Here is a 72,089-nt window from a genome sequence, read left to right as displayed (position 1 = left end):
ACTATTTTCACCTCCGTATGAAAAGCGTGCCCAACGTAAACTACCTGCTACTCAGGCCCAGAAGCTAGGATATGTCATGTTTTGTCATTGGTTATCATGTCTTGTCTCTGTGCTTCCCTTCTATTCGTTTCCCTCTGCTGGTCTTATTAGGTTCTTTCCCTCTTTCTATCCCTCTCTCCCCCTCTCCCTCTCTCGCTCTCTCTCTCTATCGTTCCGTTCCTGCTCCCAGCTGTTCCTCATTTCTCCTAACTACCTCATTTACTCTTTTCACACCTGTCCCCTATTTTGCCCTCTGATTAGAGCCCCTATTTCTCCCTCTGTTTTCCGCTTCTGTCCTTGTCGGATCCTTGTATGATGTTCGCTATTCTGTGTCCTTGTCTCGCCCTGACGTGTTTTACCTTCTTCAGATGCTGCGTGTGAGCAGGTGTCAAGGTCTGCTACGGCCGGTGCCTTCCCGAAGCAACCTGCAGTCTGTGGTCGAGTCTCCAGTCAGTCCTCTCTACTGACGAGTGGAATTCAGTTTTCCTGTTTTGTTTTCACCTTGATATTATCCAGGATTATCACTTTTGTCTAGAACTGGAATAAAGACTCTGTTTTCGTTAAGTCGCTTTTGGGTCCTCATTCACCTGCATAACAGAAGGATCCGACCAAGAATGGACCCAGCGACTACGGATTCTCGCAACACTGCCGTCGAGATCCAGGGAGCTATGCTCGGCAGACACGAGCAGGAATTGTCTGCTGCTCGTCATGCCGTTGAGACCCTGGCCGGCCAGGTTTCCGACCTCTCAGGACAGTTTCGGAGTCTTCGTCTCGTGCCACCAGCTACTTCCTGGTCTTCCGAGTCTCCGGAACCTAGGGTTAATAACCCGCCATGTTACTCTGGGCAGCCCACTGAGTGCCGCTCCTTTCTCACTCAGTGTGATATTGTGTTCTCTCTCCAACCCAACACATACTCTGGAGAGAGAGCTCGGATTGCTTACGTCATTTCACTCCTTACTGGTCGGGCTCGGGAGTGGGGCACAGCTATCTGGGAGGCAAGCTCTGAGTGTTCTAACAATTATCTGAACTTTAAAGAGGAGATGATACGGGTTTTTGATCGTTCAGTTTTTGGTAAGGAGGCTTCCAGGGCCCTGGCTTCTCTATGTCAAGGTGATCGATCCATAACGGATTACTCTATAGAGTTTCGCACTCTTGCTGCCTCCAGTGACTGGAACGAGCCGGCGTTGCTCACTCGTTTTCTGGAGGGACTCCACGCTGAGGTTAAAGATGAGATTCTCTCCCGGGAGGTTCCTTCCAGCGTGGACTCTTTGATTGCACTCGCCATCCGCATAGAACGACGGGTAGATCTTTGTCACCGAGCTCGTGGAAGAGAGCTCGCGTTAACGGTGTTCCCCCTCTCCGCATCTCAACCATCGCCTCCCTCCGGCTCAGAGACTGAGCCCATGCAGCTGGGAGGTATTCGCATCTCGACTAAGGAGAGGGAACGGAGGATCACCAACCGCCTTTGCCTCTATTGCGGTTCTGCTGGACATTTTGTCAGTTCATGTCCAGTAAAAGGCCAGAGCTCATCAGTAAGCGGAGGGCTACTGGTGAGCGCTACTACTCAGGTCTCTCCATCTAGATCCTGTACTAACTTGTCGGTCCATCTACGCTGGACCGGTTCGGCTGCTTCCTGCAGTGCCTTGATAGACTCTGGGGCTGAGGGTTGTTTTATGGACGAAGCATGGGCTCGGAAACATGACATTCCTCTCAGACAGTTAGGGAAGCCCACGCCCATGTTCGCCTTAGATGGTAGTCTTCTCCCCAGTATCAGATGTGAGACACTACCTTTAACCTGTTAAGACTCTAGGGGCAGTATTTCATTTTTGGATAAAAAGACATGCCCGTTTTAAGCGCAATATTTTGTCACGAAAAGATGCTCGACTATGCTTGGAATTGATAGTTTTGGAAAGAAGACACTCTGACGTGTCCAGAACTGCAAAGATTTTTACTGTGAGTGCCTTAGAACAAAACCTACAGGCAAAACCAAGATGTTTGAGCGACCAGGAAATCAACAGGATTTCTGATGGCACGTTTTCCATGATCGCCTTATATGGCTGTGAATGCGACAGGAATGAACGGACACTTCCTATCGTTTCCCCAAGGTGTCTGCAGCATTGTGACGTATTTGTAGGCATATCATTGGAAGATTGACCATAAGAGACTACATTTACCAGGGGTCCCGCACGGTGTCTGCGTGGAAATTGGTGCGCAAAAGTCACCTACCAGTATTTTTCCATCCGAATCTGAGAACAATGCAGGCTTCCAGGAATGGCATTTCAATGAAGAGATATATGACAAAACACCTTGAGGATGGATTCAAACAACGTTTTCCATGTTTCAGTCGATATTATGGAGTTAATTCGGAAAAAAGTTTGACGTGTAGGTGACTGAATTTTCGGTTAGTTTCGGTAGCCAAATGCATAGTAACAAACGGAACGTTGTGTCCTACACAAGCATCTTTCAGGAAAAACTGGACATCTGCTATGTAACTGAGCGTCTCCTCATTGAAACATCTGAAGTTCTTCAAAGGTAAATTATTTTATTTGATCCCTTTGCTGGTTTTTGTGAATATGTTGCGTGCTAAATGCTAACGCTAAATGCTAAGCTAGCTATCACCACTCTTACACAAATTATTGATTTTCTCTGGTTCTAAAGCATATTTTGAAAATCTGAGACGACAGGATTGTTAAGAAAAGGATAAGCTTGAGGATAGGCATATTTATTTCATTTCATTTGCGATTTTTAGAAATCGCTAACGTTGCGTTATGGTAATGAGCTTGAGGCTATGATTACGCTACCGAATACGGTGTGGGTAGGACTAACAGGTTAACCCTCACAGTATCTTGTAACCACAGTGAGACCATTTCTTTTTTGATTTTTCGTTCACCTTTTACACCTGTTGTTTTGGGTCATCCCCGGCTAGTATGTCATAATCCTTCTATTAATTGGTCTAGTAATTCTATCCTATCCTGGAACGTTTCTTGTCATGTGAAGTGTTTAATGTCTGCTATCCCTCCTGTTTCTTCTGTCCCCTCTTCTCAGGAGGAACCTGGTGATTTGACAGGAGTGCCGGAGGAATATCATGATCTGCGCACGGTCTTCAGTCGGTCCAGAGCCAACTCCCTTCCTCCTCACCGGTCGTATGATTGTAGTATTGATCTCCTTCCGGGGACCACTCCCCCTCGGGGTAGACTATACTCTCTGTCGGCTCCCGAACGTAAGGCTCTCGAGGATTATTTGTCTGTTTCTCTCGACGCCGGTACCGTGGTGTCTTCTTCCTCTCCCGCCGGAGCGGGGTTTTTTTTTGTTAAGAAGAAGGACGGTACTCTGCGCCCCTGCGTGGATTATCGAGGGCTGAATGACATAACGGTTAAGAATCGTTATCCGCTTCCCCTTATGTCGTCAGCCTTCGAAATTCTGCAGGGAGCCAGGTTCTTTACTAAGTTGGACCTTCGTAACGCTTACCATCTCGTGCGCATCAGAGAGGGGGACGAGTGGAAAACGGCGTTTAACACTCCGTTAGGGCATTTTGAGTACCGGGTTCTGCCGTTCGGTCTCGCTAATGCTCCAGCTGTTTTTCAGGCATTAGTTAATGATGTACTGAGAGACATGCTGAACATCTTTGTTTTTGTCTACCTTGACGATATCCTGATTTTTTCACCGTCACTCGAGATTCATGTTCAGCACGTTCGACGTGTACTCCAGCGCCTTTTAGAGAATTGTCTCTACGTGAAGGCTGAGAAGTGCGCCTTTCATGTCTCCTCTGTCACATTTCTCGGTTCTGTTATTTCCGCTGAAGGCATTCAGATGGATCCCGCTAAGGTCCAGGCTGTCAGTGATTGGCTCGTTCCAAGGTCACGTGTCGAGTTGCAGCGCTTTCTAGGTTTCGCTAATTTCTATCGGCGTTTCATTCGTAATTTCGGTCAAGTTGCTGCCCCTCTCACAGCTCTTACTTCTGTCAAGACTTGCTTTAAGTGGTCCGGTTCTGCCCAGGGAGCTTTTGATCTCCTCAAGAAGCGTTTTACATCCGCTCCTATCCTTGTTACTCCTGACGTCACTAAACAATTCATTGTCGAGGTTGACGCTTCAGAGGTGGGCTTGGGAGCCATTCTATCCCAGCGCTTCCAGTCTGACGATAAGGTCCATCCTTGCGCTTATTTTTCTCATCGCCTGTTGCCATCGGAACGCAACTATGATGTGGGTAACCGCGAACTGCTCGCCATCCGCTTAGCCCTAGGCGAATGGCGACAGTGGTTGGAGGGGGCGACCGTTCCTTTTGTCGTTTGGACTGACCATAAGAACCTTGAGTACATCCGTTCTGCCAAACGACTTAATGCACGTCAAGTTCGTTGGGCGTTGTTTTTCGCTCGTTTCGAGTTCGTGATTTCTTATCGCCCGGGTAATAAGAACACCAAGCCTGATGCCTTATCCCGTCTCTTTAGTTCTTCTGTGGCTTCTACCGACCCCGAGGGGATTCTTCCTGATGGGCGTGTTGTCGGGTTGACTGTCTGGGGAATTGAGAGACAGGTTAAGCAAGCACTCACTCACTCTGCGTCACCGCGCGCTTGTCCTAGTAACCTTCTTTTCGTTCCTGTTTCTACTCGTCTGGCTGTTCTTCAGTGGGCTCACTCTGCCAAGTTAGCTGGCCACCCCGGCGTTCGGGGTACGCTTGCTTCTATTCGCCAGCGGTTTTGGTGGCCTACTCAGGAGCGTGACACGCGCCGTTTCGTGGCTGCTTGTTCGGACTGCGCGCAGACTAAGTCAGGTAACTCTCCTCCTGCCGGTCGTCTCAGACCGCTTCCCATTCCTTCTCGACCATGGTCTCACATCGCCTTAGACTTCATTACCGGTCTGCCTTCGTCTGCGGGGAAGACTGTGATTCTTACGGTTGTCGATAGGTTCTCTAAGGCGGCACATTTCATTCCCCTCGCTAAGCTTCCTTCCACTAAGGAGACGGCACAAATCATCATTGAGAATGTGTTCAGAATTCATGGCCTCCCGTTAGACGCCGTTTCAGACAGAGGCCCGCAATTCACGTCACAGTTTTGGAGGGAGTTCTGTCGTTTGATTGGTGCTTCCGCCAGTCTCTCTTCCGGTTTTCATCCCCAGTCTAACGGTCAAGCAGAAAGGGCCAATCAGACGATTGGTCGCATATTACGCAGCCTTTCTTTTAGAAACCCTGCGTCTTGGACAGAACAGCTCCCCTGGGCAGAATACGCTCACAACTCGCTTCCTTCGTCTGCTACCGGGCTATCTCCGTTTCAGAGTAGTCTGGGGTACCAGCCTCCTCTGTTCTCGTCCCAGCTCGCCGAGTCCAGCGTTCCCTCCGCTCAGGCGTTTGTCCAACGTTGTGAGCGCACCTGGAGGAGGGTCAGGTCTGCACTTTGCCGTTACAGGGCGCAGACTGTGAGAGCCGCCAATAAACGTAGGATTAAGAGTCCTAGGTATTGTCGCGGCCAGAGAGTGTGGCTTTCCACTCGTAACCTTCCCCTTACGACAGCTTCTCGCAAGTTGACTCCGCGGTTCATTGGTCCGTTCTGTGTCTCCCAGGTCGTCAATCCTGTCGCTGTGCGACTGCTTCTTCCGCGACATCTTCGTCGCGTCCACCCTGTCTTCCATGTCTCCTGTGTCAAGCCCTTTCTTCACGCCCCCGTTCGTCTCCCCCCCCCCCCGTCCTTGTCGAGGGCGCACCTATTTACAAGGTACGGAAGATCATGGACATGCGTTCTCGGGGACGTGGTCACCAGTACTTAGTGGATTGGGAGGGTTACGGTCCTGAGGAGAGGAGTTGGGTTCCATCTCGGGACGTGCTGGACCGTTCGTTGATTGATGATTTCCTCCGTTGCCGCCAGGGTTCCTCCTCGAGTGCGCCAGGAGGTGCTCGGTGAGTGGGGGGGTACTGTCATGTTTTGTCATTGGTTATCATGTCTTGTCTCTGTGCTTCCCTTCTATTCGTTTCCCTCTGCTGGTCTTATTAGGTTCTTTCCCTCTTTCTATCCCTCTCTCCCCTCCCTCTCTCCCTCTCTCGCTCTCTCTCTCTATCGTTCCGTTCCTGCTCCCAGCTGTTCCTCATTTCTCCTAACTACCTCATTTACTCTTTTCACACCTGTCCCCTATTTTGCCCTCTGATTAGAGCCCCTATTTCTCCCTCTGTTTTCCGCTTCTGTCCTTGTCGGATCCTTGTATGATGTTCGCTATTCTGTGTCCTTGTCTCGCCCTGTCGTGTTTTACCTTCTTCAGATGCTGCGTGTGAGCAGGTGTCAAGGTCTGCTACGGCCGGTGCCTTCCCGAAGCAACCTGCAGTCTGTGGTCGAGTCTCCAGTCAGTCCTCTCTACTGATGAGTGGAATTCAGTTTTCCTGTTTTGTTTTCACCTTGATATTATCCAGGATTATCACTTTTGTCTAGAACTGGAATAAAGACACTGTTTTCGTTAAGTCGCTTTTGGGTCCTCATTCACCTGCATAACAGGATATGCATATAATTGGTAGAAATAATTGATAGATAATTGATATACTTGATATAATTGATAGAAAACACTCTAAAGTTTTCAAAACTGTTCAAAATGATTTGGCAGGCGAAAACCTGAGAAAAGTCCATCCAGGAAGTAGGATAAAAAAAGGTTTTATATTCAATGCCATTACAGTATCCATCCACTTAGGGCTCTAATTGCACTTCCTATTGCCTTCCACTAGATGTCAACAGTCTTTAGAAATTGTATTCTGAAAAATGAGGGAGTAAGAGCACTCTGAATGACTGGACCCTACAGTGTCACAGAGATTTTTCATGCACAATCCCGAGAGCGCGCCTTTCTTGTTTACCTTTTATAATTGACGATGTTATTGTCCGGTTGAAATATTATCGATTATTCAGGCTAAAAACAACCTTAGGATTGATTTTAAAGATTATTTGACATGTTTCTACTAACCTTACAGATACAATTTGGATTTTTCGTCTGCCTGTTGTGACTGCGTTTGAGGCTGTGGATTACTGAAGAAAACACACTAACAAAACGGAGGTTTTTGGATATAAAGAGAGACTTTATCGAACATAACGAACATTTATTGAGTAAATTAATATCTTCTGAATGCAACCATATGAAGATCATCAAAGGTAAGTGATTAATTTAATCTCTATTTCTGACTTGTGTAACTCTTCTACTTGGCTGGTTGCTGTTTGTAATGATTTGACTGCTGGGCGCTAAATTCTCAAATAATCGCATGGTATGCTTACACATAAAGCCTTTTTGAAATCTGACACCGTGGTTGGATTAACAAGAAGTGTATCTTTAAACCCATGTATAAAACTTGTATGCTTCATGAATTTTTATAATGAATATTTCTGTTTTTGAATTTGGAGCTCTGCAATTTCACTGAATGTTGGCCAGGTGGGATGCTACCGTCCCACATACCCTAGTGAGGTTTAACAACATATCAATACAGGAAGTATATATGGGAACACAAGTATATATGAATAATATACCATGGACAATTGGGCTAGGTGGTACAATATCACATTACACAAGGACCTTGAGGGACATACATAGAATTATAAGTGTAACAGATTTTTGTTAGTAGAGTATTTAATTGTCTTAAAATACCTTACAAATTAGGAATTCAATTAGAAATTGAACTGCAAGAAAAAAATGGTTGCACACTTTCACATAGACAAAAACTATGCGAACACACATTTTACTGTAAAACATTGCAACTCTGTGTTGTGTTCTGTCTATATATGCTTGCCAATTGATTCTTCATGAGATGCACCTTTGAGCAATTTAGACAACTGGTTGATTGTTGGTTGAACTAACACTTTTGTACAAAAGGTCTAATAGAAATGTGTAAAACTATACTTGACAGTTGCTGTTACCTTTGTTGTCCTTGATGTATGGTTGTTCACGATATTACATTTACATTTACATTTACGTCATTTAGCAGACGCTCTTATCCAGAGCGACTTACAAATTGGTGCATTCACCCTATGATATAATGGCGCCGGAGGGATGGCTGCCGTTTTACTGGCTGCCATCAATTTCAAGGGCCCCTAACCAACTATGCTATTTTGTGTGTTTTTTCGCATTCCTCCTGACAGAGTTGGTGTAACTGAGTCAGGTTTGAAGGCCTCCTTTCTCGCACACGCTTTTTCAGTTCTTTGCCCACACATTTTCTATAGGATTGAGGTCAGGGCTTTGTGATGGCCACTCCAATACCTTGACTTTGTTGTCCTTAAGCTATTTTGCCACAACTTTGGAAGTATGCTTTGGGTCATTGTCCATTTGGAAGACCATTTGTGACCAAGCTTTAACTGATGTCTTGAGATGTGGATATTTTGAAGCAACATCATTTTCCTCCATCATGATGCCATCTATTTTGTGAAAGGCACCAGTCCCTCCTGCAGCAAAGCACCCCCACAACATGATGCTGCCGCCCCTGTGCTTCCCCTTTCCCTCCAAACATAATGATGGTCATCATGGCCAAACAATTATATATTTTTTCATCAGACCAGAGGACATTTCTCCGAAAAGTACAATCTTTGTCCCCATGTGCAGTTACAAACCGTAGTCTGGCTTTTTTATGGCAGTTTTGGAGCAGTGGCTTCTTCCTTGCTGAGCTGCCTTTCAGGTTATGTCGATATAGGACTCGTTTTACTGTGGATATATATACTTTAAAATATTTAGATGCACTATTGTAAAGTGGCTGTTCCACTGGATGTCATAAGGTGAATGCACCAATTTGTAAGTCGCTCTGGATAAGAGCGTCTGCTAAATGACTTAAATGTAAATGTAAATGTACTTTTGTACCTGTTTCTTCCTGCATCTTCACAAGGTCCTTTGCTGTTGTTCTGGGATTGATTTGCACTTTTCGCACCAAAGTACGTTCATCTCTAGGAGACAGAACTCCTTAGTGAGCGGTATGACGGCTGCGTGGTCGCATGGTGTTTAGACTCGCGTATTATTTTTTGTACAGATGAACGTGGTACCTTCAGGCGTTTGGAAATTGCTCCCAAGGATGAACAAGACTTTTGTAAGTCTACAATTTTTTTTCTGAGGTCTTGGATGATTTCTTTTGATTTTCCCATGTTGTCAAGCAAATATGCACTGAGTTTGAAGGTAGGCCTTGAAATACATCCACATGTACACTTGATTGAAATTATGTCAATTATCCATGTCAATTAGCCTATCAGAAGCTTAAAACCATGGCATAATTTTCTGGAATTTTCCAAGTTGTTAAATTAAAGGCACAGTCAACTTAGTGTACGTAAACATCTGACCCACTGGAATTGGGATACAGTGAATTATCGGTGAAATAGTTCAATAATCGGTCCGTAAACAATTGTTGGGAAAATTACTTGCGTCATGCACAAAGTAGAGGTCCAAACCGAATTGCCAAAACTATAGTTTGTTAACAATAAATGTGTGGAGTGCATGAAAAATGACTTTTAATGAATCCAACCTAAGTGTATGTAAACTTCCGACTTCAACTGTATACAGTTAAGGGTAGGCAACAACTCATCTGACACGCTGATCCTCAACATGGGGGACCCGCATGGGTGCATGCTTAGTCCCTCCTGTGCTCCCTGTTCAACCATGACTGCGTGGCCAGGACAACAACCTCTCCCTCAACATGAGCAAGACCAAGGAGATGGTTGTGGACTATAGGAAAAGGAGGGCTGAACACGCAACCATTCACAGACAGGGCTGTATTGGAGCAGGTCAAGAGTTTCAAGTTCCTTGGTGTCCACATCACCAACAAACTATCATAGTCCAAACACCAAGACAGTAGTGAAGAGGGCACGACAACACCTTTTCCCCCTCTGGAGACTGAAAATATTTGGTATGGATCCCAATATCCTCAAAGTTCTACAGCTGCACCACCGAGAGCTTCCTGTGTTACTTTATTTTATAAATATTTTCTTAACTCTATTTCTTGAACTTCATTGTTGGTTAACGGCTTGTAAGTAAGCATTTCACGGTAAGTTGTATTTGGCGCACGTGATGGATTCGATTTAGTTTTTTGCATTGTTTGTTTTCTTTTGTCTTTCTCTTTTGTTCATTTTGTTGGTGCATTGGGGATGGGGGTGTGGGGACAGCGGGGGGTCTCGGATGGTTGAGTTGCAGCTCTTGGGATTCTGTGGGAGATATCTTGGAGCCTGGAGCTTGGACCAGTGGCTGAAAGGTCTCTGGTTCAAGTCCCCGTTTTTGACCTTGTGGGAGATCTGTCAACATGCCCTTGAGCAGGACATTTTGACCCCGATTGCTTCTGTGGGTCGCTCTGGATGGGAGGGGGTTTGTTAGATGACTGAATGTGATGTGCAATAGAGCCCCACAGTGGAGGTATCATAACCATAAAACCTAGGGGGTTATTACATTTTGTTAGGTGCACTTTGCGAGGCATTGGAAAAACTCTGATCTTTATGGTTGAATCTGTTTGAAATTCACTGCTCGACCTAACAGATTACTGTATGTGTGGGGTACAGAGAGGAGCTCGTCATTCAAACAGGGTCGGCTCTAGCCTTTTAGCAGCCCTAAATGAGATTTGGCGACAACAAAAAATGTTTCAGAGTAAATTTTGCTATGGGTTGTAGAGAAAATGTCGCAGTTTTAAAGAAAGTTTTCTACAGATTTTGCAATGGGGCCGAGAGAAAACATAGCCATTTTAACACATTTCATCCAATTCTACTCATTTAAATCAAATCAAATTGATTTATATAGCCTTTCTTACATCAGCTGGTATCTCAAAGTGCTGTACAGAAACCCAGCCTAAAACCCCAAACAGCAAAGCAATGCAGGTGTAGAAACACGGTGGCTAGGAAAAACTCCCTAGAAAGGCCAGGACCTAGGAAGAAACCTAGAGAGGAACCAGGCTATGAGGGGTGGCCAGTCCTCTTCTGGCTGTGCTGGGTGGAGATTATAACAGAACATGGCCAAGATGTTCATAGATGACCAGCAGGGTCAAATAATAATAATCACCGTGGTTGTAGAGGGTGCAACAGGTCAGCACCTCAGGAGTAAATGTCAGTTGGCTTTTCGTAGCCGATCATTCAGAGTACTTCTACCGCTCCTGCTGTCTCTAGAGAGTTGAAAACAGCAGGTCTGGGACAGGTAGCACGTCCGGTGAACAGGTCAGGGTTCTATAGCCGCAGGCAGAACAATTGAAACTGGAGCAGCAGCACGACCAGGTGGACTGGGGACAACAAGGAGTCATCTGTCCAGGGAGTCCTATAAGGCATGGTCCTAGAGCTCAGGTCCTTCGAGAGAGAAAGAAAAAAGAGAGAAGGGGAAAAAGAGAATTAGAGAGAGCATACTTAACTTCTTACGGGCAGGTGGGACGGTTGCTTCCCACCTGGCCAACATTCAATAAAATTGCAGAGCGCAAAATTCCAAAATACTTTATTCAAATATTTAACATTCTTGAAGATATGTGTTATACATCAAAATAAAGCTTAACTTCTTGTTAATCCAGCTGTGTTGTCAGATTTCAAAAAGGCTTTACGGCAAAAGCAAACCATATGTTTATCTGAGGATAGCGCCCCATCATACAAATGCACGACAAACATATTTCAACCAGGGAATTGCGACACGAAAGTCAGAAATAGCGATATAAAAAATGCCTTACCTTTGATAATCTTCTTCTGTGGGCACTCCAAAAGGTCCTAGTTACATCACAAATGGTCCTTTTGTTCGATAATGTTCTTCTTTATATCCATAAACTCAGTTTAGCTGGCGCGCTTCAGTCAATAATCCACTCAATTTCCCTCTTTCAAAATGCATACAAATTTAATCCCAAATGTTACTAATAAACTTTTCCAAACAAGTCTATCAACATTTATAATCAACCCTTAGGTATCCTAATACCTGAATATTCGATCAAATTTAAGACGGAGAATCGTTAACGTCTTTACCGGAGATAAACAAGAAAGAACGCGCTTTACTCCACAAGCTTGGAAACACTACAACCAAAATGGGAGCCACCTAGAAAAACTACAATTTCTGGGTCATTTAAAAAAAAAAATGCCTGAAACTGAAAAACCAGCCTCTTTCTAAAGACTGTTGACATCTATTGGAAGCCCTAGGAATTACAATGTGGGGGGACTTGGACTTTTTGGGGGGGGCGAGGTTTGTCCTCGGGGTTTCGCCTGCCATATCAGTTCTGTTACACTCGCAGACATAATTTTAACAGTTTTAGAAACTTTAAGAGTGTTTTCTATCCAGATCTACCAATTATATGCATATCCTAGGTGCTGGGCCCAAGTATCAGGCAGTTAGTTTACTTTGCCCCCTACCCCAAAGAAGTTAAATTCACACAGGACACCGGATAAGACAGGCGAAATACTCCAGATATAACAGACTGACCCTAGCCCCCCGACACAAACTATTGCAGCATAAATACTGAAGGCTGAGACAGGAGGGGTCGGGAGACACTGTGGCCCTGTCCGACGATACCCGCGGACAGGGCCAAAGAGGCAGGATATAAACCCACCCACTTGGCCAAAGCACAGCCACCATACCACTAGAGGGATATCTTCAATTATAATTAGAAAGAGGTACATACAGTAACTTTAAGTTATCTGTCTTCAGAGCTTGATATTATCCACGATATGGATGGTGTTCTTGGTGTTATATTAGATTGTAAACTGTCATGGTCAAAGCATGTTGATGCACAATTGAGAGCATCCTGTCGGGCTGTATCATCGCCTGGTATGCTGTTGTGGGCGACTGCATCGCCCACAACAGCAAGGCTCTTGTGGGCGATGTGGACTGCACAAAGCCTCACCGGGAGTAAACTACCTGCCCTACAGGACATCTACAGCCCCCGATGTCACAGGAAGGCCAAAAAATCAAGGACAACCGCCACCCAAGCCAATGCCTGTTCACCCTGCTTACCCTCCAGAAGTCGAAGTCAGTACAGGTGCATCAAAGCTGAGACAGAGAGAATGAAAAACAGCTTCTATCTCAAGGCCATCAGACTTTTAAACAGCCTTCACTAACACAGAGGCTGCTGCCTACATACAGACTTGAAATCATTGGCCACTTTAATAAATGGATCACTAGCCACTTTAGTGATGCACTTTAATAATGTTTACATATCTTGCACGACTCATCTCATACGTATATACTGTATTTTATACCACATATTGCATCTTGCCTATGCCGCTCTGTCATTGCTTATCCATATATTTATATGTATATATTCTTATTCCATTCCTTTACTTAGATTTGTGTGTATTGGGTAGTTGTTGTGGAATTGTTAGATTACATGTTAGATATTGCTGCACTGTCGGAACTAGAAGCACAAGCATTTTGCTACACTCGCAATAACATCTGCTAACCATGTGTATGTGACCAATAAAATGTGGTTTGATTTGATTATATTGTTGAAAAGATGGGGAGAGGTCTGTCTTTGATAAAGCAATTCTGTGCAATCAACAAATCCTGTAACCTCTGATTTTGTAGCATCTTGACTATTTCCCAGTTGTATGGTCAGGTGCGGCAAAAAATGACCTAGAAAAGCTGCAGCTAGCCCAGAACAGAGCACCACGTCTGGCCCTCAAATGTACATGGAGGGGCTAATGTCAATAACATTCATTTCAGTCTCTCCTGTTTCAGAGTGGAGGAGAGATTGACTGCAAAAGGAGGGGAGATTGATGTGCTGAAAGTACCAAATTGTCTGTTCAGCCAGTTAATACACAGAAAAAAAATCCATACATACCTGACAAGACACACAATCAGTGGTCTCTTCACAGTCCCCAAGTCCAGAACAGAGGCTGGGAGATGCACAGTACTGTATAGTGCAGGGGTATTCAGCTCTTATCCTACGAGATTCGGATGGTTTTCTGTTCTTCTACCTGTTCTTCTACCTGATACTTAATTGCACTCACCTGGTGTACAAGGAAAATGCAGTGGAACTGGCTTCGAGGTCCAGAGTTGAGTTTGAGGGGTATAGAGCATTGACTACATGGAATTCTCTCCACCTCAGGTAACTCAGGCAAGCAATAAAAGCACTTATTAAATACCAGATACAACAACACTGCAAGGAACAATGTGGTCTTTGAAGAGACACAAACCACACACTCTAACCCACACCCTCTCACACACACAAACCCACACATACATTTATTTGCTGCATTCTTTAGCTGCAACATACTAAACGTGTCTACATGACAATGCACTTGAATGTTTGAGATTAGTATTATTCATTTATTTATTTTCTCCTTCTTCATCTATTTTTTAAACAGTCATAATATTCTTTAGTCATAGTGTTCTTATTTAAATGTTATTGCTGTTCTTGTCCATTAGTGTTCTGTATTTTGTCATGTTCTATGTTTTCTGTGGACCCCAGTAAGAATAGCTGCTGTTCTTCAACAGCTAATGGGGATCTGACTAAAAATCATAAAAAGTTATATATCATATGCTAATTGTAGTTACACAGTCCTATTCTTACCATGTCAGTCTGTGTGTTTTGATTGACAGGTGGCAGATGTATTATTGCTTGGCTGCTGATGAAAGGTCTGCACTTTAACCTTTTTGGCAAGATTAATCATAGCCCATAAAAACACATTGGACTGTCTTTTTCAGATCACACTGAAAGCAGATTATGGCAGGTTTAGGAAGTTCAAACTAAAGACTAAAACAAAGACCTTGAATCATGCCTCGAGTCTATATAGTTATCCTTTCCATGTCAATGGTCAGTTTGTGTATAATGCCCTGCATGTGCGGTCTCTGCTGCCCTCTGTTGGATAAAAAATTAAATTTAGCCACGACTTCTGTCACTTATGTTCAGAGAACGATAGACAGAGTTAACAAAATATTAAGATCACCTTCCTAATATTGAGTTGCACCTTCTTTTGACCACAGAACAGCTTACATTTTGGGGGGCTTGCACTCTGCACTCTACAAGCTGTTGAAAGCATTCCACAGGGATTGTGGCCCATGTTGACTCCAATAATTCCCACAGTTGTGTTAAGTTGGCTGAATGTCCTTTGGGTGGTGGACCATTCTTGATACACATGGGAAACTGTTGAGTGTGAAAAACCCAGCAGCGTTTCAGTTCTTGACAAACTGGCACCTACTAACATATCTCGTTCAAAGGCACTTAAATCTTTTGTCTTGCCCATTCACCTTCTGAATTGCATACATATTCAATCCATGTCTCAATTGTCTCAAGGCTTAAAAATCCTTCTTTAACCTGTCTCCTCCCCTTCATCTACACTGATTTAAGTGGATTTAGTAAGTGACATCAATAAGGGATCAAATCTTTCACCTGGATTCACCTGGTCAATCTATGTTATGGAAAGAGCCGGTCAGACCTTCTCGTTTTCTAAACCATATAACGCACCTACAAAGAGTTTCCATATTTCACAAGTTAATATCCACTGTCAAACTGTCGATGACGATAACGATTCTGACAGCAGAGCAGGATAAATGATGTCCATATGGTTTATGAGAGAATACAAGTGGAGGAGCGATACTGTTAATAGAGTACAGACATAAACCTACCCCATCTAAGAGGAAGTTTGTTTCAAAACATGTAATCCCCAAGTCAAGGACACTCCCACTTATCTTTCCTGACCAATAAAAGGAGCCACCAAACTAGCAGAAATTCTAGCAACCTTCTCTGAGTTGCTCTTATAGTTGCCATGTATATGGAATTACATTTACATTTACATTTAAGTCATTTAGCAGACGCTCTTATCCAGAGCGACTTACAAATTGGTGCATTCACCTTATGACATCCAGTGGGACAGTCACTTAACAATAGTGCATCTAAAACTTAGGGGGGTGGGGTGAGAGGGATTACTTAACCTATCCTAGGTATTCCTTAAAGAGGTGGGGTTTCAGGTGTCTCCGGAAGGTGGTGATTGACTCCGCTGTCCTGGCGTCGTGAGGGAGTTTGTTCCACCATTGGGGGGCCAGGGCAGCGAACAGTTTTGACTGGGCTGAGCGGGAGCTGTACTTCCTCAGTGGTAGGGAGGCGAGCAGGCCAGAGGTGGATGAACGCAGTGCCCTTGTTTGGGTGTAGGGCCTGATCAGAGCCTGGAGGTACTGAGGTGCCGTTCCCCTCACAGCTCCGTAGGCAAGCACCATGGTCTTGTAGCGGATGCGAGCTTCAACTGGAAGCCAGTGGAGAGAACGGAGGAGCGGGGTGACGTGAGAGAACTTGGGAAGGTTGAACACCAGACGGGCTGCGGCGTTCTGGATGAGTTGAAGGGGTTTAATGGCACAGGCAGGGAGCCCAGCCAACAGCGAGTTGCAGTAATCCAGACGGGAGATGACAAGTGCCTGGATTAGGACCTGCGCCGCTTCCTGTGTGAGGCAGGGTCGTACTCTGCGGATGTTGTAGAGCATGAACCACAGGAACGGGCCACCGCCTTGATGTTAGTTGAGAACGACAGGGTGTTGTCCAGGATCACGCCAAGGTTCTTGGCGCTCTGGGAGGAGGACACAATGGAGTTGTCGACCGTGATGGCGAGATCATGGAACGGGCAGTCCTTCCCCGGGAGGAAGAGCAGCTCCGTCTTGCCGAGGTTCAGCTTGAGGTGGTGATCCGTCATCCACACTGATATGTCTGCCAGACATGCAGAGATGCGATTCGCCACCTGGTCATCAGAAGGGGAAAGGAGAAGATTAATTGTGTGTCGTCTGCATAGCAATGATAAGAGAGACCATGTGAGGTTATGACAGAGCCAAGTGACTTGGTGTATAGCGAGAATAGGAGAGGGCCAAGAACAGAGCCCTGGGGGACACCAGTGGTGAGAGCGCGTGGTGAGGAGACAGATTCTCGCCACGCCACCTGGTAGGAGCGACCTGTCAGGTAGGACGCAATCCAAGCGTGGGCCGCGCCGGAGATGCCCAACTCGGAGAGGGTGGAGAGGAGGATCTGATGGTTCACAGTATCGAAGGCAGCCGATAGATCTAGAAGGATGAGAGCAGAGGAGAGAGAGTTAGCTTTAGCAGTGCGGAGCGCCTCCGTGATACAGAGGAGAGCAGTCTCAGTTGAATGACTAGTCTTGAAACCTGACTGATTTGGATCAAGAAGGTCATTCAGAGAGAGTTAGCGGGAGAGCTGGCCAAGGACGGCACGTTCAAGAGTTTTGGAGAGAAAAGAAAGAAGGGATACTGGTCTGTAATTGTTGACATCGGAGGGATCGAGTGTAGGTTTTTTCAGAAGGGGTGCAACTCTCGCTCTCTTGAAGACGGAAGGGACGTAGCCAACGGTCAGGGATGAGTTGATGAGCGAGGTGAGGTAAGGGAGAAGGTCTCCGGAAATGGTCTGGAGAAGAGAGGAGGGGATAGGGTCAAGCGGGCAGGTTGTTGGGCGGCCGGCCGTCACAAGACGCGAGATTTCATCTGGAGAGAGAGGGAGAAAGAGGTCAGAGCACAGGGTAGGGCAGTGTGAGCAGAACCAGCGGTGTCGTTTGACTTAGCAAACGAGGATCGGATGTCGTCGACCTTCTTTTCAAAATGGTTGACGAAGTCATCTGCAGAGAGGGAGGAGGGGGGAGGGGGCGGAGGATTCAGGAGGGAGGAGAAGGTGGCAAAGAGCTTCCTAGGGTTAGAGGCAGATGCTTGGAATTTAGCGTGGTAGAAAGTGGCTTTAGCAGCAGAGACAGAGGAGGAAAATGTAGAGAGGAGGGAGTGAAAGGATGCCAGGTCCGCAGGGAGGCGAGTTTTCCTCCATTTCCGCTCGGCTGCCCGGAGCCCTGTTCTGTGAGCTCGCAATGAGTCATCGAGCCACGGAGCGGGAGGGGAGGACCGAGCCGGCCTGGAGGATAGGGGACATAGAGAGTCAAGGGATGCAGAGAGGGAGGAGAGGAGGGTTGAGGAGGCAGAATCAGGAGATAGGTGGGAGAAGGTTTGAGCGGAGGGAAGAGATGATAGGATGGAAGAGGAGAGAGTAGCGGGGGAGAGAGAGCGAAGGTTGGGACGGCGCGATACCATCCGAGTAGGGGCAGTGTGGGAGGTGTTGGATGAGAGCGAGAGGGAAAAGGATACAAGGCAGTGGTCGGAGACTTGGAGGGGAGTTGCAGTGAGGTTAGTGGAAGAACAGCATCTAGTAAATGTATTAATTAGCATTTCTAGGAGAGGACTTGGCCTGCCAGACAGTGAATTCCTAGAGTAAGGTCTTCTTGCTTGATGATTGCTTTCCTCAACTGAACACATGAGCTCTACTTCACATGTAATTTTAATTTTTAATTTTACCTTTATTTAACCAGGCAAGTCAGTTAAGAACACATTCTTATTTTCAATGACAGCCTGGGAACAGTGGGTTAACTGCCTGTTCAGGGGCAGAACGACAGATTTGTACCTTGTCAGCTCGGGGGTTTGAACTCGCAACCTTCCGGTTACTAGTCCAACGCTCTAACCACTAGGCTACGCTGCCGCCCCAATGGAAGCTACTCTGACAAGCTTTTTTTCCCCAGAGGTCAAATTCAGAATATGAGCTTATCTTGAATAAGGAGAGTATTTTATCTCACTTCGGTATCACCCATATAGCCCAGTGATACACTCTGTTTGTGCTTTTGCCAAATGTAAGACATGACAACGAGCTGTTTATACTGTAGGCCTAACAACATTATGGGACCAGGCTATTACCATCATGCCCAGAGTTACATACATGCCTTACATTCAGATGGTTATGACATGGTGGGCTGACTCTGTGGTTGCTGTGTGTGGTTTCTCAGTATGGGTGTTTTTCCCCCAATAACTAATGTCAATGTTGAAAGAGGATGGGACATATGATATTTATGCCTCTTTAACATTCTCACTCACCATTATTCACGATTCATTCATGATTATCCGTAATCGTGATAGTATCCGCATTAATTTAGAAGTGGTTAGAAAGATATTCTATTCTTATTTATTTTATTTTTTCATCGTGTTTGCTAACTAGTGTGCACAGTACAGTAGCTCAGAATATAAACAGGAAATGAAAGCGAAAAAAAAGGAAAAAAGATGCGAAACTAGAAAATGCAGGAAATGCCCTCTTTGCTCATACATCGATGCACATATCTACTGTATTCTCCACACAATTACATACACTGTCCAAATAAATATATAGGGGAGTGTATGTAATTGTGTGGAGAATACAGTAGATATGTGCATCGATGCATGAGCAAAGAGTGCATTTCCTGCATTTTCTAGTTTCGCATCTTTTTTTATTTTTTCACTTTCATTTCCTGTTTATATTCTGAGCTACTGTACTGTGCACACTAGTTAGCAAACACGATGCAGCAAATGCTAAAATTGTCCTGTCAGTTATTTTAGTCGCTACGCCTAAGATAAATTATGTAAATAAATCCACTGAAGTTGTTATACATGGGTAGTAATACTATAGTAACAATATTGTTTTAGTAAATGCAGAGTAATGGACTTCAGTGGTTTTTGCTATTACAAAAGTGGAATAAGGAGCGGTCCATATTCCTCTTGTGTAATTTCCAAAACTGCTCAACATGTAAACACAATGTTCTTAGTGTAATTACAGCTCAGTAGAATTTGTGGGACAAAATCTACATTTTAAAAGGCCATCACACATTATCACATACACAGTAGGCCTATTCCAACAATGATTTAGCACTACTACTGCAAGTGGAATGGTTACAGGGATAGCCTACAGCTTTTGTGATACAATAATACTCACTGATACTACATTATTTTCAGTGTAGTTTATTATTTGATATTTGCCCAGCAAAAGTTGCAGTGTGGTGTCATTTTTGCAGCTTTTGTGTTTCGGTTTGATCATATTACAATAGGTCCATCACGTACGTAACTTGTTCCTTTAAATTGAGAATTTTTCCAACCATTAGGCACTTGAGAGTCATGTTCAGTCATATTTAGAATAAAATACAGTGACGAATAAGAGCCAAATGTCCCTGCATGTCCCTCCTCCTGCTCTCCCTCCACCAATAATCCGCCTTTCCCAGCTGACTGCCTACATCAGTTTGTGTGCCTATGTTCAGCCAACCGACTCACTCCTTACCGCTGACATCACTAACTAGCCAGTTCCCTCCAGCAGCACCAGAGAGCTTCATTTTCTGATCTGCTTTTGTGTTAAAATGGAGGCTGGCTCCTTGCCTTAAGTGGATTGCCTTCCTGGTCGAGTTTAGATGTTGACATGCACTAAAGCTGGAATCAGGATGGTTGTGGATGCACCTAATTCCAGTGGGCCTTTCCAGCCAGTGGCTCTTATGCACTTCAGAGGTACGTAGGAACCATTGTTGCTTTTTGTCCTGGGGAAAAGAGAGACAGCATTGCACTAGCTGATCTCCCCCCCCCATTGGTTATTGGCTGATTTGTCACCAAGATGGGAAGATACGGTTTAATTAAGAGTCTTTGTTTCAGATTATTTGATGTTAAAGGGTTTAATTGTTGCCTTGTAGGGGATCGGGGATTGGGGGGGATGGCATGCAAGCTCCAAGAAAAGAGAGTGTGAAAAGCTGGTTTTTACTACCCACTCGCCCCCCCCACACACACACACACAGAGCGCAGGGATGTATAATGAAGTGAGGTCATAGCCTAGGGAAGGGTTTTGTGTGTGTGTGTGTGTGTGTGCGTGCTTATCCGTGTAAGTGTTTGAGAGAGTTAGAGAAAGGAGGGAGAAAGAAATAGGGAAGGGTAGCCTTTGCCTGTGTTCATTCTGCTTGTCTCTATTTGGTCCCGGCTCATGGTTTGTGTAACACTCCAGTTCATCTGGGCACAATTTAGCCATAGGGTGTTGTAGACTACTGCCTCTGCTGCAGCAGCCTCTCACTGCCCTTTTCCTTCTTCCCTCCTTCCTCTTTCCTATGGAGGAGAGGTTGCATCCGCTTAAGAGGGGGAAAGCCTGTTATTACCTTCCCTTGAAAAAACAAACCTTAACTTCATTGGGATAGGGGGCAGCATTGGGAAGTTTGAATATAATTAGTAGATTTGGATAGAAAACACTCTAACGTTTCCAAAACTGCTACAATAATGTATGTGAGTATAACAGAACTCATATGGCAGAAAAAACCTGAGAAAAATCCAACCAGGAAGTGGGAAATCTGAGGTTTGTAGTTTTTTAAAGTGATTGCCTATCCAATATCCTGTGTCTATGGGGTCAGATTGCACTTCATAAGGTTTCCAGTACATGTCAACAGTCTTTGGAAGTTGTTTCAGGCTTCTATTGTGAAAGGGGAGAGAATACGAGCTGTTTCAAGAAGTGGTCAGGCTGAAATGGAATGCCATCCAGTGAAGATCAAAGGTTAGTGATTCATTTTAATGCTATTTCTGACTTTTGTGACACCTCTCCTTCTTTGGAAAATGGCTGTATGGTTTTCTGTGGCTAGGCGCTGACCTGACATAATCGCATGGTGTGCTTTCGCGGTAAAGCCTTTATGAAATCGGATACAGCGGCTGCGGTGCAACGAGCAAACCCGTATCCGGGAGCGTAATCATAGCCTCAAACACATTAGCATAACGCAACGGACATAAATACCCCTAGAAACTTTTCCTATTCATGAAAATCGCAAATGAAATGAAATAAATATATTCAAACACAAGCTTAGCCTTTTGTTAACAACACTGTCATCTCAGCATTTGTGTAAGTTTATCATGGCATAATGCTATGCTAGGCTCTGCTGGCAGCAGGCAACATTTTCACGAAAATAAGAAAAGTAACCAAATTAAATCATTTACCTTTGAAGAACTTCAGATGCTTTCACTCAGTTAGATAGCAAATGTTCCTATTTTCCCAAAATATTATTTTTGTAGGCGAAATAGCTCCCGTTTCTTCATCATGCATGGCTGAGAAATCGACCCTAAAATGCTACAACTATAACGCCAAACTTTTTTCAAAATTTGCTCCATAATATTGACAGAAACACGGCAAACGTTGTTTAGGATCCATCCTCAAGGTGTTTTTAACAAATATATTCGATAATATATTAGTCGAGGCAGTTGGTTTCTCATAAGAAGCGATTGGAAAAATGGCTACCTCAGTATTTTACGCAAGGTTTTCTGCGGGAGACACCATGTGACCAGATGCCATATATGGTCCCTTACAGCCATTCTTCAATGGAAATGCCTAAAAAGACGTCACAATGCTGTAGACACCTTGGGGAAAACATGGAAAACGTAAGCTCATTCGTAGCTCATTCACAGCCATATAAGGAGTCATTGACATGAGGCGGTTTCAAAAAATGCAGCACTTCCTGGTTGGATTTTTATCTGGGTTTCGCCTGTAACATTAGTTCTGTGGCACTCACAGACAATATCTTTGCAGTTTTGGAAACGTCAGTGTTTTCTTTCCAAAGCTGTCAATTATATGAATAGTCGAGCATCTTTCGTGACAAAATATCTTGTTTAAAACGGGAACGTTTTTCATCCAAAAATGTAAATAGCGCCCCCTATAAATCCAAGAGGTTAACAAGAAGTATATCTTTAATCCTAAAAGAATTTCTGAAATCATAGTAGTCACAAACCACAGTTGGGTCACCTGCTACTGTCCTCTTTTCCTCTGCCATACTGTTATGTATAGCTGAGAACTATTTTATTTCTCTTTCTGTCATCTGGTTGTCAAAGCGAGTGTGAAAAGTCTTGACTGTTACGTTCTGACCTTAGTTTATTTTTTATGTCTTTGTGTTAGGTTGGTCAGGGCATGAGTTGGGGTGGGTAGTCAATGTTCTTTTTTCTATGTTGTTATTTCTATGTGTTTGGCCTAGTATGGTTCTCAATCAGAGGCAGGTGTCGTCCACTACTTAGGTAGCCTGTTTTCCCCATTTTGGTTGTGGGTGTTTAATTTTCTGGCGGTTTTCTCTTCGTTGTTATTTTGTGTAGTGTTCAGTTTTTCAATTAAAATATGACGAACACTTACCATGCTGCATTTTGGTCCTCCTCTCCTTCCAGACCAGCCTTGCTTTCAATGTCCATATACGTCTGGACCGGTCTTCATTTGGGCCAAACATAGATGTCATGGACGTTCTATGTTTCGACAGCATAGTACATTACAGTAGAGCACAGTAAAGAAAAGTATAGTTCAGTACAGTCCATTTAATAGCTGACTCCCCATTCTTTCTGCAGACATTTTTTTAAATATGATTTCGGAGCAGATTTTTAGGAGTTAAAAAAACATGATCACAAAAAGGGAGATTTTAACAAAATTCTGTTACCAAACTTTGCATCTGCACAGTTCTTAGTTAAATGTTTTTACAAAATATTCAGTGTATATTGTTAAAAGTAGCCCTTCTGCATAGTTTGTTAAACTTTGAAATCAATGATTTTAGTTTGGCATACATAGTCTCAGTTCAATTACATAACTGTGGAGTTTCCCTGAGCTATAGGCAAGGCTAGCCAGCACACTGAGTAAATAGTATGCAGACTTGAACTTGCCTGAAAATGTGAGGTCTCTGCCCGACTGTATTCTGTGAAAGCCAAAGGGGTGGTGGTGTTGAATGAGATCCATGATGCCATGGGGTGTTATTGATTTGACTATGAATTTGAACCGTCACACCCCTGCATTGAATTGCATTAATTTGTTTTGTGTGAGCTATCACACATTCTCTCTTATCCCCTATGTCCTTGTAAGACGACTGACATATTCTTCTTGCATAGCACAAATGGCCGTAGAAAGGCCTTAAGTTTATTATTCTGAACGCAAGACACAATGGAAATTGCAGAATAATGTGACATGCCTTACCTATTCAGAGCCCATGGCTTTGTCAGTAACCTGTCCAAATAATACAAAAAGCAAATGTCTGTAAGGGGTGCGTAATTGGTGGCAGGGAAGTCAGATGTAGGAGAGCAGAACTTGGTAACAGCCGGAGCAGTTTAACCTCTCTAGGGTAGGGGGCAGCATTCGGAATTTTGGATGAAAAGCATGCCCAAACTAAACTGCCTGCTTCTCGGGCCCAGAATATGATATGCATATAACTGGAATTTGGATAGAAAACACTCTAAAGTTTCCAAAACTGTTAAAATAGTGTCTGTGAGTATAACAGAACGTATTTGGCAAGCGAAAACCTGAGAAAAATCCATTCAGGAAGTATTTTTTTGTTTGATGGTTTTGTAGTTTTCTATTCAATGCCATTACAGTATCCATTGACTTAGGACTCAATTTTCAGTTCCTATACCTTCCACTACATGTCAACAGTCTTTAGAAATCGTTTCAGGCTTGTATTCTTATATATGAGGGAGTAAGACCAGTCTGAATGAGTGGACCCTGACATGTCACAGAGCTTTTTCATGCTCAATTATTGAGTAAATGAATGTCTTCTGAGTGTCACCATATGAAGATCATCAAAGGTAAGGGATCAATTTATCTCTATTTCTGAGTTTTGTAACGCTTCTGCTTGGCTGGTTACTGTTTGTAATAATTTGTCAACTGTGCTATGTTCTCAAATAATTGTAAGGTATGCTTTTGCTGTAAAGCATTTTTAAAATCTGACACTGTGGTTGGATTCACAAGAAGTTAATCTTTAAACCTATGTAAAATATGTTTTGTTTTCTGAATTTTTATAAATGACTATTTCTGTATTTGAATTTGGCGCTCTGCAATCTCACTGGATGTTGGCCAGATGGGACGCTGGCGTCCCACATACGCTAGAGGTTACTAGCAAAACCCACAGCATAATAATAACCAGATAATTTGGGTACAAAATCCTGTAGCGCACCAAACAACACGTGCACATGCACTTACAATAAACAATCGCCGAGCGCCGCCTGACCAAAGAGAGGACCCAACTTCAGCGGAACTTGTGACAATGTCGCTTTAGAGCTCCTTCCTAAACCCGTTTTCTATATCCTAAAATAAACAAGCAAAATGTTTGCCTGGAAAGTTTGTCACTGGAACTTACAATAGCCCGTACTGAATCAGATTGGGAATTTGGAAGCTATTATTAAGTGAATATGACCCATGCCAATGAGACTCCCATTTAGTATTGCTATTATATCCATGCAAAGGCGATAATACTTTTCCGGTAAGGCTGCCTCTCATGACCCTATTGTGTGTAAGGGAACACCCCCCTGAAATGTACAAAAATGAATGGGGAATCATTGGCACTGTACGAACCATATACACGGTGTCCAATACCACTCAATTCGACGTCATTTCATTCAAAGTTGATTGCAAATGCCATATGGCAAATGCCAAATGTAACACTGAAAAAAATCCAACAGATGGCGAGTGCGCTCCTCCGTGGTTTTTCATATTGCAAATGTAACACAAGTCAAGACCCAAAAGTAAAATTTTGAAAAACTGAAAAGATTTTTCAAAAACGTATCACCCCCTTAATAAGGGAACATTTTGTCATTCGCCATATGGTTAGTGAGAAAATCTACATTGCAAATGTACGATCCCTTACTAGACGTCCGACAACTTTTCTAAAATTTGCGGACGACGTCGGGCCGTGCGGCAGGGCCGGATATTCCAGGAAGTCACCAAACGAACTCTCTCGGACATTCGGTTTCCGTTTGATAAAATGTTCACATTTTGGTCATTTTTCCGTTCTCCCGGTCAAACCCACAAGAGGGCGAATGGAATCATATTGCAAATGTATAAAACATCACCAATCACGACGTGGCCTTATCTACTAAACAGGAAAAGTTTTAGAAAACGAAACTTGGTGAGCATAGGTTTGGCATAATGGGCAGTTGGCCCCAAACATGATGTAGTCTAGACCTCAACGGTTTTTGAGTTATTGCCATTTTTCTGGGATTAAAGGTCAAAAATGAAAATAGAGCAATAATTTTTCCGCTTCACGTCAAAGTAAATGAACCTATGGTGTCAATAAAAAAGGAACCAGCCACTTATCTATCGTAATTTAAATCAAATTGGTGATGTTCAAAAATAGTTTATTTAAAGTTACAGATCCAGTTGCAGCGTGTTCATATGAATCTTTTTAAAATGTGCTTCGGAGCTCTGTGAGATTTCTGTGATTTTTTGTGATTTTCTGAAATAACACACACTCACTAAACCCTCCATAAATAAGTCAGTTCTTAACATAAAGACTTATAACTCAAAATTATAGAAGTGCCTACCCCAAGGAGGATATGTGTTACTTTCAGCTTCCTGTGTAAACCGGAAGTGCCTTAAAATCGTGTCATAGGTGCTGTTTTGAAGGGTTAAAAAGGTCTGATCTTTTCAAAACTTCATATGTGTTATTAGGCAACCCTCATGAACTGTAAAATCAGTAATTTCTCCCAACATATGTCAAAGAAAAGCTCTCTCTCACACACACACAACAAGGATGGAGTGACAAAGTCCGGTGCTTAAAGACACTCAGAGCCTGCAATGGCATTACCATAATCTCTAGGCTGTGCAGAGTTCAACGAGATATCCCGCTTGACCGTAGCTCGCTCGGTCTGAGCGCAGCGACCATGAGAAAAGTATGCCCAAAATAAAGCCGTGAAGCGGAAAAATGATTTCTCTATTTTCATTTTGGACCTTTAATCCCAGAAAAATGGCCATAACTCAAAAATCGTTTAGGCCTAGATGCCTTCTTGTTCGAGGCCAACTGCCCATTATGCCAAACCTACGCTCACCAAGTTTTGGATTCAAAATATTTTCCGTTTTGGAGATAAAGCCACGTCGTGATTCGTGATGTTTTGTACATTTGCAATATGATTGCTTATGCCCTCTTGTGGGATTTTCCGGGATAGCGGAAAAATGACCAACATTTTATTATTTTATAAAACGGAAACCGAATGTCCGAGAGAGTTCGTTTGATGACTTCCCGGTAGGTCTGGCCCTGCCACTCGGCCCGATGCCGTCCGCAAATTTTACAAACGTTTTTGGACGTCTAGTAAGCGACCGTACATTTGCAATATGGACTTTCTCACTAACCATACAGCGAATGTCAAAATGTTCCCTTAAGGTATGTTATCCTTCTGGTTTATGAGTTGGTCCCAGATGCATACAGACAACTGTTCTGTAAATGATGGAAGACAGAAATACAAAGCCATGTTGAGTTTGCAAGGGAACAAGCATGTATTTTTGATCAGTGGTATGGTTCTCAAGAGGTCAAGGACCTTGAGGATTTAAAGACACATACTTCTCAAGCAGTTGAAGACTTGCCTTCATTAAAGGGTTGCTACCTACATTGATGAGCACAAGGATCTCACTCTTGAGAAAACTGCGGTCTGTGCAGATGAGTTTGTGTTCACACATAAATCCTACCGTCACAAACAAAGCACCCAGTAGTTATGCCAATGCGAAAAGCAATCCCGAGAAGACACATCCTACTACAAGGTTTCAGTCTTTTTCTACAGTGCCCAAAGTTAAAGATCGGCAGAAAACAATTTTTTTCCACATCCGCCAGTTTATCGTTACTGCTGTGAGAAAGATGTATCCTAAGATGAAACCGAACAATTTGAGGGAGAAAAAGCTGTTTCTTCTTGTGGGAGCACTCCAGCCCATCAAGTCTCTGGTTGGTTGGGACTGGTGTATCTCCTAAACAGGATTTTGGATCTGACGACTTGAGTCTGATCTTGTTTCTGGTTCGTTGTCATTGGAGTGAGGCCTAGCCTAGCAGTGAAAGGGGGTGTCATTCATTTAGGAAAAATATTTGGCTCGAGGTGATGTTGTGCCAAATCCTGTCGTTTGTAAGGAATCTGATGGGTTTCTAGTGTTGAGGAGGATGTTAGCGACCCCACCTTGATCGATCTGTCTGAGACGTTTTTGTGATCCTGAGTTGACCTCTCCTACAAAGATGAGTGAGTTTGAAGGACCACTGAAAGAAGATATGGTCCATACAGTTGACACATCGATGTCTAGGAAGCAGCTGATTGCAAAACAGAGTAAAAAAAACAGAACACACAAAACAGTCTGTTCTGATGGGGAAATGGCGTTCTAGGGACATTTCTGGACAAGACGATTGGCCCAGTGTATCTCAAATTGTCTTTCCAGTTACAACTTCGACATGACCGTATCTTGTATATCTTCTTCTGGCCTGGTCTGAAACAAGATGTTGTGGCTTACTGTAAATCCTGTTGTGTTTGCCAGCGGGTAAATCGAACCAAGCTGTACCGGTTGCAACTTTGCAGCCTATTGTTGCTTTTGACTAACCTTTCAGCAGGGTTCTGGTGGATTGTGTTAGTCCTTTGCCCAAAGCATAGAGTAGTAACCAGTTTCTCTTAACCATCATGGGCACTGCCACTCGTTTCCTTGAGGCCATTCTGCTGAGGAAAATCACTGCCCCCAGATTAAGACCCCTGGTGAAAATCTTTTCAACGTTTGGACTTCCGCAGGTAGTGCAATCAGACCAAGGTTCAAATTTAATTTAAATGGTCTTCCAGCAAGTGCTACAGCAGTTGGGTGTTACCCATTTCCATTCGAGTACCTAGTCTCAACGTGCTCTTGAGAGATTTCATCAGACTTTGAAGTCTATGTTGAGAGCTTACTGCTTTTAGTTTGAGAAACACTGGGCAGAAGGTCCGTCTTGTGCCGTTTGCCACAAGGGAGGTTGTTCAGGAATCTCTCTGGTTTTAGTCTGTATAAGCTCATGTTTGGACATCATATCAGAGGACCTTTGAGCTTGCTGAGGGAGAGGTTGTTGCAGGGCAACAGCTTACCTTGCTTAAAAACAAAATAAATCTGTTGGAGTACGATAGCGCTTTTCGATAGCGCTTAGCGCTTTTTTGCACCGCGCCTGTGAATTTGCCAGTGAGAATCTGCAAACAAAAATTAACGTTTGGTACGGCCGAAAGGACCAAAACCGCTCTTTCGATGTGGGTGACCAAGTCCTGGTTTTGTTACCCATTCTGGGCTCGCTGTTGCAAGCTCGCTTTTCAAGCCCTTACCCCATAGTGAAAAAAGTTGTTAATCTTGTGGCAAAATTAATCTTGTGTAATGTTGTAACAATTTTTGGTTTCTAGCTGGGGAATGTAACATCAGTACGTTAGTATTGTTGACTTTGGGACATGGTGTAGAAGGATTATTCTCAGAGAATTTTGTTTCCAGGGTGTAAACCGAAAGGTCTTAAAACTCTATATTGTACATGCAGGAAGGGATGCCTTTTCAGTTGTGTATTCGACAAATGATGCAGATGACTGACTCTACACATTGTTGGCCCTTGTATGTTGGGCTCTTTGATTTCTCACTCAGTTCTCCTTATTGACAGGGAAGTCACTCCTGTCCCCTCTCCTCTCTCTCTCTCCTCCATTTTTGTGAGATCACTAGAAGAAAAATATTGAGTCCGGTCAAGCGAGAATTTGAACTAGATTTTTGAGCAACAATTAAACATAGCATAAAAATGTTATGAGACCTCTCAGGCTTTGGGATCATTTTGGGTCGTTCTATATGAATTCACTTTCTGTCTGCACCCCTTTTAGATTTGAACAAAACCTTCCAAACATGTGTGCCCATGGTAGTGGTCAAAACATTCAGGAGATTTGTTTTGCATACTCCACACTGTCATTTCAAATAAGAATTTGTTCTTAACTTATTGCCAAGTTAAATCAAATTTAAAAAACTAAAAAAACAATTAAGTCATCCATGTCTTCATCTCTGAAAAAGATAAATGTTTGAGTTTGATAACATTTCAAAGCAAACAGGTTTGTCAAACTATATTATAATTTTTATTTGTTTACCTTTAATGTCAATGGTCTAAACACATAAACTCAGATTTCTCTTTTCACATACAGTACTAGTCAAAAGTTTGGACATAGCTACTCATTCCAGGTTTTTATTTTTTTTAAACAATTTTCTACATTGTAGAATAACAGTGAAGATATCAAAATTATGAAATAACACACATGGAATCATGTAGTAACCAAAAAAGTGATTCTTCAAATTAGCCACCCTTTGCCTTGATGACATCTTCGCACTCTTGGCATTCTCTCAACCAGCTTCATGAGGTAGTCACCTGGAATGCATTTCAATTAACAGGTGTTAATTTGTGGAATTTATTTAGGCAATGCGTTTGAGCCAATCAGTTGTGTTGTGACAAGGTAGGGGTGGTATACAGAAAATAGCCATATTTGGTAAAAGACCAAGTCCATATTATGACAAGAACAGCTCAAATAAGCAAAGGGAAATGACAGTCCATCATTACTTTAGGACATGAAGGTCAGTCAATCCGGAAAATCCCAATAACTTTGAAAGTTTCTTCAATTGCAGACGCAAAAACCATCAAGCACTATGATGAAACTGGCTCTCATGAGGACCGCCACAGGAAAAGAACACCCAGAGTTACCTCTGCTGCAGGGGATAAGTTCATTGGAGTTAACTGCACCTCAGATTAAATGCTTCACAGAGTTCAAGTAACAGACACATCTCAACACCAACTGTTCAGAGGAGACTGTGTGAATCAGGTCTTCATGGTCGAATTGATGCAAAGAAACCACTACTAAAGGACACCAATTGGAAGAAGAGACTTAATTGGGCCAAGAAACACAAGCAATGGACATCAGACTGGTGGAAATCTGTCCTTTGGTCTGATGAGTCCAAATGTGAGATCTTTGGTTCCGATCGCAGTGTCTTTGTGAGATGCAGAGTAGGTGAACAAATTATCTCTGCATGCGTGGTTCCCACCATGAAGCATGAAGGAGGAGGTGTGATGGTGTGGGGGTGCTTTGCTGGTGAAACCAGCATGGCTACCACAGCATTCTGCAGCGATACGCCATCCCATCTGGTTTGCGCTTAGTCTCATGATCATTGGTTTTTATCAGGACATTGACCCAAAACACATCTCCAGGCTGTGTAAGGGCTATTTGACCAAGGAGGGTGATGGAGTGCTGCATCAGCAGACCTGGCTTCTACAATTCTCAACCCAATTTGAGATGGTTTGGGATGAGTTGGACCGCAGGTTGAAGGAAAAGCAGCTAACAAGTTCTCAGCATATGTGGGGAATCCTTCTAGACTGTTGGAAAAGCATTCCTCATGAAGCTGATTGAGAGAATGCCAAGAGTGTGCAAAGCTGTCATCAAGGCTACTTTTGAAGAATCTATTGTATTTTGATTTGTTTAATACTTTTTTGGGTTACTACTTGATTCCATATGTGTTATTTCATAGTTTGATGTCTTCACTATTACTCTACAATGTAGAATTTGTTTTTTAATAAAGAAACTTGAATTAGTAGGTGTGTCCAATCTTTTGACTGCTCCTGTATGTTGTAGCTTAGACCCTATTTTACAGGGTCTGAGTTGTTTTTGTTATGGCCGCCATCAGTTTAGTCACAGCATTCTCTTGAATACAGGGTAGGTGTCATTTCAATCATAGAAACAGAATTCATAGAATGGACCTATCCCTTCAGACCACTGCAATTTAGCTGGTATGCCACTGACATATGAATGAGTCTAAATTACTCTCAGAAAGATGACCGCCAGTCCACCATCTGTCGAAGATCAACTTGAATGTGTATTCTGTTATCTAGGCTATTTCTATGATTTCAATAGGTGTCCTATGGGAGATTGACACTTTCCTTTAAAACAATGGATATACCCACTCAAGTCAACATTCTCTGTGTGGACCTCTAACCATCTTTATGGAGACATATGTTAAAATGTACACTTTTAGTTAATTTATTAGGCAAAACATGACATGCACCCTATATTCAGGGGACCCGAAGTGGCGCAGCGGTCTAAGACACTATGGGACAAAGAGTCTCATAGGGCATGCAGAATTGGCCTAGCGTTGTCCCGGTTACGGGAGGGTTTGGTCGGGGTAGGCCGTCACTGTCAAATAAGAATTTGTTCTTCACTGACTTGCCGAGTTAAATATTTGTTTTATTCAAGAGCATGCTGTGTCTCAACAGATGGTGGGCACAACAAACACCTCTGATGTAAAATAATCTAAGCTTCAACATATATGAACAAAAAAACGGATTACATGTTTGCGATAGTTGATTATAAAGGTGAAACTTATTTTAAATTTTAAATAAATTATCAAATAGTTTGGCAACCGTGTTTTGTAATCTTTCAAATTATATCAAGCTTAACTATTTACATTTTTCAGTGATGAAGACATGGTCTCATGGCAGTGTGGAGTTTGCAAAATGGGTTAACTTTGATTACCCCTAGCTCCTGAATGTTTTGTCATTCAGGTCCAAAAAGTAATGTTCTGACTAGACGTCGACCGATTAATCGGAATGGCCGATTTAATTAGGGCTGATTTCACGTTTTCATAACAATCGTAAATCTGTATTTTTGGACACCGATTTGGCCGTTCTTTTTTTTTTACACCTTTATTTAATCTTTATTTAACTAGGCAAGTCAGTTAAGAACACATTCTTATTTTCAATGACGGCCTAGGAATTGTTAACTGCCTTGTTCAGGGGCAGAACAACAGATGTTTTACCTTGTCAGCTCGGGGATTCAATCTTGCAACCTTACAGTTAACTAGTCCAACGCTCTAACAACCTGCCTCTCATTGCACCCCACGAGGAGCCTGCCTGTAACGCGAATGCAGTAAGAAGCCAAGGTAAGTTGCTAGCTAGCATTAAACTTCTCTTATAAAAACAATCAATCAATCATAATCACTAGTTAACTACATATGGTTGATGATATTACTAGTTTATCTAGCGTGTCCTGTGTTGCATATAATCGATGCGGTGCGTATTCGTGAAAGAGGACTGTCTTTGCTCCAACGTGTACCTAACCATAAACATCAATGCCTTTCTTAAAATCAATACACAGAAGTATATATTTTTAAACCTGCATATTTAGCTAAAAGAAATCCAGGTTAGCAGGCAATATTAACCATGTTAAATTGTTTCACTTCTCTTGCGTTCATTGCACGCAGAGTCAGGGAATATACAACAGTTTGGGCCGCCTAATTTGCCAGATCTTTACGTAATTATGACATAACATTGAAGGTTGTGCAATGTAACAGGAATAGTTAGCAGGATGCCACCCGTTAGATAAAATACGGAACGGTTCCGTATTTCGCTGAAAGAATAAACGGCTTGTTTTCGAGATGATAGTTTCCGGATTTGACCATATTAATGACCAAATTGTCTGTGTATGTCTCTGTGTTATTATGTTATAATTAAGTCTATGATTTGATAGAGCAGTCTGACTGAGCATTGGTAGGCACCAGCAGGCTCGTAAGCATTCATTCAAACAGCACTTTTGTGCGTTTTGCCAGCAGCTCTTCCTTGTGATTTCAAGCATTACGCTGTTTATGGCTTCAAGCCTATCAACTCCCGAGATTAGGCTGGTGTAACCGATGTGAAATGGCTAGCTAGTTAGCGGGGTGTGCGCTAATAGCATTTCAAACTCACTCGCTCGGAGACTTGGAGTATTTATTCCCCTTGCTCTGCATGTGTAACCGGTGCTGTACTGCACCAGTGTAACTCTGCGTTGTGTGTGGTTGATTGAGACTATAGACATGGACTTTGGAGGTCAGATAGTTTTAATCAAGCAGAATTCACTCTCTGCATCCTGCATCTGCATATGTAGAGCACATATGTTCCTCGAATCGTTGCCTCTTTCTTTCATAGTGCATCAATATGATTTTTGAATACAAAAATGAATACAGCCTCTCCTTATTATACATAACATATGTTGCATAGATAAAACCACATACCTGCATCCAAAATAAATTAAAACATTTGTAGAGCACATATGTTCCGCGAATCACACATGTAAGATACTCAATTAAAGCTACACTCGTGAATCCAGCCAACATGTCAGATTTTAACAATTCTGAACGGTTAGTCCTCGGGGTTTTGCCTGCTACATAAGTTCTGTTATACTCACAGACATGATTCAAACAGTTCTAGAAACTTCAGAGTGTTTTCTATCCAAATCTACTAATAATATGCATGTCTTATATTCTTGGCATGAGTAGCAGCAGGAAGTTGAAATTGGGCACACTTCTTATCCAAAAGTGAAAATGCTGCCCCCTATCCCAAAGAGGTTAAAAGAATCAAACTTTTCTGAAGACGACAGAAAAAGCTTGCCTACCTCTCATAGTGCATCAAAATGATTTGAGCACGAGCACGCAGGGCATTAATGTAAGTACACACTCCCCTCTCCTAGGATGCAAGCATGCATAATAACAAAGAGGGACGGAAGCTATACTGTTACACTGGCAATACTAAAGTGCCTATAAGAACATCCAATAGTCAAAGGTATATGAAATACAAATGGTATAGAGAGAAAAAGTCCTATAATTTCTATAATAACTGCAACTTAAAACTTCTTACCTGGGAATATTGAAGACTCATGTTAAAAGGAACCACCAGCTTTCATATGTTCTCATGTTCTGAGCAAGGAACTTAAACATTAGCTTTCTTACATGGCACATATTGCACTTTTACTTTCTTTTCCAACTCTTTGTTTTTGCATTAGTTAACCTCTTGCTCCTACCTGACACGCAGGCGTCCCATCTAGACATCTGGAAATGCAAATGTGCTACGCTAAATGCTAATAGCACTCGTTAAAACTCAAACGTTCATTTAAATTCACATGCAGGATACTGAATTAAAGCAACACTCATTGTGAATCCAGGCAACAAGTCAGATTTTTAAAATGCTTTTCGGCGAAAGCATGAGAAGCTATGTAACACCCCAAAAGACCCGCAGGGGACGTAAACAAAATAATTAGCATAGTCGGCGCTACATAAAATGCACAAATAAAATATAAAACATTCATTACCTTTGACCATCTTCTTTGTTGGCACTCCTAGATGTCCCATAAACATCACTATTGGGTCTTTTTTTCGATTAAATCGGTCCATATATAGCCTAGATATCGATCTATGAAGACTGTGTGATCAACAAAAAAATTGCGTTTTATAACGTCACGTCATTTTTTTTAAATTTAAAAAAGTCGACGATAAACTTTCACAAAACACTTCAAAATACTTTTGTAATGCAACTTTAGGTATTAGTAAACGTTAATAAGCGATCAAATTGATCACGAGGCGATGTATATTCTATAGCTGTATGTCTGGAAATAATGTCCGGGTAAATCTCAACCAAAATATCCGGTCGGAGACCAGAAGAACTGCGCTGCCTTGTGTCTGTTTGACCAAGAAACAAATCGTAGGCAAATGACAAGACTGTTGACATCGTGTGGAAGCTGTAGGTATTGCAACCTCGGCCCCATTTAATGTGGTTCACGTTTAACAATTGGTTGAAGTGGCGCATGGATATATTTTCCCATTTTCAGTGATCAGATTTTCCTGCACTTTTCGATGAAACGCACGTTCTGTTATAGTCACAGCCGTGATTTAACCAGTTTTATAAACGTCTGAGTGTTTTCTATCCACACATACTAATCATATGCATATACTATATTCCTGGCATGAGTAGCAGGGCGCTGAAATGTTGCACGATTTTTAACAGAATGTTCGAAAAAGTAGGGGGTAGGAGTAACAGGTTAAACAAAATTTAACATGTTTCATTATTTATTTGAGGCTATATTGATTGTATGGATGTATTATATTAAAATAAGTGTTCACTCAATATTGTTGTAATTGTCATTATTACAAATAGATTTGAAAAAAAATTGGGCGATTAATCGGTATTGGCTTTTTTGGTCCTCCAATAATCGGTATCGGTATCGGCGTTGAAAAATCATAATCGGTCGACCTCTAGTTCTGACCACTTCTACCATGGGCAAACACGTATAAAAGGTTTTGTTCAAATCAAAAGGGCTGTAGTTAAAAAGTAATTGAAATCATATGGAATGGTGCTACAGGGAACTTGTCTGTTCAGTTGTGGGGGAACTATTCTTTTGACATTGAAGTTAACAGGGTGAAAACGAGTATGTACTTCTGAGTGAGTTTTTTATTTAATTTTTTATATACATGTATATACATCTTTTTTTACTGTATGTTATTTTCCTCCCTGTGCTATACACGCAGTAAACAATCTATATGGGTGGCAGGTAGCCTAGCGGTTAGTGTTCGGCCAGTAACCGAAAGGATGTTTGTTCGAATCCCTGAGCTGACAAGGTGAGAATAGTCTGCCGCCGTGCTATTGAGCAAGGCACCCTAATTGCTCCAGGGTCGCTGTTGATAATGTCTGACCCTGACTGTAACCCCCACTCACCAAGGCTGTCTCAGAGGGAATTGGCGTAAGACAAATGTGTGAAATAGGACAAATATATATGTGAAATAGGATAAATATAAGCACCCACCAAATTATTATTATTAGAACACCTTCTAGGAGAGAAACTTTCACAACGAAATCTCAATTTTTTATGTAAATGAAATGTTATCAAAGGGTCCAGACCCCCTTTTTTTGTGATTTCACGTTTTAGAGAAACGTATCCCAAAGACCAAATCACTTCCTCATCCTTGTTGTGTAGTATTGGGTCCCCCCAAAACATGAACAAAGGCTCAAAAAACACTCAAATACATCCTTTTAGAAACGGCAAAGCTCTCAGTATAGTGACACATTTGTTTAGATGTTGTTAACTTGAAATTGTGTCATTATGAACTGCAACCTTATATTACATTTTGTTGCGACTCTAGCATTTTGCAGGTAACTGACAAAATAATGGAAACACTTGAGGAAATTAGGGATACAAAGTGTATTGAAAGCATGGGGTGCTTCCACACAGGAAGTTCCAGACACTTGTAGAAACTATGCCAAGGCGCATTGAAGCTGTTCTGGTGGCTCCTGGTGGCCCAACACCCAACACCCTAGTAAGACACCATATGTGTTTTCTTTATTTTGGCAGTTACCAGCAGGCTACATGGAAAATGGAACCGCTTGAGTTGCGCAAATGGGAATATAACATTGTGGATAAAGTTCAGAATGACAACTTCATGTGTACGAAATCTAAAGACCTGCATCACTATACTGAGAGCTTTGCCATTTCTAAAAGGACATATTTGGGTGTTTTTTGAGATTTTCTTCATGTTTTTTCAGGGCCCCCATACTACACAATGAGGAAGTGATTTGCTGTTAGTGTAATTTCTCTAAAACATGTGAAATCACAAATGTGTCCTGGACCCTTATATAACATTCAATTTACAGAAAAAAGTATTGAAAATGTATTTTTCAAAATAATCATTTTATAAAACATTATTTTCTCTCTCCCTCAGACTGTGCTCTGGCGGAGCAGGAGAAGTTGTTTGTGCAGAAGCTGCGCCAGTGTTGCGTGCTCTTTGACTTCCTGTCGGACCCACTAAGTGACCTGAAATGGAAGGAGGTGAAGCGTGCGGCGCTGAGCGAGATGGTCGAGTACATCACCCACAACAGGAACGTCATCACAGAGCCCGTCTACCCAGAGGTGGTGCACATGGTGAGTGTCAGCAGACTGACTGGAAGAGAGTAGATGAGCCAGCCTTAAGGCTGGGGTGAATATGGCTGTTTTTGAATTGGACTGGGTAGAGCTGGTGTTATGTTAGCTATCCCTCAGAATGTGCTATTTTTATGTCCCGGGTCCCACTGTTCAGAATGAAAGACTAAGGGTAGCACGCTTTAAAACATGTTTCCAACAGAAAGAATACAATACCATGAGAATCTCCATTGAGTCTAGCACATTCTGAGCTGTCAGGTCAGAATTATAATCCCTTTTACAGGGATTTGCTTTACATTTGAGCTCCACAAATTAAGAAAGAGATAGATAGTGACAACACCAGATGTAACAGATAGGAATGGGGTTAATTTCAATTCAAAAAAGTAAACCAAACTAAATTTCCAATTTCCCTCATTGAGGAGCCATTGACATCACACAGCCATACAAAAACTACAAATCTGAAGCATGAAGCAATTCTCTACATGCGTGACCCATCAAGTTAACCTGACGTGGTTTTTAATGTGATAGCTCATTGTGGCCTAGCATAAGGCTGTCATGGATAAGTGTGTAAACGCAGTGAGCCTTTTCAAGTGTCAAAGCATTTCCTTCAGTCCATGATTTTTAAATATTTAAATTGTAATGCTTTTACCCCGGCTCCCTACTGTATTCTCGCTTGTCTTTCAGCAGACATCACCCAGATTCACTTTGAAGTGTTTTTCTTTTATACATCAAAGCTTCCACAGTAAGCGGTGAAGCTAATGAGTTATTATAATCATTTGACATTGAATTAAAAACCTCTGTGAATGAATACATTTATATTTTCTCTTTTTAAAAGCTATATCTGGACTTGAACTTGTTTACCTAGCTAGCAGCTCTGCAACCAACAAAAATAGCAGTGTTCTATATCCTCAGGCCACTTGCACTGTCCCATGATCTGTCTTGACTGGGAATAGCAGTTTTAGCTAGCACCCCACAGGGCAAGTCAGTTGATGTTGGAGACAAATGATAACACACTTGGTTCCAATAAAATATGTGCAACTGGTTGAGTTGGCCTGGTAGATACTACTGCCCCGTTTGAAAACTTCAGACATGCGCCCTTCCTTCCTTATCTCCTTGAGGTAAACACAGATCTATAAGTGACTAGATAGAGTGGGAACTTTCTCTCATCCATTACTTTCACCAATTTTATATCTGTGTTTAAGTAAGGTATGAAGGAAGGATCAAGGATGCATTTTAAAGTATTTAAACAGGGCCTATATTTTTTGGACAAAAAAAATCCCAAGGCGATCCTGTTACATTCGATGTAAAATGAAACAACAGCCAGGGACGCGTTTCGGCTCCATACTGGCCTTCATCAGGGTGATCTACTGAATCTGAGTATACTTTGTTGTGCTTTTCCCACCCTCAGTTTACGGTGAACATGTTCCGAACATTGCCTCCGTCATCCAACCCCACAGGAGCAGAGTTTGACCCGGAGGAGGACGAGCCTACACTTGAGGCTGCTTGGCCACATCTCCAGGTACCCAGGGTATCTAATAACCCAGCTTACATGGCCCGGGTCGTGTTCATTCGGCACCAAACGGAAGAAAACAGACGGAAACTACCTGGTTTTGTCCTAAACACACATTTTTGTTCGTAAAGAGTTTTCTGTTGCATGTCCTAATGAACACACGTCCCTGCTGTTTGAGTAAGATTTAAATGCTGCAAATCGTACATTCTCTGAAGTACAGTGCTGTAAAATGAAAGCATCTAATCAGTTTAGAATTAAAGTCAATTGGACCTTACCTAACTCTTGGCTCAGACCAAACGAGCACATCTGTTTATTATGGATCATTATTTATTTTATTTATTTCACCAGGTAGGCAAGTTGAGAACAAGTTCTTATTTACAATTGCGACCTGGCAAAGATAAAGCAAAGCAGTTCGACACATACAAAGACACAGAGTTACACAAAACAAACATACAGTCAATAATACAGTATAAACAAGTCTATATACGATGTGAGCAAATGAGGTGAGATAAGGGAGGTAAAGGCAAAAAAAGGCCATGGTGGCAAAGTAAATACAATATAGCAAGTAAAACACTGGAATGGTAGATTTGCAGTGGAAGAATGTGCAAAGTAGAAATAAAAAATAATGGGGTGCAAAGGAGCAAAATAAATAAATACAGTAGGGAAAGAGGTAGTTGTTTGGGCTACATTATAGGTGGGCTATGTACAGGTGCAGTAATCTGTGAGCTGCTCTGACAGTTGGTGCTTAAAGCTAGTGAGGGAGATAAGCGTTTCCAGTTTCAGAGATTTTTGTAGTTCATTCCAGTCATTGGCAGCAGAGAACTGGAAGGAGAGGCGGCCAAATAAATAATTGGTTTTGGGGGTGACCAGAGAGATATACCTGCAGGAGCGCGTGCTACAGGTGGGTGATGCTATGGTGACCAGCGAGCTGAGATACGGGGGGACTTTACCTAGCATGGTCTTGTAAATGACATGGAGCCAGTGGGTCTGGCAACCCAGTATGAAGCGAGGGCCAGCCAACGAGAGTGTACAGGTCGCAATGGTGGGTAGTATATGGGGCTTTGGTGACAAAATGGATTGCACTGTGATAGACTGTATCCAATTTGTTGAGTAGGGTATTGGAGGCTATTTTGTAAATGACATTGCCGAAGTCAAGGATTGGTAGGATGGTCAGTTTTACAAGGGTATGTTTGGCAGCATGAGTGAAGGATGCTTTGTTGCGAAATAGGAAGCCAATTTTAGATTTAACTTTGGATTGGAGATGTTTGATGTGGGTCTGGAAGGAGAGTTTACAGTCTAACCAGACACCTAGGTATTTGTAGTTGTCCACGTATTCTAAGTCAGAGCCGTCCAGAGTAGTGATGTTGGACAGGCGGGCAGGTGCAGGCAGTGATCGGTTGAAGAGCATGCCTTTAGTTTTACTTGTATTTAATTAAGAGCAATTGGATGCCATGGAAGGAGAGTTGTATGGCATTGAAGCTTGCCTGGAGGGTTGTTAACACAGTGTCCAAAGAAGGGCCAGAAGTATACAGAATGGTGTCGTCTGCGTAGAGGTGGATCAGAGACTCACCAGCAGCAAGAGCGACATCATTGATGTATACAGAGAAGAGAGTCGGTCCAAGAATTGAACCCTGTGGCACCCCCATAGAGACTGCCAGAGGTCCGGACAGCAGACCCTCCGATTTGACACACTGAACTCTATCAGAGAAGTAGTTGGTGAACCAGGCGAGGCAATCATTTGAGAAACCAAGGCTGTCGAGTCTGCCGATGAGGATGTGGTGATTGACAGAGTCGAAATCCTTGGCCAGATCAATGAATACGGCTGCACAGTAATGTTTCTTATCAATGGTGGTTAAGATATCGTTTAGGACCTTGAGCGTGTCTGAGGTGCACCCATGACCAGCTCTGAAACCAGATTGCATAGCAGAGAAGGTATGGTGAGATTCGAAATGGTCGGTAATCTGTTTGTTGACTTGGCTTTCGAAGACCTTAGAAAGGCAGGGTAGGATAGATATAAGTCTGTAGCAGTTTGGGCCAAGAGTGTTCCCCCCTCCCTTTGAAGAGGGGGATGACCGCAGCTGCTTTCCAATCTTTGGGAATCTCAGATGACACAAAAGAGGGGTGGCAACAATTTCGGCAGATCATTTTAGAAAGAAAGGGTCCAGATTGTCTAGCCCGGCTGATTTGTAGGGGTCCAGATTTTGCAGCTCTTTCAGAACATCAGCTGACTGGATTTGGGAGAAGGAGAAATGGGGAAGGCTTGGGCGAGTTGCTGTGGGGGGTGCAGTGCTGTTGACCGGGGTAGGATTAGCCAGGTGGAAAGCATGGCCAGCCGTAGAAAAATGCTTGTTGAAATTCTCAATTATTGTGGATTTATCAGTGGTGACAGTACTTCCTATCTGCAGTGCAGTGGGCAGCTGGGAGGAGGTGTTCTTATTCTCCATGGACTTTACAGTGTCCCAGAACTTTTTTTGAGTTAGTGTTGCAAGAAGCAAATTTCTGCTTGAAAATACTAGCCTTGGCTTTTCTAACTGCATGTGTATAATGGTTTCTAGCTTCCCTGAACAGCTGCATATCATGGGGGCTGTTCAATGTTAATGCAGAACGCCATAGGATGGTTTTGTGTTGGTTAAGGGCAGTCAGGTCTGGGGAGAACCAAGGGCTATATCTGTTCCTGGTTCTACATTTCTTGAATGGGGCATGCTTATTTAAGATGGTTTAGGAAGGCATTTAAAAAAAATTACCAGGCATCCTCTACTGACAGGATGAGATCAATATCCTTCCAGGATACCCCGGCAAGGTCGATTAGAAAGGCCTGCTCGCTGAAGTGTTTCAGGGAGCGTTTGACAGTGATGAGTGGAGGTCGTTTGACCGCTGTGGCAGTGATCGCTGAGATCTTGGTTGAAGACAGCAGGGGTGTATTTAGAGGGCAAGTTGGTTAGGATGATATCTATGAGGGTGCCCGTGTTTAAGGCTTTGGGGAGGTACCTGGTAGGTTCATTGATCATTTGTGTGAGACTGAGGGCATCAAGGTTAGATTGTAGGATGGCTGGGGTGTTAAGCATGTTCCAGTTTAGGTCACCTAGCAGCATGAGCTTTGAAGATAGATTGGGGGCAATCAGTTCACATATGGTGTCCAGATCACAGCTGGGGGCAGAGGGTGGTCTATAGCAGGCGGGCAACGGTGAGAGACTTGTTTTTAGAGAGGTGGATTTTTTAAAGTAGAAGTTCAAATTGTTTGGGTACAGACCTGAATAGTAGGACAAAACTCTGCAGGCTATCTTAGCAGTAGATTGCAACACTGCCCCCTTTGGCAGTTCTATCTTGTCTGAAAATGTTGTAGTTTGGGATGAACATTTCAGAATTTTTGGTGGTCTTCCTAAGCCATGATTCAGACACAGCTAGAACATCCGGGATGGCAGAGTGTGCTAAAGCAGGGAATAGAACAAACTTAGGGAGGAGGCTTCTAATGTTAACATGCATGAAACCAAGGCTATTACGGTTACAGAAGTCATCAAAAGAGAGCGCCTGGGGAATAGGAGTGGAGCTAGGCACTGCAGGGCCTGGATTCACCTCTACATCGCCAGAGGAACAGAGGAGGAGTAGGATAAGGGTACGGCTAAAAGCAATAAGAATTGGTTGTCTAGAACGTCTGGAACAGAGAGTAAAAGGTGTCTGGGGGCGACAAAATAGCATCAAGGTATAATGTACAGACAAAGGTATGGTAGGATATGAATACAGTGGAGGTAAACCTAGAGTGATGAAGAGAGAGATATTGTCTCTAGAAACATAATTGAAACCAGGAGATGTCATCGCATGTGTGGGTGGTGGAACTAATCGGTTGAATAAGGTCTAGTGAGCAGAACTAGAGGCTCTACAGTGAAATAAGCCAATAGACACTAACGAGAACAGCAATGGACAAGGAATATTAAAGAGGCATGCTTAGTCGAGTGATCAAAATGGTCCAGTGAGTAGTTAGGTTGGTTGGGGTCACAGTGATTTAGACAGCTAGCCGGGCCATCGGTAGCAAGCTAGCATAGGATGGAGGTCTGTTATTAGCCACCTCGTGCGTTTCCATTGGTAGGATTAGTGGGGTTCCGTGTGGTAGAGGGGATGAATCCAATTCTCCATTTTTTTATTATGATAGGATTTGCATTGGGGAATTACTGTGATTTTACAAAACATTTTTGTAAGGAAAGATTATGACTAGCATTTTGGACATGATCTTTCTTTATATGCATTCAGCAAATTAGGTATTTGTAAAAGGTTTTCTTTCTTTACAGCTCGTCTACGAATTTTTCCTTCGGTTTTTAGAATCTCCTGACTTTCAACCGAACATAGCAAAGAAGTACATCGACCAAAAATTTGTGATGCAGGTAAGAGCTTATAGAAACATGGATACTCGCACATTGTTGAACGCTCACACAGTTTTATTGTGATGGCAAGGGCATTTCTTTCTTTAAGTGTAAAGTCTTGTCTTTGGTTTTGTGGAGTCTGATGGGAGTGATGTCATGTGTCCACAGCTTTTAGACCTGTTTGACAGTGAGGACCCACGGGAGAGGGACTTCCTCAAAACCACTCTCCACAGGATCTATGGGAAATTCCTGGGACTACGGGCCTACATCAGAAAACACATCAATAATATATTTTATAGGTGAGTTTAATTTCAGACGATTTGTTTAATCTTAGATATTTTAACACATCAAATTGATTGCTGAAGATTCAATGGTGAATTTGGTTGTTTAGTTTTATAACTACAAAGAAATGTATGTTTTAGCTGCGTAACTAAATAAAATGGCTCTCTGTTTTTAACAGGTTTATCTATGAGACTGAGCACCATAATGGAATAGCAGAATTACTGGAGATACTCGGAAGGTACACGTTAAGCTCTAATCCAGTGTGTCTTGCAGTGGAGTTAGAATAGTTATTTTTGACTGTTATCCAGTCTCATGATGTCTTCTCGACTGCAGATAGGATCTCTAACCATTCATGGTCAGCTGTTGTTTATCCTTTATCCCTTTAATTTTCTGTTACTATTTTTAGTTCAGTTGAATTATTTGTTTCTCTCTCCATTCACAGTATAATCAATGGGTTTGCCTTACCACTAAAGGAGGAGCACAAGATTTTCCTGTTAAAGGTCCTGTTGCCTTTGCACAAAGTCAAATCACTTAGTGTCTACCATCCACAGGTAAGCCCTTCTTTTTTTTCATGTTTGATGTCATGTTTATTAGGCACATAGGGTAAGAAAACAGACTGAAACAGGGAGGGACTACCTTTACTTGTCCAAACGTGTGTTTTCATTTTCCTGTGAAAGACATTTTAAAACGTTTTCCATTGTGTGGCCCTATTCAACATGACACAGTTCTGATGATTGTTCTGCTATCAGCCATGCTGCCCTGGGCTCGGTTCAGGAGGGTGAGAAGTTACAGAACGTTCCGATAGAAATGCATTGTGTAGAACAGACACGATTCTCTGTCGTCAAGAATAGGGAGTTGTTTCAGCTCTCTTCAATAAATTTCGATCTGCAACTTTCTGATTTGTTTTCCTTTTTTTCCCTGCTGAATACTCCTATGGAAATGTATAGAAATCTATGGAAATGGCTGAGTATAGCCCTAGTTATGGCCAGTTGGCACACAGTGGTGTTGTTTCCAGTTGGGTCAGGCCTGTTCAGGCAGTGAGTGGGGGAGGTGAGAGCAGTATCCTGGCTGCTACAAGTTAGCTGTAATCCGATACCTGGCATTCACAAGCCTGAGTTACTATGTCGACAAAGGTCCTTGACAGGGGCCTCTTGCTCTCTCTCGCTCTCTGGGCCGGCATGTGTCTCTTTCCCTGTATGACTGCTGTCAGCCAAGTGGGTCCCTTGAGCTGGTGGAACAGTTCTTAGTCTGCTCTGTGGGCCATTGCATAGCATAGTAACTCAATTAGCGCTTCATCTATGTGTTAGCATCTGTTTTGCCCCAGCCTAATGCAAAATGAGGAAAAATGCCTTACAGTAATTGTCATTGCAGTGCAGAACATTGCAGTTATATTGCCGTTATACTGCAGTATTACTGCATCCAAAGTATTAGTTACTACAATGATTTGTTTTCTGACTATTTTTGGTGTGTGTCAAAACAATAAGATAGTGTCTTCACTAATTGAATCATCACTAATTGTGTAATATATTGTTTTTTTCTTCCCCCTAGCTGGCATACTGTGTTGTGCAATTTCTAGAGAAGGACAGCACTCTCACTGAACCAGTAAGCCATGTGAAATCGCTCCTCACATTTCCTTGTGAATCGCTTGTTTATAGTACTTGACCTGAGGCTGTGTCACGTTCTGACCATAGTTCTTTTGTGCTTTCTTTGTTTTAGTGTTGGTCAGGACGTGAGCTGAGTGGGAATTCTATGTTGTGTGTCTAGTTTTCCCATTTCTATGTTTGGCCTGATATATTTAGGTAGCCTGTTTTGTGTTGGGTTTTGTGGGTGGTTGTCTTCTGTCTTTGTGTCTATGCACCAGATAGGACTGTTTCGTTTTTTTACATTTGTTGTTTTGGTATTTTGTAGTGTTCACATTTATGGTCTTTATTAAACATGTTGAACTCTAATCACGCTGCACTTTGGTCCGATCCTTCGTCCATAGAAGAAAGCCGTTACAGGCTGAAGTTGTATTGCTTGTTCCTTCTGTGTTGTTGTATTGCATCATCTCAGAAGGTATTGCTATTGCAATGCATATCAACCCATTTATCAAAATTGATCGGTTTTGATAAAAAGTGTAAATGCTCATTACAAGTTTATAAATAATTACTAATTTATTATTCGCATATACATTATAAAAATGTAATATTAAAGTAAATGCTTATTCATGGAAGTCATTACAAAGTGTTACTAACTAATATATTGGTCAATATCCACTCCACTCACTGATCATTGTCTTCCCAGGTGGTAATGGCCCTTCTCAAATACTGGCCAAAGACTCACAGCCCCAAAGAGGTGATGTTCCTCAATGAGCTGGAGGAGATTCTGGATGTCATTGAGCCGTCTGAGTTCGTCAAGGTCATGGAGCCACTCTTCAGGCAGCTGGCAAAGTGTGTGTCCAGCCCGCACTTCCAGGTGACTGACCCTCTGACCCCATGCCCCACAGGAACCCCGTTATTAGTGCCATTTGATCTTTAGAGTCATTATAGTCAGTAAAATTCCGTAGTGAAATGCTTTTATTTGGTTCCTAGAACTATGCAGTCCATTACAATGGAAACAAAACAAGAACCAGGAATTTAACGGTTATGCCTGGATCAGACTTGTAGTAGAGAACTGACTTAATATACAGTCAGGTCCATAATTATTGGCACCCTTGATAAAAAATAATAGGCTCCAAAAAATTGGGAAATTTTATTTTATAATACAATTGCAAAGAGAAATACATTTTGTTTAACAAGTAATAAAAAATCATCTCAAAAAGGTAAGGGTCAAAATTATTTGCACCCCTGTTTTTAATACTCCATCACCCTACCCATGCGAGGATAACGACACTGAGCCTATTTCTAAAATGTTTTATGTGATTCTAGAACAATTTGGGAGGGATTTTAGACCATTCTTCCAAAAAGAATCGTTCCAGATCCTTGATATCCTTTGTTTGCTCTTTTGGACTGCCCTATTCAATTCAAACCATAGGTTTACAAGGCATCAAGTACAGAGACTTGAACCCAAAGTCGTCAATTAACTATTTATTTGTGAATTTTGATGAGTGCTTGTTAGTATAATTTAATTATGCCAATGTGCTTTCATCAATTGAAAGCCCTTAATCTATTTTATGAGAATTTATAAGATTTCTTGTTTGCATAAAATAGACGCAGACCAGTCTTTCAATAATAGGTAATACAATTTATTCTCGGAGCGCGCTACCACTTAAACACGTGCAGCAGTTTATATACAGATCATGACGTCATTTCACTGCTTTAACAGAATCCCCTCCTCTCGACCGAGACAAAGTAAGGTGAAAAGTTCATTCTAACTTACTAACACACTCCCAGAACTTTTGACCCCTCAACATTATCGATCACCACTGAACTGACAGTTTTAATTAACAGAAAACCTAGGAATGCACTCACTGCCTTATCTAAAAACCCCAGAGCTAAGTTTCAGTAGGGTCAACCATAGGCTAACGACCAATTTGTAAGTCGCTCTGGATAAGAGCGTCTGCTAAATGACTTAAATGTAAATGTAAATGTTATGTGTTTACACAGTCCACAACCCATTTGTTTCTGCCTAGTTGGAATGGTGTTCTTTAACTTTTTATTACTCCTTGTCCTGTCACACAATCCCTTCTTATGAACTCATATTGTTAATCAGATATAATAAAACAGAGTATAAGTTTACTTACAGTTCCATTTAAAATGATTTGTTCAGTCATATTAATCATAATTTCCTAACAGTGCTTGGGGTTATTGTCTTGTTGGAAGATCAACTTGCGGCTAAGATCCCTCCCAATGAGTTGTCCATTCTCATAAAACATTTTAGAAAATGGCTGTGTCATTATCCTCACACCGGTAGTTTGCTGGAGTATTGAAAACAGGGGTGCCAATACTTTTGAACCCTGTCTTTTAGAGACTGTTTGTATTACCTGTTTAACAAATTCTTTCTCTGAGCATTTTGAGAATGCAATATACATCAGCATTTGTATTTATTTTATACAGTCTTTTTCACTCATCATTTATCAAGGGTGCCCATAATTATAGGCTTGAGGGAAGGATGTGACATGTTAATTTTGTCACCTTTTTGTTTCATCTTTCAAGACTACTCATCAGTAGTACTCGTATTGCCCCTCTAATGCTCCTGCAATTAATGGGATAGGTCACTCAAAATACATATTAATTTCCTTATCCTGAAAGCAGTCTATGGACAAGAAGAGGGTGTCCCTTACCCTTCTGATGCCCTACAGTATATGGCTTGCCCTTCCGTTATCATATTGAGTGAGATGTGCTGTATGCTTGTGGTCACTGTGCAGGTAGCAGAGAGAGCTCTGTACTACTGGAACAATGAGTACATCATGAGTCTAATCAGCGACAATGCAGCCAAAATCCTGCCCATCATGTTCCCGGCACTCTACCGTAACTCCAAGACCCACTGGAACAAGTAAGTAGCCCGTCCAATTGGGCCGCGTTCATTGGGCACCAAACGGAAGATGACAAACTGAAATAGGGAGGGACTAATAAATGCAACTTTTTCATTGCAAAGCATTTTCCGCTTTGTGGCCTAATCAGAATGCCCCATTGGTCACTTACTTCCATTTTTCAGGACATGCAGTGTCAGCCAGACATGGGTTCAAATGTTATTTGTTTTCTTTCAAAAACGTTGATTGAGCTTGCCTGGTGCAATGGAACCAATATAATAGTCCCAAAAGTGCGCACCCATCTGGCACTCCAGGCAGGCTCAATCAAACGTTCAGTTTTGAAAAATGTCCAATAATCCATATTAGAATCCAGGCCCCTAGGAAATGTATAGAATTTAGCTGAATTGGAAAGACATTGCCCCTTCAATGTCAACACCTTACCAAACAGTGTTATGTGGAATGAGAGTTATTTAACTTAAGCTGCTCTGAAAGTGCAGTGTTGAATGCGGAGAGCTCAACATTAGTACAGACCTACTTTACTCATTCCCCTGAATCAAATTTTGGTTTGGGATGGAGGACAGGGCTGCCTTTTAAGACATGATGGTAGACTGACTCACTTATGTGTGTGCGTGTGTGTGTGCAGGACCATCCATGGCCTCATCTACAACGCTCTCAAGCTCTTCATGGAAATGAACCAGAAGCTGTTTGATGACTGCACACAGCAGTTCAGAGCAGAGAAAAATAAGTATGTAAACAATATCATTTGAGATGAGCATAATTATCTGAAGTCTTGACTTGTAGCTAAGACTATGAATTATGATGTAATAGTATCATTTACATTTGTACATGGCAAATGCTGACTAAAGATTGTAATGTAGACTATTGCAATCTAGAAGCTTCAGAAAGGAGTTTTAGTGTTTTTAACAGGAAACCAGTGTAGCAAGGCTAGCACTAGAGTAATATGATACATTTTTTTGGTTCTAGTCAAGATTCTAGCAGTCGTGTTTAGCACTAACTGAAGCTTATTTAGCCCTTTATCTGGGTAGCTGGAAAGTAGAGCATTGCAGTAGTCTAACCTAGAAGTGACAAAAGCATGGATACATTTTTCTGCATCATTTTTGACAGAAAATTTCATATTTTTGCAATGTTATGTAGATGGGAAAAAGCTGTCCTTGAAACAGTCTTGATGTGTTCGTCAAAAGAGAGATCAGCGTCCAGAGTCACGCCAAGGTCCTTCAGTTTTATTAGAGACGACTGTACAACCATCAAGATTAATTGTCAGATTCAACAGAAGATCTCTTTATTTCTTGGGACCTAGATCGAGCATCTCTGTTTTGTCCGAGTTTAAAAGTAGAACATTTGCCGCCATCCACTTCCTTTTGTCTGAAACACAGGTTTCCAGGGAGGGCAATTTTGGGGCTTCACCATGTTTCATCGAAATGTACAGCTGTGTGTCGTCTGCATAGCAGTGAAAGTAAACATTATGTTTCCGAATGACATCACCAAGAGGTAAAATATATAGTGAAAACAATAGTGGTCCTAAAATGGAGCCTTGAGTAACACCGACATTTACTGTTGATTTGTCAGAGGACAAACTATCCACAGACCAATTTGGGTTTCCAACCTCAACAGCTTTTTCAAAAAAATTGAGAGGAATGGGAGATTTGATATAGGCCGATTTTTAGTTTTTTAAATATTTTCTGGGTCAAGGTTTGGCTTTTTCAAGAGGCTTTACTACTGCCACTTTTAATGAGTTTGGTACACATCTGGTGGATAGAAAGCCATTTATTATGTTCAACATAGGAGGGCCAAACACAGGAAGCACCTCTTTCAGCAGTTTAGTTGGAATAGGGTCAGTACACAGCTTGAAGGTTTAGAGGCCATGATTATTTTAATCAATGTGTCAAGATATATAATATTAAGAAACTTGAAAGTTCTGCTCGCTGAGATTGACATTTCTTGAAGTTTCAGTATACCGTGCAACACAGCTATAGATTGATTTAATGTTTAGACTATTTTAATGATGACTATAGATTATGATTCAATATTCTCATTCAGATTTTCATACCCTAAGGGACTTATAGGTAACTGCCAAAATAATGGAAACACTTGAGTAAATGAGGGATACAATGTATATTGAAAGCAGGTGCTTCCACACAGTTCTGGTTCCTGAGTTAATTACGCAATTAGCATCAATCATGCTTAGGGTCTTGTATAAAAATGCTGGGCAATCCAATATTTTGACTACCATGGCTAAGCCCCAGGGGAGAAGACTGCCCCCTCTCATTGAAGCCATGAAAGTTCAAGGCCAAACGCAGTACTGTTAGCAGAAAACAGGATCCCCCCCCATTATAATTATTATAAATGATAAATGTCCATTTTTGTTTAATTAAACCATTTTGAATTACAATCATGGTACCAATAATTGCTTCTAATAGACCAGATATATGTTCTTGAATCAATTTTATTTGTCACACATTAATTTTGTTCCTAATTGCAGCCTGCAGCCTTCAACTTGAGTTAATCAATGAGAGGGGGCGGCACTAAGCTAGCATGCAACATAACTTCCTTGAGTAGCTCAAACTGCGCATGTTATGTTTTCATGAGCCACCATCTTAACTGGCTTCAATGCGATATTGAGTCTTAAAATTAATGGTGTCACGTGATTGATGGATTTGTACACTTTTTACAGACATTGCTATAGGATGATAATGCCCCCATCCACAGGGCACGAGTGGTCACTGAATTGTTTGATGAGCATAAAAACTATGTAAGCCATTTGCCATGGCTGTGTCAGTCATCAGATCTCAACCTAATTGAACAAAACAACATTTCCTTTATTTTGGCAGTTACTTGTAGATTGTAATGGCACATTTTATTTAACCTTTATTTAACTAGGCAAGTTAGTTAAGAAAAAAATATTATTCCAATGACGGCCTCCCCTGGCCAAACCCAGACGATGCTGGGACAATTGTGCGCCACCCTATGGAACTCCCAATCACAGCCGGATGTGATACAGCCTGGATTCGAACCAGGGACTGTAGTGATGCCTCTTGCCTAAGAATGCTGGTTCACTCGGGATCCTCCTGTTCATGACTATAGATTATTATTATTTTTTAAATATATATTTTGGGTAACAGACATGTACAATGTGGACCCAAAGGATATCACTTGAAAGTATTAATTAAAACACTTGTTTCCAAAGTGGTCCTCGACGGTAAAAACAACACAATGATTAAAAGGTAAGACACAATTACAAACAACCATAAATACATTAATTTATATTGACATCCTTAAAGTGGCACTTTTCCCTAACCTTAAAAATCAACCATATTAATTGCACATCATACCGATCCTTCAAATAAATACACCTGACCAGCAGTAGGGGGCACAAGGGGCAGTGGAGTGGTTTCTCTTATTTAGACAACCTTTTCCAAATGTAAAACCTTTTAAAGCCATTTGTACTTTTTCTTTGCTTGATCTCTAGGGGTAGGCTACTCCATAGACAAATGCCTGCATAGAAAAATGTGCTCCTCGCAGTACTGTTTACTCTTGGGACTTTACAAGACATAACACTAGATGATGATGTTGACGTTTTGTCTGTTTCATCCTATAGAGAAAAGGCCAAGTCAAAAGAGAGGGAAGAGGCCTGGCTCAAGATTGAGAACCTTGCCAAATCACATGTGAGTGAGGGACACATCTGCACTAAGACTCACTTCACAGCATTGTTTGTGTGTGCCATCTAAAGAGCTGAAGTTGTTTTATTTTCTTTCTGTACCCCCTGAGGACTGTTCTGGTATGCTGTGCAGAGTATGACCAGTTTTTATACTCATGCACTGCAAGTGATTGGTTGGGTGCCATAGCCAATGAGTTCAACCTATCTGCATTCTCAATATATTGTTTTATTCTAGGTAGTGTGCTAATGTGGATATTGGATCAGAATCCTAGTGAAAGGTAAAATGATATTTTATGATATCTACTTAATCACGGTACTAACATACATCTTTTAGATTTAGAGGCTTCAACTGAATGATCAATGTCTGTACGTCATCCATTTAAATTATAACCAAATCATTAATAGAAGCAATGACTCCAGCATAAGAGTTTCAACCTTTCTGCTTATCTAACCTCTGATTCCATCTTTCTTTGCATGTAACAAGTTACCATTGTTTTTGGCTTTACTTTGTGTTATATTAGTTTCTTATGTGTGTTGATTCCACTGTCCTCAATGGACCAGTAGAAATGGAGTCTGATGGTCTATTAACCTCTGAAGAAGTTCACAGGTTAAAAAAGACAGTAACGGAAGAATCCACTCAGGTAAATGTTGACTTCTTTATCTACCAATGCTGGTCCAGGATCAGGTTCCCTCCGTACCTGTAGTCTTATTCATTATGATCTAAATGGATCCTGACCTCTCTTCAAAATGGGCATAGCTCCTATAGAGAAGGAATGACAAGTCAAACTATGGACTGAACACTGGAATCAAGTACATTTGTTATTGTGTGTTATGTACAGTATCTACTGGATCTGCCTTGCATGTGTTTTTAAATGACATGGGGGTAGTCCTGGTAGCTTATCACTAACATTTCATCATCTCTTTTCTCACCTTCCTGTTTGGTGTTTCTTCTTTGAAACTTGGATTAGTTCATTTAAGATGATGCATGGTTAGTATTTTTTGTCAATTGGAAAGTTTAGCATGAATTTGATGTGAACAAGGAAGTGTTACTTGTGGCAAACTTGGTAGTGCTTAACCCAAGGGAAATAATGTAGTTACACAAGCGAACTATTTTATTCCTTTGGAGCTAACTGTCACCTCTAACCCTCCCCACCCTTCCATTGTTGCAGTTACAACAGAGAGACCAGAGAAAAGACCGTCCTCTGGTGCAGCGCGAGTCGGATCTCCCTCAGGACATCTACACCACAAAAGCCTTGGAGACCCATCGCCGCGCTGATGACATGATCACCACCCACAATAGGCTCTAGGTCTGCCCCTCCTCTCTCTTCTCTTCTGTCCAGTCCCCTAAAGGAGTACCGTCGCCCCTCCACACCCCACCTCCCAACCCACACAGCACATTCAGAATACTGGCCCAGTTTCCCTATCTCGCCAGTACACTGCCCCAACTCACTCGGATTTCTGCTTTCTCTGGTGTTTATTTTGGGGGGAGGGGTGGGGCCGCAACTCTTTTAGCTGTCGGTCCTGCGGAGTCATTGTTTTCCTTATTGTTTCCGCTGAATTCTGCATAAAACAGTATATCGGCTCATCCCTCCCTGCTCTTATTGTATGAATGAAAATGGGGATGTTTCGTTCCACCTGCGACATGACAAGCTCATGTGAAATGCACAACAAACGTAGAGAGCAGAAACTGAATGAGGGAGACTTCTTCTTCTGTCAAGGGGAAACAACCAAAAACAGATGGTTAGATGGAGGGGTAGGACTGTTGGATCGACTTTCCGGATTTTATTTTTATCCCAGGGACATCTGCCAGTGCCAAGACCATTTGTGTACGTTTTTTTGTTTCTGCGTCTATTTTTCTATCTGTGATTTTAAAAAGGGCGACTAGCTAGGTAGAGCCTGTGTTTGCCTTCATTTTTTTGGCCTCGGATGTTTTGACAATTGTTTTTAATAATCTGAAGAGCAACAGGGCTGTCTAAAGTGACTGATCCATCTGTTCTGAAGAAGTTACATTGTGACAGGGATTGAGAGAGGGAGGAAGGGATGTTCTCTGTGGACACTAGACTCTTTACACTCTACATTTTGTGCCATATAAAAGTTTTATTTTGTCTTATTTCCTTTCTCAGATGGGTATCTGAATTCCATCTGCAATATGTGAGCTGGAAATTTCACAGTGTAATTACTGACAGAAATATTGACAGTTCAAACAATGGTACAAACAATGGTTTATTTCATATAGAGAAACATATTGGGTGGTTGTTAGTTTCCACCTTGTTTCACATTATGACACCTTAACTTGGGGTATCACATAATGAGTAGTTATTTGGGATGCAAGATGATTTGTAGATCACTGTTTCTGCACAGCCTGACTGCAATCTAGTCCATCTTAAATGCATACCCCACTGGGCAACATTGAATCAATGTTTCCATGTAATTTCAATTAAATTAAGTTGAACCCATGTGGAATAGACATGTAGTTGATGATCCAGGCTTCAGCAGTCCTGGAGCTACTTGCTAGTCAAGCATTGACCTCCATTCGTTTCAGAGGTACCCATGATATCACATGTCGTGTTCATCTCGTACCCCCCCCAGCATGCTCACTATTCCCCCTGTTGTTTTTTACATTTTTACCACCACCCTTATCCAGATGTGCTTCTCTGTGGAGCTGAATGGACTGTTACTAAGCAAATAACAAATTATTCACTTCCATAAGACATCCTTTTCGAAGACATCGGAGTGCCTTTTATCATGAGGAGAAATATGAAATAATTTTTGTCCCCAATGAGGAGAATATCAACACTGTTTGGATGGGAAAACCATTTCATGTGACGGTTAAATGGGCATGTGTCCATTGCCAATAATATATACTGATTCACAGGCACATTCACAGAGATAGTAGAGACCGAGCGGTGATTCCAGACCTGAATAACTCTTGGAAGTAGATGAATCGTGTAGTTGTTAAGAAAAAGCATATTGAACTACCTGAAAAGCACTTCCTGAAAACTTGAAAGATGTGACATGTTTGTGTATATTCAAATGAAGCTCTGTATCCCGTTGAGTATATATGTACAGTCTATTCTGCTTTCTCAAGTCAGGAAGCTGTCAAATCCAGGAGTGTTTTGGACATTAACATTTACAAGTGGGTCATCTCTTGAACCATTGTTTGAACTTCCAAATCTAGCATGGGTATACAATCTGTAATGTGTTTTGTGTTGTCCCTGGTAACTTATAGCCTGGATGCTAGTTTTAGCATTGTAGCTGCCAATGGAAATGGCCAATGCTAAAACAGACAGATCGAGGCTTGGCAACTGTATTATTCATATTTGCTTGAATGGAAAAGGTGTACATTTATACAACCAATGTTAAACATGTATTTTTTTCCCCTGGAAGAATGCCACTCACCAAAACAATTTCTATCCTAAAATAATATATTTGCTTTTTATTTAATGGTATTGGTTTAAGATATTTTATCAGTTTGCATTTTGTTTTTGTTCGAACTGTTGTTTTTGTGTAGACCCATAGATAAATGACTCGTAAAACAAGTTAGACGGGAAAAAAATATGTTGGTGACTGTTTTTCTAAATTCTTTGCAGGATTTTAGTTGAACATGTACTTTACAAAATATAATAACTTGACAAGTGTCCTTTTGTATGTGACCTGTACTATATGGCTTCATTTAATGTTGTGTACATATGATTTACTTTGTTTTATGTAGTGTTATAGATCTAGATTTTGTACAAAATGGTCCTCTGTACAGAATAAAACATCAATAGCAATGACAAGAAGTCAATGTGGCACATACATTCTTTTCCTCTTTCACTTATGACTTTGCATTATTAAAAAAGTCATTGTATCGGTTTGAACTCTTCAAGGTTTGTTCCCTATTCAAAATGTCTTTGACCAGATTTCAGTCCATAGCCTTTGAGCTTTTCTCAGTTTCAAGTGGTGTACATCTATATTGAATGAATAAAGAGAATATTTGATTTTATATTTTCAACCATACATCAATTCTGGAGACATATTACTTAACGTGAAGTCTCAACGTGGACAGTTGTTAGGAGTTGACAGTTTAAGTATGATTGACCTGAAATAAAAAGGGTTAGCAAAACTACTATATAATATAGTAAGTAGTATACTGTAAGTTTAGATTAACTTTTTTTGCAGTGTGCAGACAGCACTTCTGTCAGTGCTTCTATAGAACTAACCATGATAAAATGTCTCTCAAATCAATCTAGAGTACATTCTCATATTCTTAATAGACTGTCCAATAGAGAGTGAAATGTTGTGAAATGGAATGATCCTTTTTTGTCGTACTGTTGAGCTGAGCATACTACTGAAATCAAGTTGTGACAATTCATTGTAGGTAACTTTATTGACCACGAGGACTCTAAATAACCTATTTGGGGTCTGACTGAAAGAAAATGACTTGATTCAGTGTAACGATTGTCTTCCTCTTCTGATGAGGAATAGGATGGATCAGACCAATGCGCAGCATGGTAAGTGTTCATGTTATTTTATTAAACTGAACACAAAAATAACAAAGGAAAAAAACACGACAAAAACGAAACAGTCCTGTAAGGTGCAACAAAAACACTAAACAGAAAATAACTACCCACAACCCATAGTGGGAAAACAGGCTGCCTAAGTATGGTTCTCAATCAGAGACAACGATTGACAGCTGCCTCTGATTGGGAACCATACCAGGCCAAAACCAGAAATACAAAACATAGAACAAAAACATAGAATGCCCACCTCAATTCACGCCCTGACCAAACTAAAATAGAGACATAAAAAAGGAACTAAGGTCAGGACGTGACATTCAGGCAAACTACAATGTAGTGGTTATGGACCCCTACGCCACCACCGCCTGATCAAAGTGAAAGGAGGGTTAATTTTTTTGTCCATTTTAAAATAACATCAAATTGATCGAACTTCTACTTTTAAAAATCCATCTTGCCAGAAATAAGTCCCTCACTGTTGCCGCTTGCAACCTTCCGGTTACTAGTCCAACGCTCTAATCACTCGGCTACGCTGACGCCCCGGCCAAACTTGGATATGCATAATTAACACCCCGGCCATACTACAATCTAAGTTAGATGTAGTAATCTACAAGTAACCTACCAGGTACAACCCCAAATCCGTAAAAATGGGAACCCTCATAGATACCAACTTGACCTCTAAATACACCTCTGCTGTTTTAAACCAGGATCTCAGCAATCACTGCCTCATTGCCTGCGTCTGTTTATGGGTCCGCGGTCAAACGTCCACCCCTCATCACTGTCAAAAGCTCCCTGTTAGAGCCGATTTGGACATATTTGTATAAAAGACCGAACATATGGAGCTCCATGTATATTTGTGTAAATATATTAAATATGAATGTAAATTATGTAATATTAGGTACGTACCTTTATGATTTATATTTACCTGATTGAAATATATTAATTTGTTGTTAGTGTAACTTAGTTTTTGGCCCCCCCTCTTGCCTATTCATTGTATTGTGGTAAGTGTGTTAGGATAAAGGCAGGAAGTTGTGCCTTCGGGAGGGAGTCCTTGCTAGATGCGGGAGCGGTATAGTTTTTTGACCATACAGACATAGACATACAGGTCATAATATGTATTTTCCATATCAAGTATTTTGTGCTTTAAGTTGATTGGAGACTCATTTATTTGTTAGATATAAGAAGAATAAACATTTTTGTTGCACCATATCCCTGGATGTCATGGAATGTTTGGCCGTTTGGAAACCTTGAGTGTGGACTGTATGCGTACCACACAACCCCGCTTCAGGCTTGGGCAGTGGCTATGGTAAAGACGAAAGGAAGCCACTTACAATCAAGTCAAAAAACTCAGCGAAGGATTACAATCGGAAGGAAATCTCCGGTTCTGACACACGCTGGATATTGTTCTATTTGTAATTGCATTCGGATCGTAAGGATAGCTCGCTTGGAAGGATTTGAACTCCTAGAATTCGCCAGCCGTGAGTAACCACTGCGAATGAATGAGCTGCCCTGTTCAATGCGATCATTTGATCATGCATATTTTGGAAGCGCAAATGTGCTTTTAATTGGAATGTTTGATAAACTTGGGAATGGAATTCAAAACACAGCGTTGTGAAAACAATTAAGAAGTTTAAGTTTGGGAAACACTGAGATCCTACGCACAATGTAGCCTAATCTTATGTCTAATATTTGGCCTAACGTGGAAATGCAATGCATCAACGCAACAAATTGCAATCTAAGGACCTAAATATACTGCGTGTTTAAACTTCATTGAAGGGACAACTTATAATGGGATGAAATGTTTAAAACGCATATAAAATGCCGAACTTGCACATGTTCAATTCAAAATGGCTCAATATGCTGAAATGGAGGACTGTGTTTTAAAGCATTAAAGGAGGTCTAAAGGGGCATTACGTTTAACAATCAAAAACCAACAACTGTGTCATTGTAAATTGTGTGAACTAAAAGTGAATGATGGAGGATGAAATCCCAAATAAGACTCCACTGGAGAGGGCAGAGGAGCATCTAAATTCACTCTATGCAGCCCGGAGAGGCAAACTTGGAGTGTGTACACGCAAAATGAATGAAATAAAAGCCCTTCTTGTTGATGGAGGAAACATTGAAACTGTGGATGAGAGTCTTGAAGCATTCCATGCTGCTCTCAATGACTTTAAGAATGCTCATAATTCTGTGCTAGAGCTGGTCACAGAGGAGGAACAGGAGAGCATTAACTATTATCAACCAAGAATGAAAACTTATGAACATTTCCTGAAAGAGGTGGAAATATGGAAAAAAGCTGAAATCGAGCCACAAACGCTCATTGAACCACACGACAGCATTTCCAATGTGTCAAAAACATCAAGTAAAACGAAGTCTTCTAAAACTGCTTCCTCAGTGTCCCCTGCACGCCTAAAAGCTGAGGCAGAACGAGCAGCTCTACTAGCTCGCCAAGCATCATTACAGGACAAGCATGCATTGGAACTGGAGAAAGCTCAACTGAATGTTAGGATGGAAAAAATGGCACTGGAAACGGACATAGCAGCATATAATGCCAAACTGAAGGTTCTGGAGAGTGTTGAGTCAACTTCTCAATCCCATTCTGTGGCAGCCCATTTTCTAAACCAAGAAGATGGAATGAACTCTTATTTTGAGAACCAGGAACCCGAGGTCTATAAGGAACCTGAACCATCACCTGTTGCATTTGCTGCATTAGGTGCAGTTCCAAAGACCCCACTACAAAGAGTTTTACAACAACCGACCACAAAGCCATCAAAACCTATTCAGAAAACAGTCATAAACCACACCCTTCAGCAGCCAACATCGAGGTCTAGCAATCAACACAGAATCAACACTGCGGGTATCAGCCATAATACCAGCCATGATAACCTCACTACTGTCATGCAAAGGCAGAATGAAATTGCTGACCTCCTTGTACTACAGCACAAACAGGCCACACTCCCTGTTAGGGAGATACCCATGTTTGACGGTGATCCTCTAAACTTTAGGCCATTTATGCATGCATTTGAGCATGGAATAGAATATAAGACAAGCAGTCACCAGGATAGGCTCTATTACCTGGAACAGTACACCTCTGGTCAGCCCAATGATCTGGTCCGTAGTTGTCTGCATATGGAAGCCAGAAGAGGCTATGCAGAGGCTAAGAGGTTGTTAAAGGAACACTTTGGCAATGAAATCAGTCACCACTGCTTACATGGAAAAAGCTTGGAACTGGATACACATCAAACCGGATGATGGAAAGGGACTGGGTGGCTATGCACTCTATCTTAGAGGATGCTGTAATGCTATGCAAGACCTACAGAACATGGAAGAGCTTAATCTTCCCTCCAACATAAAGTTGATCCTGTCAAAACTTCCCTACAAACTAAGGGAAAAATGGAGGTCTACAGCATGTGATATGTTAGAGAGAAGACACCTGAGGGCCCAGTTCAGTGACCTTGTGACGTTCATGGAAAAACAGGCCAAAATACTGCAGGATCCATTGTACGGAGATATCCAAGATCCCCTGTCCAACAAAAGGTTTTTTAAAACCAAAACAGAAGCTGACTTTAAACAGCAGTTCAAGTCCAAGAGTAGGGGAAGCAGCTTTGCCACTGCAGTAGATGTAGTGGCAGATTGTAACTCGGAAAAACCTCTAAAAGAACAAACATTCAAAGTCAAGAAACCAGGCGCCTACCCTTCTGATGCTCCCAGTATCTCATGTGTATTTTGCGCTGGTGAGCATTTCCTGGTCGACTGCCAACAGGTGAAGGAACAGCCACACGAAGCCAAGGTTGAGTTTCTGAGATCAAAAGGCCTTTGTTTTGGCTGTTTGATGAGAGGACACTTAAGCAAAGAATGTAAAAGAAGGATGACCTGTCAGAAATGTCAAAGAAACCACCCCACTATCCTGCACATTGAAGGAAGAGAGAGATTTAGATCTCTGAAGGCAGATACGAGGGGTGTAGCAGTAAAGCGGGAGGAGACTGTCAGCAGTGCACTTGTTTCACTGGAAGCTGGTGAAGATACCGGGGCCGGTACAGATTGTGCACTTGCGATTGTGCCAGTTCAAGTAAAGATGGCAAATGGAAGCAAGTCTACGTTAACCTATGCATTTCTCGATTCTGGTAGCTCAGCAACATTTTGTACGGAGAGACTCATGAGGCAGTTGCAAGCTAAAGGCACTGAGACTGAAATTCTGCTACGCACAATGGGGCAGGAGAGTCCTACCAAGAGCTTTGAGATATCTGGATTAGAGATTGGCAATGTGGAAGGTGACACATTTCTTGCATTACCAAAGGTCTACACCCAAAATAAGATCCCAGTGACAAGAGAGAACATTCCCACTCAGAAAGATCTCAAAAGGTGGCCATACCTGAAAGAAGTTCAGTTGAAGGAAATTGACGCCGACGTCGAACTCCTGATTGGCGTAAATGCTCCAAAGGCAATGGAACCCTGGAAAATCATAAATAGCCAAGGCAACGGACCGTATGCAGTGAAAACTCTCTTTGGATGGGTGATGAACGGTCCTCTTAACAATTGTACCATGGCAGAAGAATCTGGGCATCCTACGGTGATGGCCAATCGTATCTCAATTGCCGACCTGGGGGTTCTTCATGTAAATCAGTACAACCATGACTTCCCTGAGAGAGGGTATGAAGAGAAAAGTGAGATGTCAGCTGAGGATCGTAGGTTTATGGAGATCGTATCAAGTTCCATAACCATCAAAGACCATCACTACTACTTACCGTTGCCCTTTCGCAAAAAAGACGTAGTCCTGCCAAACAATCGTGACATGGCAAAGCAGCGGGCTCTAAATATTATCAGGAAATTCAAGAAGGACAAAGGTTACGCTGCAGAGTACAAAGGCTTCATGGAAGAGATGATAACAAAAGGTTAGGCCGAGAAGGTACCACAAGAACAGCTCCTCAGAGAGAAAGGCAAGGTATGGTACATACCACACCATGGCGTTCACCATAAGCGCAAAGGAACGATACGAGTAGTGTTTGACTGTTCATCATCCTATAAAGGTATATCTCTTAACAGTGAACTCCTTCAAGGCCCTGACCTGGCAAACACGCTTATAGGAGTCTTGCTAAGATTTCGGCAAGAGCACATTGCCATGATGGCAGACATCGAAGGAATGTTCCATCAAGTACGTGTCCATGAAGATTACTTAGACTTCCTGCGATTCCTATGGTGGCCGGATGGTGATACTAACAAAAGATTGGAGGAGTACAGAATGACGGTACATCTTTTTGGTGCTATATCCTCTCCAAGTCGTGCAAACTTTGCACTGCGAAGGACTGCAGAAGACAACTGAGAGAGGTACGATGAAGAGGTAATTCAAACAGTCAAGTCCAACTTCTATGTTGATGACTGCCTCAAGTCAGTGGCCACAGAAGAACAAGCCATAGCTCTCACGAAAAACCTCAGGGATGTGTGCTCTCAGGGTGGGTTCAAATTGACCAAGTGGGTCAGCAACAGCCGCACTGTGCTGGCTTCTATCCCTGATGAACACAAAGCCAAGCAGATAAAAGAACTGGACCTGGACAGAGAAAAGCTGCCTGTTGAAAGAGCACTTGGAATCCGATGGAACATTGAAAGTGATGCATTTACCTTCCGAGTCACTGTCAAGAACAGACCCCTTACAAGAAGAGGTATTCTCTCAACTGTCAGCTCTATTTATGATCCATTAGGTTTCCTCGCCCCATTTGTATTAAAGGCAAAGCAAATCCTTCAAGTGCTCTGCAAGCTAAAGTGTGGATGGGACGAAATCATCCCTGAAGAACACTCTATTTCATGGCAGAGATGGCTCTCAGAGCTGGACCAGCTCTCCAGATTCCAGATAGACAGGTGTATGATGCCTGAGAACTTTGGTCAAGTCGGCACAGCTGCATCACTTCAGTGATGCAAGTGAACAAGGTTATGGCACGGCAAGTTACCTTAGGTTCACAAACGGTATGGAAAAGGTTCAGATTGCATTCATACTGGGGAAATCAAGGGTGACTCCACTCAAGCAGATGACAATCCCCAGACTGGAACTTGCTGCAGCAACATTGGCAGTGCGAGTGGACAGGATGTTAAGGTTGGAGCTCCAGATTGAACTTGAGGAGTCAACTTTTTGGACGGACAGCCAGTCTGTGCTAAAATACATCCGCAATGATACCAAGAGATTCCATACCTTTGTGGCTAATAGGGTTGCTATGATCCGTGACCTATCGAAAGCAAAACAGTGGAGATATTTGAACTCAAAACACAACCCAGCCGATGATGCCTCAAGAGGATTACATGTTGAAATGTTCCTGAACTCAAAGAGATGGCGTAAAGGACCAGAATTCCTGGAGAAAACAGAAACTCAATGGCCGAAAGTCCCCGAGGAGCTTGGCTCCATCCCTCCGGATGATCCAGAGGTGAGAAAAGACGTAATCGTAAACCATACAAGTGTGGAAGAAAAGAGTCCAACCAGCAAACTGATTGAGTACTATTCAACATGGAACAGCTTGAAGAAAGCAGTTGCCTGGATGCTGAAACTGAAGAAACGTCTCCTACAGTTAAGCCAGAAAAGGAAAATTCTCTCTCAAACCGATCCAAGATCAGATCAGAGTCTGACAAACTCACTGAAGGAACAAATTGACAAGTTCAAACTGACGTTTGGAAAAGAAAGTCTGTCTGTGGATGACCTAGATGAAGCAGAAAAGGTCATCATCCGATTTGAACAACGACAGCACTTTAAACAAGAAATTGCACTAGTTGTGAAAGGAAAACAATGTGCCAAGAGAAGTGGCTCAATCTGTAAGCTTGATCCAATTATTGACAATGGCATTCTGAGAGTAGGAGGAAGGGTAAGCAAAGCTGCTATGCCTACGGAACTAAAGAATCCTATGATCCTGCCCAAAGACTCCTACATCTCTAGACTGATCTTACTCCACATCCATGAGCAGGTTGGCCACTCTGGGAGAGGTCACATGCTTTCTAGACTTCGCCAGCGATATTGGATACCCTGTGCCAACTCTTTAGCAAGGAAGATCCTTAAGAGCTGTGTCTTTTGCAGGCGGATGCAAGCTAGAGCTGGAGAACAGAAGATGGCCGACCTTCCACAAGATTGGGTGTCACCTGATTTGCCGCCTTTCACCCATGTGGGCATAGATTACTTCGGCCCCATAGAGGTGAAGCGAGGCCGCGTTCATGTGAAGCGTTATGGTGTGATCTTTACTTGCCTTGTGAGTCGAGCTGTCCATCTAGAAGTTGCTAGTTATCTGGATACTGATTCCTGCATCAATGCCCTGTGCAGGTTCATCTGTCGAAGGGATCAGAACAGACAATGGCACCAACTTTGTTGGAACACACAGAGAGCTAGGAGAAGCTATGAAAGAGCTGGATCACAACAAGATTCAAAATGAATTACTGAAGGAAGGAGTGACATGGTCATTCAACCCTCCCTCTGGAGCCCACCATGGGGGGGTATGGGAGAGGTTGATCCGACTGGTGAAAAAGATCCTCTATTCAGTCCTTAAAGAGCAAGTACTGGATGATGAAGCTTTGCAGACAGCCTTGTGTGAAGTTGAGGCGATTATGAACGACAGACCAATTACTACTGTAACAAATGACCCTAATGATCTAGAACCCCTGACTCCGAACCATCTGCTTCATCTGAAAGCTAAGCCAGTCCTGCCACCAGGACTATTCCAGAGAAGCGACCTATACTCACGAAGGAGATGGAAGCAAGTACAATATATCACTGACCTCTTCTGGAAGAGATGGATCAGGGAGTATCTTCCACTTATGCAGGAGCGGAACAAGTGGAACAAAACTAAGAGAAACTTCAGTCCTGGTGACCTCGTGGTCATCATCGATGACACCGCCCCAAGGAACTCTTGGCTAATGGGGCGTGTGGTGGAGGCTTTGCCAGGGGCCAAAGGTCTTGTCCGGAGCGTCATGGTTAAGACTAAGACCAATATCTTACAGAGACCTATCAATAAACTCTGTCTGCTCCTTGAGGTGACGGAGTGACACACACACACACACACACAGTGCTCCATCTTAGAATCACGTGCACCTCTGATTCGTTGATGTCGTACTCTTACATTCTTTGATGTCATACATTTTTGGACGTCAAACTCTTGACATTTTTCGAAGTTGAACACCTTTACACTTCAACTCAGACTGAGATCTATGGGCTATTTTCCTATATAGCACCTTGTATATTTGTATATAGCTATGAACTGTAATAGTGCTCTGGTAGAATGTTTTGTGTATTGGCTCTACGTTTGCATTTAAAGTAATTGTTGTGCATTCAGTGCAGTCAACAATTAGGGGCCGGTATGCTAGAGCCGATTTGGACATATTTGTATAAAAGACCGAACATATGGAGCTCCATGTATATTTGTGTAAATATATTAAATATGAATGTAAATGATGTAATATTAGGTACGTACCTTTATGATTTATATTTACCTGATTGAAATATATTCATTTGTTGTTAGTGTAACTTAGTTTTTGGCCCCCCCTCTTGCCTATTCATTGTATTGTGGTAAGTGTGTTAGGATAAAGGCAGGAAGTTGGGCCTTCGGGAGGGAGTCCTTGCTAGATGCGGGAGCGGTATAGTTTTTTGACCATACAGACACAGACATACAGACATAGACATACAGGTCATAATATGTATTTTCCATATCAAGTATTTTGTGCTTTAAGTTGATTGGAGACTCATTTATTTGTTAGATATAAGAAGAATAAACATTTTTGTTGCACCATATCCCTGGATGTCATGGAATGTTTGGCCGTTTGGAAACCTTGAGTGTGGACTGTATGCGTACCAAACAACCCCGCTTCAGGCTTGGGCAGTGGCTATGGTAAAGACGAAACGAAGCCACTACACTCCCTAAAACACTTCTACAAGCAGGCCATCCTAATTGACCTGGCTCGGGTATCCTGGCAGGATATTGACCTTTTCCCGTCAGTAGAGGATGCCTGGTTGTTCCTTAAAAGTGCTTTACTCATCTTAAATCAGCATGCCCCTTTCAAAAAAATGTAGAACTAAGAACAGATATACAGAGGGGCAAAAAAGTATTTAGTCAGCCACCAAATGTGCAAGTTCTGCCACTTAAAAAGATAAGAAAGGCCTGTAATTTGCATCATAGGTACACTTCAACTATGACAGCTCTTTGGTCTTGGCCATAGTGGAGTTTGGAGTGTGACTGTTTGAGGTTGTGGACAGGTGTCTTTTATACTGATAACAAGTTCAAACAGGTGCCATTAATACAGGTAACGAGTGGAGGACAGTGGAGCCTCTTAAAGAAGAAGTTACAGGTCTGTGAGAGCCAGAAATCTTGCTTATTTGTAGGTGACCAAATACTTATTTTCTACCATAATTTTTTATTAAATTCATTTAAAAAATCCTACAATCTGATTTTCTGGATTTTTTTTCTCATTTTGTCTGTCATAGTTGAAGTGTACCTATGATGAAAATTACAGGCTTCTCATCTTTTTAAGTGGGAGAATACTTTTTTGCCCCACTGTAGCCCTTGGTTCACTCCAGACTGCCCTTGACCAGCACAAAAACATCCTGTGGCGTACTGCACTAGAATCGAATAGTCACTGTGATATGCAACTTTTCAGGGAAGTCTGGAACCAATATACACATGCAGTTAGCCTTCGCTTTCCAATCTTTTTCAAACAGAAATTTGCATCCTGCTGCTCTAATTCCAAAAGGTTTTGGGACACTAAAGTCCATGGAGAATAAGAACACCTCCTCCCAGCTGCCCACTGCACTGAGGCTAGAAAACACTGTCACCACCAGATAATCGAGAATTTAAAGAAGCATTTCTCTATGGCTGGCCATGCTTTCCACCTGGTTACCCCAACGCCGGCCAACAGCTCTGCACCCCCCGCAGCAACTTGCCGAAGCCTCACTAACCCCCCCCTTGTCCTTCACTCAAACAGACAGCTGATGTTCTGATAGAGCTGCAAAATCTGGATCCCTACCAATCAGCTGGGCTAGACAATCTGGACCCTCTCTTCCTAAAACTATCCGCCCGCGATAGTTGCTACCCCTATTACTAGTCTGTTCAACATCGCTTTCGTATCATCTGCAATTTCCTAAAGATTGGAAAGTGGCCGCAGTCGTCCTCTTCTTCAAAGGGGGAGACACTCGAGACCCAAACTATTATAGACCTATATCCATCCTGCCCTGCCTCTCTAAAGTCTTTGAAAGCAAAGTGAACAAACAGATCACTGACCATTTTGAATCCCACCATACCTTCTCCGCTATGTAATCCGGTTTCTGAGCTGGTCACGGGTGCACCTCAGCCACGCACAAGGTCCTAAACGATATCATAACAGCCATTGATAAAAGACAGTACTGCGCATTCATCTCCGTCGACCTGGCCAAGGCTTTTGACTCTGTCAATCACCGTATTCTTATTGGCATACTCGACAGCTTTGGTTTCTTTAATGACTGCCTCACCTGGTTCACTAACTACTTCTCAGAGTATGTCAAATCGGAGGGCCTGTTGTCCGGGCCTATGGGGGTGCCACAGTTCAATTCTCGGCCCGACACTTTTCTCTGTATATATCAACGATGTTGCTCTTGCTGTGGGTGATTCTTTGATCCACTTCTACGCAGATGACTCCATTCTGTATACATCTGGCCCTTCTTTGTACACTGTTACCCTCTTGCAGCTCCCCCCCTACTTTGTGCAATTTCCGCTTGAAGACATACCCAAATCTACCAGCCTGTAGCTCAGGCACAGAACCAAGGATATGCATATTATTGGTACCATTTGAAAGAAAACACTCTGAAGTTTGTGTAAATGTGAATTGAATGAAGGAGAACACACAATAGATCTGGTTTAGATAAAACAATGAAAAAAAACATACATCTTTTTGTATCATCATCTGTAAAATGAACAAGATAAAACAAACATTCAGATAGGATGATGGGGACAATTTCAGTGAAAAGTATAAGAGGGCAAAAGTACTTGTGCAAAGTTTCAGAATGATAACTTCCAAAATGAGTGTGTTTACATGACATTTATCACAAAGTCACCCAGGTGTCCCACACAAGTAGCCCAAATGTACCCAAGTGGCCAAATTGGTGAAGGTATAGATTTTGAAACAAATAACTATATACTGTCCACAGTGTTCCTAATCATCTAGTTTGAACAGTTCTGTAAAAAACATTGTATCCAGAGTGCAATCAAACATGATTTAGACCTTGTTTATGGAAAAGTGGTTATTTCTGTAGTTCAATAGCTGCAACAATGCTGAAAATACCTGACAGTACCTTGACAGTACCAAAATACAACAACTCATGTACAAAAACACTGCAACATAAAAGTTACGTGAAATCTCCTCTATTCCATTCAAACCGTAGAGGACCAGTATTGCAGGGACAAGTAGTGCTGTTGTTACGCCCCTGAAAACAGGGGAGAAATGATCACGAGAGTGATACAGTGTTGTATTCTCAATTCAACTTTTAGTTCAATGAGAAAAGACCGCGATATCCCCAGGAATATGGGTGGAGACCAGAGCAATCGATCTCCGCCTCATAGATTAAGAGCATTTTGTAGATCACAGATTAACACTTTTTGGCACCACAAAATAAAGTAATCAATATAACGTTTACACATTACTCACAATTCGTACCCTTTGTACGCTTGACGGATTTGAACTTTAACACAATTATATGAATGTTATCTCTATCAACTAATACTGAATGCATCTTTTAACCTTAGATGTTTTAAGATCCTCACATACTACTATATTTTTTAATATATAACAGGCTATGAATATTTCCTTTAACCTGTCACACAGTAACACATAGCCTACGTTGTAATATGTTAAATGTATATTGAGGAACCATAAAATCACTACTACTGGATAATTGATAGGTACAGTAGTTAACTGAAGGGTTGTCCCAACTTGTTCAAATCATTATAATACTACTACTAATAATAGTTAAAGCAGTGTTCCTTATCAGTCCAGTATGTATGTACTGACAACCAGCCTTTCTTGGTATTGCTGGTTGTAAGTACATATACCTGCATACATACTGGACAGTAGGTGGCAATGGTACTGTACACTGACTGTATATGGGTGCAACAAACTTACATGAGACTCCCTGTCTCTGCCAGTCTGTCCCTGCATATCTGTCCCCAGTTCTGCTGTCTGTGTGCCATCTGTTGCCTGCTCTGCCTAATGACATAATTGTGAAACATTGATGACATGTATTTTTTCTGCCATTTTTCTTCCTGTCTGGCTGACCACACACACAAAGGTTATTTACAGTAGGCGATGGGCTTCTATCATTCTATTTGGACTTCGCTAGCCATTTAGCTAGCCATTTCACATCGGTTACACTCACCCACCCCCCCTTTTGACCTCCTCCTTTTCCGCAGCAACCAGTGAGCCGGGTAAATCACATCAGCCAGTGGTCCCAGTTGAGCAACTTTTATTTCTGTTGCTGTTGTTAAATGGGAAACAGCACGTTAGTTGTGCAGGGCTTAATGATATTGATGGCTGTCGTTGGCAAAATCTGTAGCATGAAGACAACTGTGTTAGCAGTGGGCTTAAGTTACAATTACATCGGTGTATGCTAGCTAACACACTTATTTACAGCAATCATATGCCAAAGTGTAGCAGGTTTCTTATGTACCACAGGAGAACTAAGAAATTAAGAGCGACATCACGGCTGTCTTTTAGGCTTTATGTTGATCTGCAATAGGATTGTGAAAAGACAGGACAGGAACACCTCAGTCTCCAATGCACCATCCGACAAGTTGTTCTACACAGGAGCAAGGTAAAACAAACATCCCCAATACATTGCTAGGTGCTTTCAGTGTTGACAGTACCAAAATACAACAACTCATGTACAAAAACACTGCAACATAAAGTTATGTGAAATCTCCTCTATTCCATTCAAACCGTAGAGGACCAAACTACATCGTCAATGGACACCTAGGGGTCCGTGAAATCAAAAAGTATAATGAATGTATTCAGTACCACAAGGTTTCCACTAACTTTACATACAATATAGAGGGGGTGGAGGTCCCTGAGGACTGCTCAAAACCTTGCCTGCCTTGCCTCAAAATATGCAGTGGTTCCAGTACCCCCAAAAAAGGTTGAGAACCACTGCTATACACACTACTGAATAAAAGAACCGAACATATGTTTGCGGGGTTCAATGGATCCAACAAATTGCTGGCAGATATTTTCCCTCGAGACTAGCCTGTCTTTATGTACATTACAGACAACTATGCCGTTCAGTCTCTCTTGGCCCATGCAAGCCCGTAGCCAAGACTCCAAGACTAACCTGCGGAGTGCACTGAAACTCCTCTCAGCCTCACATGAAGACACTGGCACCACAAACAAAATTCTGATCAGCACCTCAATTTGGTCAAACAACCCACGCACCTCCACTGGAAGCCTCCTGAGGACCTCTGCTGTCTCGCCACTGCTGCTATAGGGGTAGCTGCTACATCTGTTGTGAAAGAGAGGGATCTGCAGTGAAAGAGAGGGTTCTGCACTGAAAGAGAATCCATGTGACCCATCTGCCCTAGCAGGGGCTAAAATCTGATATCAACTTTGGAGGGGACAATTACATAACATTTTCTCAAGAGCAATTCCTGAGGGGCACACCAAAAGTAGTGCTGTAACATATAGCCTACGTTGTAATATGTTAAATGTATATTGAGGAACCATAATCACTACTACTGGATAATTGATAGGTACAGTAGTTAACTGAAGGGTTGTCCCAACTTGTTCAAATCATTATAATACTACTAATAATAATAATAGTTATAACAGTGTTCCTTATCAGTCCAGTATGTATGCAGGTATATGTAATACAACCAGCCTTTCATCATTTATTTCAACGTGTTACAACGTGAAATCGCCTCTATTCCATTCAAACCGTAGAGGACCAAACTACATCTCCCTTAATGCAGCGCCAGCACAGGTGGCCAGCAAAGCTAATCGTCTACATCCAGAAAGTCTTGCTAGCTAGCGACAGCAGCACGTTTAGCACTATGTAAACTATATTAATAACAACAATACAACTCAGAAAGTTACATGTTTCAATAGTCTCACACTCACTTATAACAATATCTACAGCATTAACCTACGGATGTTTAAATTATTTCATGTTATGGACTTCTACAAAGGAGTAATCTGCAACACATACCTTTCTCTCTGTGTTCTCGGACTGAAGAGAACTGGAGCTACACCATGGTGTTAGTAGGTGACACAAGCACCCAGATGAAATCAACCAATAAGAATGCTTGAATGATGAGATCCAACCAATAAGAATACTGAAACATTAAATACACATTTCTTTGGAGGCAGGTGGAAACATAACCAACCTTGTTAACAGACGATAGCAAAAGTTCAATTTTTGACAACTCCACATAAATTGAATAGGTACTAGCTAGCTAGATAGTTAATGTTTGCTTTAGTTTGCACGCCAGCTCTGCAAATTCAGCAAGTGTGTGTGTGTGTGTGTGTGTGTGTGTGTGTGTGTGTGTGTGTGTGTGTGTGTGTGTGTGTGTGTGTGTGTGTGTGTGTGTGTGTGTGTGTGTGTGTGTGTGTGTGTGTGTGTGTGTGTGTGTGTGAGTGAGAACGCTTCCAACGTTAACCTCAAGTCAATTAGTTTCATTAGTTAGCTAAACTAATGACCTGCAGTGGATCAAACCATTGTGAGGCAAAGGGCGGGGGTCGCAATCTTTTGAAACTTAAAAACAAGCTATTAAGTGTCTATACTCAGCATAAGTGCTTTCATTGCGTTCATTCATATTGTAATGACCTGACTAGATCATAAAGGAACAATTGTCCAGACAGAGGCTTGAGTTTGCGAATTGACGGTTTATTAAACCAACTTTACACAGGCTACTGTTTGGGCCGTAGCACACGCCAAATAGATGACAGATAACCCACAAGCCAATCGTGACCTTCTCTTGTGAAGCCCAGACGTAAGAGAGAGAGAACAAAGGCTGAACCTGGTCTTAACTTCCAATGCTCCACCCCCCTGCCCAACCCCCCTCCACGCCACTACGCCAACCACCAGGATGCCCGGCATCAGAACATTCCAGGCATTCCCGTGATTGGCAGATAGCAGGTTGATTGACATGTCGGACCCCGCGAACACCGGGTACTGGTCAGTACAACACAACCACCTCCTAGCCTAACACATAACACACAGCTGTCTGTGCGGGTCGCTACAATATTATTGAAATTACATAGATATGTTTACAGTGATATATTGGGGGGGGATCATATTTTACCCAGGATAGGGGGGTCGTGTTCCCCCATGGGATTTCTGTCTATGCACGTGATATCTCCTCACTCACATGGTTGATTGAAGGACGAACTGATTTGTCCCTATGAGGTTTGAGGTCCCTATGAGGTTTGGTTTGAAATTATGAGGTTTGAGGTCTTGTGGTGGCTTACTACTGAATCTTGCTTTGGTGAGGAAGTCCTTTAAGTTTTTTGTTCTTTCTAAATGCTGAAATGATTCTGTATGGTTTGAGTGGTATGTAAGTGTGCTGAACTGTAGAGAAGTTGTGTTTGATTGATTGATGTAGGGGTCTAATTCTATGTGAAAATGTGGTTACTAGGGGGATGATAATTGTCTGTTGATTGAGTATTGATGACAAGGGAGAAGAGACAGAGGAAGTGTTCCGGTTTAGTGATTGGTGCAGATCACTTTCCATAGGGGATTCAGGATTAGTGTGAGGGAGGGAGATGGGATGAGAACCCTGGTTAGGGTAATGGTACACATTAGGGTTAGGTGTGGGGTTTGGGGAAAGGTTGAGGTTAAGGTTACGCGTGGGGTTTGGGGAGAGGTTAGGATTAGGCGTGGGGTTAAGGTTAAGCGAGGTGGATGATTTGCTGTGGTCTGAGTTTTGGATGAATGGGAGGGAGGGCGGCCAATGTGTTGTTTTTAATGGTTCTTAAAAATCGTTTTTAATATCCTCTTCTAAGTGCATTGAATAGTGTATTTATTGCATAATCCAGGTCTTGCTTACAAGATGATATCCTGTAGAACCGTATAATTTGTGATTTTATTATTCCCTTAAATGTATGTTTAGGATGGTAACTGTGTTTATGAAGTAAAGCATGTGTGTCTGTTGATTTGAAG

At 42.0% G+C, this 72,089-nt stretch overlaps 1 protein-coding gene across 30 annotated transcripts; it reads left to right on the top strand.

Moving 5' to 3' along the window:
* The first annotated feature begins 20,010 nt into the window (after positions 1-20,010).
* Positions 20,011-55,311, top strand: LOC124046206 (serine/threonine-protein phosphatase 2A 56 kDa regulatory subunit gamma isoform). Of its 30 annotated transcripts, none has more exons than XR_006840962.1 (17): positions 20,011-20,238; positions 21,191-21,259; positions 36,992-37,191; positions 38,597-38,707; positions 42,982-43,074; positions 43,222-43,352; positions 43,514-43,573; positions 43,778-43,886; positions 44,884-44,937; positions 45,619-45,789; positions 47,681-47,808; positions 48,429-48,530; positions 51,402-51,468; positions 51,701-51,739; positions 52,069-52,102; positions 52,440-52,449; positions 52,631-55,311. XR_006840962.1 is itself a non-coding variant. In XM_046366324.1 (16 exons), exons 1-14 carry the CDS (start codon positions 20,145-20,147, stop codon positions 51,731-51,733), a joined length of 1,422 nt encoding a protein of 473 aa, XP_046222280.1. In that variant the 5' UTR covers positions 20,011-20,144; the 3' UTR covers positions 51,734-51,739; positions 52,069-52,102; positions 52,631-55,311. The 30 variants fall into 30 exon arrangements, 8 of the variants coding, with proteins under 8 accessions (XP_046222280.1, XP_046222279.1, XP_046222285.1 ...); XR_006840959.1 differs by having other exon boundaries at positions 52,430-52,449; XR_006840961.1 differs by having other exon boundaries at positions 52,062-52,102.
* The last annotated feature ends 16,778 nt before the right edge of the window (positions 55,312-72,089 follow it).

Source organism: Oncorhynchus gorbuscha, linkage group LG10, assembly GCF_021184085.1.
Source record: "Oncorhynchus gorbuscha isolate QuinsamMale2020 ecotype Even-year linkage group LG10, OgorEven_v1.0, whole genome shotgun sequence".
Taxonomy (NCBI): Eukaryota; Metazoa; Chordata; class Actinopteri; order Salmoniformes; family Salmonidae; genus Oncorhynchus; species Oncorhynchus gorbuscha.
The sequence above is the reverse complement of the archived record's forward strand: the minus strand, read 5'-3'. Positions and strand labels throughout refer to the sequence as shown.

Coding starts and splice junctions, on each gene's coding strand:
- LOC124046206 (XM_046366330.1), top strand. CDS start 20,145: ATGTTGACATGCACTAAAGCTGGAATCAGGATGGTTGTGGATGCACCT. Junction 43,353..43,513: donor ATCAATAATATATTTTATAG/GTGAGTTTAATT, acceptor TGTTTTTAACAG/GTTTATCTATGAGACTGAGC. Junction 47,809..48,428: donor TCCAAGACCCACTGGAACAA/GTAAGTAGCCCG, acceptor GTGTGTGTGCAG/GACCATCCATGGCCTCATCT.